This window comes from Arachis stenosperma, chromosome 9 (assembly GCF_014773155.1).
Source record: "Arachis stenosperma cultivar V10309 chromosome 9, arast.V10309.gnm1.PFL2, whole genome shotgun sequence".
In the NCBI taxonomy this organism is placed as follows: Eukaryota; Viridiplantae; Streptophyta; class Magnoliopsida; order Fabales; family Fabaceae; genus Arachis; species Arachis stenosperma.
In genome coordinates, this window is record NC_080385.1 from 121,161,581 (window position 1) to 121,233,669 (window position 72,089).

General features: G+C 38.3%; 2 protein-coding genes and 2 non-coding genes across 4 annotated transcripts; 2 read left to right on the forward strand and 2 right to left on the reverse strand.

Moving 5' to 3' along the window:
- Window positions 1-19,416: 19,416 nt before the first annotated feature.
- Window positions 19,417-19,524, reverse strand: LOC130952482 (small nucleolar RNA R71). Its single transcript, XR_009074662.1, has one exon. It is a non-coding gene; the product is annotated as a small nucleolar RNA R71 (small nucleolar RNA).
- Window positions 19,525-26,160: 6,636 nt separating this feature from the next.
- LOC130951989 (uncharacterized) lies at window positions 26,161-39,186 on the forward strand. The gene is made up of 13 exons (XM_057880752.1): window positions 26,161-26,181; window positions 26,355-26,444; window positions 26,959-27,024; window positions 27,097-27,162; window positions 27,256-27,341; window positions 27,454-27,499; window positions 27,676-27,730; window positions 27,978-28,059; window positions 28,233-28,381; window positions 28,450-28,577; window positions 28,644-28,748; window positions 38,815-38,955; window positions 39,124-39,186. The coding sequence occupies exons 1-13, from the start codon at window positions 26,161-26,163 to the stop codon at window positions 39,184-39,186; spliced, it is 1,098 nt and encodes a 365-aa protein (XP_057736735.1).
- Window positions 39,187-47,053: 7,867 nt separating this feature from the next.
- On the reverse strand, window positions 47,054-57,159 carry LOC130949877 (ATP-binding cassette transporter abc1-like). Its single transcript, XM_057878485.1, is given in 9 exon segments — window positions 47,054-47,184; window positions 47,285-47,348; window positions 47,443-47,560; window positions 47,562-47,705; window positions 47,858-47,971; window positions 48,267-48,385; window positions 48,863-49,030; window positions 49,250-49,309; window positions 57,034-57,159. Coding segments are annotated over 9 exon segments (1,044 nt in total).
- A 13,489-nt stretch (window positions 57,160-70,648) lies between these two features.
- On the forward strand, window positions 70,649-70,756 carry LOC130953888 (small nucleolar RNA R71). Its single transcript, XR_009076049.1, has one exon. It is a non-coding gene; the product is annotated as a small nucleolar RNA R71 (small nucleolar RNA).
- The last annotated feature ends 1,333 nt before the right edge of the window (window positions 70,757-72,089 follow it).

Genomic DNA, 72,089 nt, shown 5'->3' on the forward strand with positions numbered 1-72,089 from the left:
GGATTTCGAATTCATCTCTGAAACTAGTTGAATTAGTTTGATGTGGTGACAATACTTTTTGTTTTCTGAATGAATACTTGAACAGTGCATATGTCTTTTGAATTTGTTGATTAAAGAATGTTAAATTTGTTGGCTTTTGAAAGAATTATGGAAAAGGAGAAATGTTATTGAGGATCTGAAAAATCATCAGATTGATTCTCGAAGCAAGAAAAAGCAATGAATTCAAAAAAAAAGCAAGTAGAAAAAGCCAATAGCCCTTTTAAACAAAAAGGCAAGGGTAAAAAATAAAAAGTGATCCAAGGCAAAAAGAGCGTGCTTAAGAACCCTGGACACCTCTAATTGGGGACTCTAGCAAAGCTGAGTCACAATCTGAAAAGGTTTACCCAGTTATGTGTTTGTGGCACGTATGTATTCGGTGGTAATACTGGAAGACAGAGTGCTTTGGGCCACAGCCAAGACTCATAAAGTAGCTGTGTTCAAGAATCATCATACTTAACTAAGAGAATCAATAACACTATCTGAATTCTGAGTTCCTATAGATGCCAATCATTCTAAACTGCAAAGGATAAAGTAAGATGCCAAAACTGTTCAAAGGCAAAAAGTTACTAGTCCCGCTCATCTAATTGGAGCTAAGTTCCATTGATATTTTGGAGTCTATAGTATGTTCTCTTCTTTTTATCCTATTTGATTTTCACTTGCTTGGGGACAAGTAACAATTTAAGTTTGGTGTTGTGATGAGCGGATAATTTATACGCTTTTTGGCACTGTTGTTAGTATGTTTTTAGTACATTTTAGTTAGTTTTTAGTATGTTTTTATGAGTTTTTATTTAAAATTCACTTTTCTGGGCTTTACTATGAGTTTGTGTATTTTTCTGTAATTTCAGGTAATTTTTGGCCGAAATTGAGGGACCTGAGCAAAAATCTGATTCAGAGGCTGAAAAAGGACTGCAGATGCTGTTGGATTCTGACCTCGCTGCACTCGAAGTCGATTTTCTAGAGCTACAGAAGCCCAATTGGCACACTCTTAATTGCGTTGGAAATTAGACATCCTGTGTTTTCCAGCAATGTATAATAGTTTATACTTTGCCCGAGATTTGATGGCCCAAATCGGTGTTACAAATTAGCTTCAGAATTCCCGGTGTTTAACGCCGGAACTGGCACAAAAGTTGGAGTTAAACGGCCAAACTGGCACAAAAGCTGGCGTTTAACACCAGGAAAAGTCTCTACACATGAAAGCTTCAATGCTCAGCCCAAGCACACACCAAGTGGACCCCGGAAGTGGATTTTTACGTCATTTACTCATTTCTGTATATCCTAGGTTACTAGTTCACTATAAATAGGATCTTTTGACATTGTATCTGGACCTCATGACACTTTACACGTTTCATATTGTACCTTCTACGGCATGAGTCTCTAAACCCCATGGTTGGGGGTAAGGAGCTCTGCTGTGTCTTGATGGATTAATGCAATTACTACTATTTTTTCATTCAAACACGCTTGTTTCCATTCTAAGATATCACTTGCTCCTCAACTTGATAAATGTGATGATCCGTGACACTCATCATCATTCTCACCTATGAACGTGTGCCTGACAACCACCTCTGTTCTACTTTAGATTGAATGGATATCTCTTGGATTCTTTAGCCAGAATCTTCGTGGTATAAGCTAGAATATATTGGCGGCCATTCTTGAGGATCCGGAAGGTCTAAACCTTGTCTGTGGTATTCTGAGTAGGATTCAGGGATTGAATGACTGTGACGAGCTTTAAACTCACGATTGTGGGGCGTTAGTGACAGACGCAAAAGAATCACTAGATTCTATTCCTACATGATCGAGAACCGACAGATGAATAGCCGTGCTGTGACAGAGCGCGTTGAACATTTTCACTGAGAGGATGGGAGGTAGCCATTGACAACAGTGAAACCCTACATACAGCTTGCCATGGAAGGAGCCTTGCGTGTATGAAGAAGAAGACAGTAGGAAAGCAGAGATTCAGAAGATAGAGCATCTCCAAAACCTCAACATGTTCTCCATTACTGCAAAACAAGTATTTATTTCATGTTCTTCTACTTTTCACAATTAAACCTGAGAATTATTAATCTCCTGACTAAGAGTTACAAGATAACCATAGCTTGCTTCAAGCCGACAATCTCCGTGGGATCGACCCTTACTCACGTAAGATATTACTTGGACGACCCAGTGCACTTGCTGGTTAGTTGTGCGGAATTGCAAAAGTGTGATTGTAATTTCGTGCACCAACAGCTCAAGCGTCACCATTACCAACCAAAGCCAAAAGGAAAAAATCCAAATTATTTATATTACAAATAAAAGAAACAAATCATAGATCTGAAAATACCTCAAATTATATTAAATATAAAATCAATCCAAACATAAAGAGTTCATAAACTAAATTGAGAAAATAAAAGGAATATTAAACCTGTGATTGAAGAAGATGAATTCCTAATCCTAATCCTAATCCTAAGAGAGAGGAGAGAACCTCTCTCTCTAAAAACTACATCTAATCCTAAAATTGTGAATTATCAGAGCCTGGTGATGAATGGATGCATTCTCCCACTTTATAGCCTCTAATCTGTGTTTTTCGGGCCGAAAACTGGGTCAAAAATAGCCCAGAAATTGCCCCCTGCGTATTCTAGTACGTTCATGTAGCAGGCAAGTGACGCGGAGGCGTCGCCCACGCGGCCGCGCGGTTTGAAGTTCGCAGATGCGACGCATCCGCGTGGATCACGCGTTCGCATCACCTAGCGTCAGGGCAACTATGGCATATTATATATCAAATCGAAGCCCCGGACGTTAGCTTTCCAACACAACTAGAACCGCGTCGTTTGGACCTTTGTAGCTAAAGTTATAGCCGTTTGAGTGCGAAGAGATCAGGCTGGACAGCTTAGAAGTTTCTCCAACTTCTTGTATTCCTTCCATTTTTGCATTCTTCCTTTCCATCCTCTGAGCCATTCCTGCCCTATAATATCTGAAAACACTTAACACACATATCAAGGCATCTAATGGTAATAAGAGATGATTAAACATAGGGAACTTAAGGCCAAAGAAGCATGTTTTCAATCAAAGCACATAATTAGGAAGGCAAATGTAAAACCATGCAAATAGTATGAATAAGTGGGTAAATAGTTGATAAAATCCACTCAATTAAGCACAAGATAAACCATAATATAGTGGTTTATCAACCTCCCCACACTTAAACAATAGCATGTCCTCATGCTAAGCTCAAGAGAAACTATAAAGATGAAGAGGAATGGTAGGATGTATGAAATGCAATCTATCTATATAAATGCAACTACATGCAAAAATGTTTCTACCTACTTGGTTAAAAATAAATAAGTTCTTCAAGACAAACATAAATCAGATTTCACTAATTCAAATCATATAAAATAAACAAGTAAACTTGTAAGAAGATAGCTCATGAAAGCAGGGAACATAGAATTAAGCACTGAACCCTCACTGGTAGTGTATATCACTCTAATCTCTCTAGTGTATGGTAATCACTCTACTCTTCTCTAGTCATGCTTTCTAAAACTTTGTTCTTCATCTAATCAATCAACAAATATTTAGCATACCAATGCAAACATCATGAGGTCTTTTCAGGGTTGTAATGGGGCTGAGGTAAAGGTAAAGGTATATATAAGGCTAAGTGAGCTAGTAAAGTGAATCCTTGAGTAGTCTAAGATCTCACCTAACATATACATACTCTATAAAAATTTTAAAATTATACTTAGCTTCCCGTAATTTTCCCACTTTTTATCACATACTCATGTACCAATTTTATTTTGATTTTACTTCCATGTGCATTGATTTCTCTACTAAACTTATTATTGGGGTAATTTTGTCCCCTTATTCATAATTTTTTTTTTGAATCATAAAAGCAAACATAACTTATCAATGCACATGGATTTTCCATTATTTTTTCTATTTTGATTTTTTCATGAGTAGGTTCCCAAATTCCCAATATTCAAATAAATTAGAAACATGATACATTCCCTTATTAACCCATGTTCCCATAGTTTTCCCACACTTAAATTATATATAATATCTATCTTAAGCTAACCAAGGATTCAACTTGGGATTTTTATTTGGTTTTTCTGCTTATGGCTAGTAATGTGGTTATGAAATAGAAGGGGGTTAAAAAGTTCAAAGTGGCTAACAAGAGTAATGTAAAAGGTAGGCTTATTTGGGATAAGTGAGCTAATAACAAATAATGGCCTCAATCATATGCAAGCATGTAAATACACTAAATAATGGACATATAGAATGGAACAAAGTAGAGATTGCAATTATAGAGAAGGAAACACACAAGAATAAAAATTTATGGTTAAATAATGTAACCATATAAATAAGCTCAAAATCTCACAAGTTGTGTGTTCTTTAGCTCAAAAACCATGTTCCAAATACAACTTCAAACAAGTGTAAAAAAAAATTTATTCAAATTAGTGAAATGCTATAAAAAGTTTCTTGCAAAAGAAATTATTACTTTAACCAAGTGGTGAAATATGCAAAAATCAAACAAATATGCAAATGCAACAATGAACTATCAAATAAAATAAAACATTGGTGTTGAAATAGGAAATAACTAACCCATGGAGATCGGTATCGACCTCCCCACACTTAAAGATTGCACCGTCCTCGATGCATGCTAAGATGTGCAGGTGAACGGGTTGTTCCAACTGATGCTTTTCTCCAAAGATTGTGCAGATGGACTTGTCTTCTCTCCCCATGTAAACGTCTTCCGCTTCCTTTCCGGGTGGCCATCCTGAAAGAAAATAGGGAAGAAAAGTAACCCAGAAATAAAGATAAGAAAATAAATGAAGTATGGTTGGGTTAATGCCAAATGGTAAGGGTCTCATTTACATGGAAGCTTCAACATGTACGTGAGAAAACAATAGAAGCCATGGCATGCCAGTGGAACAAAATGTACAATAATGGGGAAGAGAGTGGGTAATGAAAGACAATGTAAGTTCATGCCAATGCAAAAGGAATACAGGTATAAAAGATTGACATTGACAGAAAATTAACATTACCCAACATTGTAAAACAAGTCACTAAGCATCAAAATGACACCAGAAAAGATGCAACGGTTAAATAAGAAAATCAACACCAAAAGAAAAATAATAAATTTAGAAAAGAAAAGAAAAAATGCACTAAATTAAAATGCAATGAATGAAATATGCAAATAAATTAAGTAAAATAAAATGAAAGATAAGAAGAATGAGAAAGGAAAGAAGTGAGTAAGAAAGGAGGGATGGAAAAATTAGGATTGGGGAAGAAAAGATAAGATATTTGGCAAATTAGGATAAGCTGTGCGGCGCAAACGACGTAGACGCGTGGGGCATGCAGTCGCGTGACTTGCACTTTAAGTTAATCGACGTGGTCGCGTCGGTCACGCGGTCGCGTGACACATGTTATGCTTCTGGCGCGAGTGCAACCTCGCGCCTGCACAACTCTCTGTTCGAATTATTTTATTTGCCAAATTTGGGGTGACATGATCGCGTGGGGCATGCGATCGCGTGAGTGGGCTTTAGAAGGGAATGACGCGGACGCGTGAGCCATGAGTCCGCATGGGTAGAATTGTGCGTTCAGCACCAATCCAGCACCACTCTCGCACAATAATTCGTTGTGCACCCTTTTTACGTCGAAAATCAGGGCACGCGGCCACGTGGGTCACGCGGTCGCGTGGGAGGCCATTATTCCCATGTGACACGGACGCGTCAGCGACGCGGTCGCGTGGGTCGATTTGTGCCACTAGCACACCTCCAGCCACGCTCCAGCGTGACTCTCTGTTCGTTTTTATTTTCTCCCCTCTCCTTGCGACGCGGACGCATCACTAATGCGGTCGCGTCGCGTGGAATTTTTTTTAACTAAAAGCATGCAAATGCAGATGCACGAAATGTGCTGATAAAGAGAAGAGTTATTGAATAGAAAAACTAAAAATAAAGAAAAGAACGATCATACCATGGTGGGTTGTCTCCCACCTAGCACTTTTTGTTAAAGTCCTTAAGTTGGACATTGGATGAGCTTCCTGCTATGGTGGCTTATGCTTGAATTCGTCCAGAAATCTCCACCAGTGCTTGGAATGCCAGTAGCCTCCGGGATCCTAAACTAGGCATGTAAAGCCCTTAAGAAGCTTCAAACAGATTCTTAGGCTCCCGGGGTGACAAATGTCAGAGCAGATTCCAGGATCCCAAATCTTGCTTTTACACCCATTTGTGTCGGGATCCGTATCTTTCCAGCTGGGTGATAAGTAATTTGAATTCTCACTGCGGCTACCAAATAGCTTCCAAGATCCATTCAGTTGAGCTTTACACCAACCTTTACGTTTAAATTTTGAGCACACAACCATGTTGAACCTTGCAGGATAAATCTTATCACTGACCATCTTCTTCTTACTCTTAATGCCACAGAGAGCTCTAAGTTGATCATCCGTCTCCAGTAGCCCATATTCAAGTGGAATTAGAAAGCTAAGGGATATGAATTTTACCCACTTGAATGTTGTGAAGGATGATGGCAACTTAGAGGGAGGTGTTTCTAATGAACGTGCAAGCTCCACTCCCTTGTGCTCTTCTTTGACAACTACCACCTCTTTGCAAGCTTCTTCAATATCAACCTCTTCCTCTTGGTAGCTTTCTTCTGATTCAATTTCCACTTCATTGTTCACCAAGGGCATGGGAGGTTGTGCTTTTTCTTCTTGAACCTTCATTTCTTGATCAACCTCTTCCAAGTCTTCAACCATAACATGCCTTGGGGGTTGTATACCCTCCTCAACAACAAATTCAAACTCCTTAGAAGAGGGTTCTGTGACTTGAGGTTCCCGTGGAGGTTCTGCATCTCCTAAATCTTCAACCACTTCTTCCTTTGCAACTATTATGGCTTTCTCCACTTGTTATAGTACAAAGTCATGCTCCTTATTGTCCACTAGAGTCTCTAGTGTCTCCTTCATGCTACGTTCCTCATTAGATTCTCCACATGAAGCCATGGGGGTCCCTTGAGTGTCCGAACATCCGGAAGGTAATTGACTTATTGCTTGCTCCAATTGATGAAGGGTTGCATGAAATTGATCTACTATTTCCTTGAAATGATCCCTTGACTCTTGCTCCTCCTTGATGATTACCTTTCCATGACAACTCCCTTCAATTAATCCTTCACCTTCAAGGGTCTCTTCTACCTTCACCTTTAGTGCCTCCTCTTGCTCCTTATGATGTATAGATTCGCGAAGACGATCATCTCTCTCTTGTTCCATATCAATAGCATAATTGGGATCATCTTGCTCTTGGATTGGTGGATGTGGGTGTTCTTCCATGGATGGTGGTGATGGGATGGATGGATCATTATGTGGTTGCGATGGAAGTGCATTGGAGCTTGAGGGTTGTATATTGAAGGTATTTTGTGGTCCGATTTGGGCGGCGAGAGCTTGTATAGTAGAGTTCAGATCGGCAAATGCTTTCTTCATAGAGGTTTGGGGTGGATAGGAGGGTTGATTTGTTGGGAGAAAAGGTTCATGGTAGGAAAGTGGTTCATCTTGATAATGATAAGGAGATGGTATATATTAAGGTGGTGGTTCTGTGTATGGTTCATTTGGCTCATAAGGTGGTTGGTATGGTGGATACGGGTTAGGGTCATATGGAAGGGAATGGTGGAAAGGGGCTTGTGAGTGTGGTGGTTCAAAGTTATGTTGTGAGGATGGTCTCTGAACATACGGTGGGGCTTGTTAGTAGCTACTAGGCGGTCCACCATATCTATCAGCTTGGTATGCATTGTAGGATGGTCTTTGTCTGTGATATTTATGAGGGCGTTGTTGCCTAAAGGGTTGATCAGATCCTCTTGGCTCCGTCCATCTTTGATTGCTTTGACCTTGATGCATATCCCTGTTATAGTTTCCATTCCTTGCAACAAAATTAGAACTAAACTAAAAGCAAGAGGGGTGAGAATTCATAGTAGTTATCAGAAATAAGGAGAAAAAGAAGAAACAAATAAACAAGTAAAAGAAAAATATTTTTTTTGAAAAATATTTACAATAACCAATAATAAGGCACACATTTGCAATTCCCCGGCAACGGTGCCATTTTGAAGAACTGAAGATTGTCGGTTTAGAAGTTATAGTAAATTCTCGTTGTAAGTATAGTTACTAAACCAGGCAATCAACCTTTCTTACAAAAGTTCTGGTTGTCACAAGTAACAAACCCCTTTGAAATTGATAACCGAGTATTTAAACTTTGGGTCATCTTCTCAAGGAATTGTAGGGAGGTATGTTCTTATTATTGGTTATGAAAAAGTATGTCTTGGGGTTTTGGATTAAGGTAAAAAGTTAGTTGAATGAAAAGTAAAATAAAATAATAATAACTGGAAAATAAACCTTTGGCAAGGTACAAGAACTGGAAGTCCTATCCTTATCAATTGTGATGAGAATTGGATTTTTATCCCACTTAGTTAACCTTTACTAAACAAAGGAAGGTCAAGTGGACTAATTAATTTGATACCTAAAGTCCTAGTCTTTCCTTTGGAAAGGCTAGAGTTATTGGAACTCAAATTAATTAGCAACTCCCAATTTCAACCACTGCTTTATTTGACAGCTCAAGCATCACCAATTACTCAACCAAAGCCAAAAGGAAAAAATCCAAATTATTTATATTATAAATAAAAGAAACAAATCATAGATCTGAAAATACCTCAAATTATATTAAATATAAAATCAATCCAAACATAAAGAGTTCATAAACTAAATTGAGAAAATAAAAGGAATATTGAACCTGTGATTGAAGAAGATGAATTCCTAATCCTAAGAAAGAGGAGAGAACCTCTCTTTCTAAAAACTACATCTAATCCTAAAATTGTGAATTATCAGAGCCTCATTTTGAATGGATGCATTCCCCCACTTTATAGCCTCTAATCTGTGTTTTCCGGGCCAAAAACTGGGTCAAAATAGCCCAGAAATCGCCCCCTGCGTATTCTGGTACGTTCAGGTCGCGGGCAAGTGACGCGGAGGCGTCGCCCACGCGGCCGCGCGGTTTGAAGTTCGCAGATGCGATGCGTTCGCGTGGATCACGCGTTCGCATCGCCTAGCGTCAGAGCAACTATGGCATATTATATATCAAATCGAAGTTCCGGACGTTAGCTTTCCAACGCAACTGAAACCGCGTCGTTTGGATCTTTGTAGCTAATGTTATAGCCGTTTGAGTGCGAAGAGGTCAGGCTGGACAGCTTAGCAGTTTCTCCAACTTCTTGTATTTCTTCCATTTTTGCATTCTTCCTTTCCATTCTCTGAGCCATTCCTGCCCTATAATATCTGAAAACACTTAACACACATATCAAGGCATCTAATGGTAATTAGAGAGGATTAAACATAGGGAACTTAAGGCCAAAGAAGCATGTTTTCAATCAAAGCACATAATTAGGAAGGCAAATGTAAAACCATGCAAATAGTATGAATAAGTGGGTAAAGAGTTTATAAAATCCACTCAATTAAGCACAAGATAAACCATAAAATAGTGGTTTATCAGTGTCCCAAACCAACTGAAGAGAGGAGATCTCAAACTAGTTGCCAGGGGCTGGTTGGATTTCATTGGGTGTTCTATACTTCCCACCAGTAACCATTTTGAAGTCACTGTCAAAACAGCAGTGATGATTCACTGTATTATGCTGGAAAAATAAGTGGAGGTTCATCAGCTGATTCCTTGTGAAATTTACATATTTGCAAACAAGGAATCCACTGATGCCAAATTGGCCTACCCAAGCTTGATTAGTCTGTTATGTAAAGATGCGGGGGTAAAGATAGGTGTGGATGAGTATATCCCAGTTGAACGCCCAATCACCAAAAAGGTAATGGATGGACCTCAAGTTCAAGACAACCCCATCAAGAGGAGGGCGCATGAGTTCCTCCCAGAAATTCCTCAATTTGACTATTGGGCCCGCTTAGAAGCATCTGTCAACAATCTGCAAGAAGCCATAGATCAACTCAAAGAAGAGCAGCAGAATCAAAATAGCATACTCTGTAAACTGCTCAAAGAACAAGAGAAGCAATGGCGTGAGATACAGGAGCTAAAGCGCCAGAAGCTGTCCTTTGAAGAGCCAGACATCCCACAAATTGAAGGAGCATTTATCTCTCAAAATAAAGGTTGTTGAGTCCTAACTCTGTGATAACTTTTGTTATTAGAAACCTATTTAAGAGTTACATGAGCATTAGTATTAGAGTCGTTTATTTTTATTATTATTATTCCATAAGTATTAGTAGCATTTAAATTTCCATTTTTCTGTTGCATGAGTAGTACTTTATTTTTTATTTTTCCAATTTGGCTATAATTTACTCTTCTTATCATCATTAAATATGAATAAAATAGTAAATTTTTTTTAGAAGAGTAAGGGTGCAAACATTTCGAGTATATAATAAGAAAAATTCAAATTAATTATATGTGGTGGCATTACTTTAGCTCTCTGAATGAATGCATAAACAGTGCATATTTTTTATACTGAAATTTAAGTAATGTTTGGTTCTTGAAAGAATAAGGTAAACAGAAAAATGCTATTGATAATCTGAAATATCATAAAATTGATTCTTGAAGCAAGAAAAAGCAATATTAAAAAAAAGAGCCAGTAACCTTTTAAACAAAAATGCAAGGGTGAAAATGGATCCAAGGCTTTGAGTATCAATGGATAGGAGGGCCCAAAGGAATAAAATCCTGGCCTAAGCGGCTAAATCAAGTTGTCCCTAACCATGTGCTTGTGGCATGAAGGTCCAAGTGAAAAGCTTGGACTGAGTGGTTAAAGTCGTGATCCAAAGCAAAAGAGTGTGCTTAAGAACCCTGGGCACCTCTAATTGGGGACTCTAGCAAAGCTGAGTCACAATCTGAAAAGGTTCACCCAATTATATGTCTGTGGTATTTATGTATCCGGTGGTAATACTGGAAAACAAAATGCTAAGGGTCACAGCCAAGACTCAAAGAAGCTGTATTCAAGAATCAATCAAAGTTAAACTAGGAAAATTAATGACCTCATCTACATGCTGAGTTCTGAAAGAAGCCAATCATTCTGAGTTTTAGAGAATAAAATGTGATGCCAAAACTGTTCAGAAGCAAAAATCTATAAGCCCCGCTCATCTAATTTGAATTTGAGCTTCATTAAAGACTCTGAGATTTTATTGCACCATAATCTTCTTTTTATTCTATTTTATTTGTCTAGTTGCTTGGGGAGAAGCAACAGTTTAATTTTGGTATTGTGATGAGCAGATATTTTATACGCTTTTTGGTAGTGTTTTCATATAGTTTTTAGCATGTTTTATTCACTTTTTGTTATATTTTTATTAATTTTTATTCAAAAATCACATTTTTGGACATCACTATGAGTTTGTGTGTTTCTCTGTAATTTCTGATATTTTCTTACTGAAATTGAGGGACCTGAGCAATTATCTGATTCAGAGGCTGAGAAAGGACTGCATATGCTGTTGGATTCTGACCTCCCTGTACTCAAACGCGTTTTTCTGGAGCTACAAAAGTCCAATTGGCATGCTCTCAATTGGGCTGGAAATATAACATCTTGGGATTTCCAGCAATGTATGATAATCCATACTTTGTCAGAGATTTGATGGTCCAAACTGGTGTTTAAACGTTAGCTAGAGACCCCTTTTCTGGCGTAAAACGTCGGAACTGGCATTAAAGCTGGAGTTAAACACCCAAACTGGCACCCAAGCTGGTGTTTAACTCCAAGAATGGCCTATGCACGTGAAAGTTTCAAAGCTCAGTCCAAACACTCACCAAGTGGGCCCCAGAAGTAGATTTCTGCACTATCTGCACTTAGTTACTCATTTTCTGTAAACCTAGATTACTAGTTTAGTATAAAAACTACTTTTAGAGATTCATTTTGTAACTTATGACATTTTACATCTCATATTGTATCTTCTACGGCATGAGTCTCTAAACCCCATAAGTGGGGGTGAGGAGCTCTGCTATGTTTCAATGGATTAATGTAATTACTATTGTTTTCTATTCAATCACGCTTGCTTCTGTTCTAAGATACTCACTCGTACTTCAACATAAAGAATGTGATGATCCCTGACACTCATCATCTTCAAATTTATGAACGTGTTCTTGACAACCACTTCCGTTCTATCTAAGCTCAACGTAGTCATTGGGCGACAGCTTGAGTGCGTATCTCTTGAGTTTGTAATCCACGAGTTTGATTTGCATCTTCTGACAACAGAGCATTCAAACTCGTGAGATCAGAACCTTTGTGGTAGAGACTAGAATCAATTGGCAGCATTCCTGAGATCCGGAAAGTCTAAACCTTGTCTGTGGTATTCCGAGTAGGATCTGAGACGGGATGACTGTGATAAGTTTCAAACTCACGAATGTTGGGCGCAGTGACAGTGTGCAAAAGGATAGAGAGATCCTATTCCGACACAAGTAAGAACCGATAGATGATTAGCCGTGCGGTAGCTTTGCCTGGTATTTTTCATTCGAGACGAGAGATCCAACAGTTGATTACTCGTACAAAAATCATACCTGGACCATTTTCACTGAGAGGATGGATGGTAGCCATTGACAACGGTGATCTACTAACATACAACTTGCTATGGAAGGAAGCCATGCGTGTTTGGAGAAGAAGAGAATAGGAAAGCAGAGATTCAGAAGACAAAGCATCTCTGAAACCTCAACCTGTTCTCCATTACTGAATAACAAGGATAATTCATTTCATGCTCTTTTACCTTTTACAAATGAAATCATTTTATCACTAATCTCCTGACTAAGAGTTACAGGATAACCATAGCTTGCTTCAAGCTGGCAATCTCCGTGGGATCGACCCTTACTCGCGTAAGGAATTATTACTTGGACGACCCAGTGCACTTGCTGGTTAGTTGTGCGGAGTTGCAAAGGTGTGATTGTAATTCCGTGCACTAGTATCTCCAAGTTTTTTGGATAATAAATGGGTTTTAGCATCAAGTGTCCATTCTAAATCATTTTTGCCTGTTAAATCAAGAGCGGCAAATTCAAGCTTTTGTAAATTTGACATGATAGATCTATTAACAAAAATAAATAAAAACTAGTAAATAATTAAGAATAATATATAATTCATATAAAAAGAAGATGTAATGACCAAATCAGTACCCAAAAGATTCAAACGCTGATGGTGATGGTGGTCCAGATGGCTTTTTACTCTTTAAGGATGGGGTGGGCATAAATCCTGTAAACCTGCTCTGTGTTGCTGGGCTTGCTGCTACCATGATTTTCCTAGTTATAGTTGGTGGCCTAAATGGAGCTGAAGATTGGACTTAAAGAGTGGGCCTAACTGTTGGACCTTGTGGCATTGACCCAGACCCACTACATGGGACTGCAACACTGGATGGTGAGGCTGGAATTTGAGATTTAGACCCAATAGCAGGCTTGACAACCCTAGGTTGAGCAGGGGGGTGGTGGTGCAGCTGCTGCATTTTGTGTGGGAGTTAGAGGTGTTGTTGAGGTGGCTATCAGTCCTCTTCGAGTGGTGCTGCCTCTTCCCCTTGGCAGAACTGGGTTACCCCTTACAAAAGTAGGTCTGCCTCTCCTTGTTGGTGTTGGTCCTGTTGGCCTTGTGGTCATTGGAGGTGCTGGTTCTGAGCTAGTTGATGGTCTACCCAAGGTAGATGCTGCAGGTATGGTGTCTGCATTAGGGGGTGCAGCATTTGTTGTAGTGTTCCCATCTTTGGCAGTGTTTTGGATCAATTTGGCATTTAGTTAAAAAAGCTTTTATAGGTTCAGATCCAACATTTGTTGTAGTGTTCTCGTTATTCACATCTTCATTCATAACACCACTCTCACCTTTGTTCAACTCGTTAACATCAACAGTGGCCTCAGTCACAACTTCGTTCACAGTCTCATTCACAACAACACTCAAAACCTTATTCAACTCATTAACCTCACCAGTGGCCTCATTCATAGCTTCATTCTCCCTCTCATTAGTCTGATCAGGTGGATTGATTTCAACCACACTCTTACTGCTATCGTCAAACACCACGTTTTCGTCAATAATTTCAAGGTTAGCATCAATAGGGTAATCAAAATAAAGATGATCAGTGTTGTCATTCTTCATCGCACTGTCACACATCCTCATCAATTCAGCATCCGTCCTGAGCACTCTAAGGCCCTTAGCTTAAGACAAATCCGTTTGATTTGGGGTAAAATCAATTTCAATTAGGTTTATTTCCAGTTAGGCTAATAACTTATTTAATTACAAATTCCAACTCAAATAAAACCTATCTTGTCAGCAAAAACCGTTGTCCAGCATTGTCTTCGTTGGAGTTGTATCCGGCAAGCACGAAGACATTCTTGGCAATTTTTTAAATTATTCAGATACTATTTTGTCAATATCAATAGTCAAGTACTAAAAGTCAACGTTTGAATCTTTCGGGTACTGATTTGGTTATTACCTCTAAAAAAAAAGATAAGTAAAAGAAAAAAATAAACCAATTTACATAAGAAAATTGATAAAAGATATTATTTTTTTAAGATAATAAAAATAATTTCAATAAATTATTAAAATTATACATTCATTGTTGAGAATGTAAATAAAATTGTGATGCTAGCACTACAAGTGCTATATTTTTACTTAAAAAAACAATATTTTTAATATATATTTTCTTAAAAAAATTGTTTCTCATTTAGTTCGAAGAATAATTATGTTTATAACATGATTAATTATCATTTACTTCGGAGAATGATATTAATTTTAAATAAAGTATTATACATAAAAAATATAAATAAATCAAACAACGATAATAACATAACAAATAAGAGAAAATATAGGAAAGGAAGAGAGACAGTAAACTGAAATGCATGAGAAAAAATAGAAAATTACCGAAGAAAGAAAAAAATGACGTTTTGTTTCTATAAGTTTTAATACATTACCCTTTGAAAGTTTAATGCGGTAATGGATAAGAAATTTAATTGAGTTGAATCACTTGGCATGAGTTCGTTTTCAACGTAATGCATAGATACTAGTATTTAAATGCATGTATTAAAAAAAATGAGGAGTTTGATTATGGCCCAGCGTTCAAAACCACAATTAGTCAATGCATAAAATTGATATATAATGGAATTGATCATATGTCATATAGTTAAAAAAAAGACATATAGGACATTAAAAAAAATGTATATAGAATGAACTCAATGAAGCACGTCATAGAGATAATAAAAAAATTGATGCAGAATAAAATAGCTTATGTGTAGTGTAAAAGAAAAAAAAACTGTGGTGAAAGAGAAATAGAAAATTACTTAGATCATAGTAATATCATCCTAATAACGTGTTATGAAAATAAAGATTAGAATTAAAAAAAAATAAAAAATATAAAAAATAGGAGATGATCTTTTTTTTGGTGACTAACAAGAGATGATCTTCATTAATGATCGGTGTGTATACAAAATTTTAAAAAAGAACTATTTATAAGAAAAGATCTAATTTCTAACTGACTTAGTTAGATTAATTGATTCTATGTATTTAAAATTTAAAATATAATTATAGTCTAAAACATTTATAATAGATATATTTATAACATATTAAAAATTGATTTGCGTCCTATTTTTTTTATTTTTTTGGGCTGTGAGAAGTAGTTGTGAGGCCTAAGGGAAAGAAAAAACAAAAAAAAAACTTTCGCTTCTTGTGGCGATTGGTTCAGAAGCGGAAGTTTCAACCGTTGTTGGTGTCCAATCTAGCTGATGAGCGGATAATTTGTACGCTTTTTGGCATTGTTTTTAGTATGTTTTTAGTAGTTTTAGTTGAGTTCTTAGTATATTTTTATTAGTTTTTAGTTAAAATTCACTTTTCTGGACTTTACTATGAGTTTGTGTGTTTTTCTGTGATTTCAGGTATTTTCTGGCTGAAATTGAGGGACCTGAGCAAAAATCTGATTCAGAGACTGAAAAGGACTGCAGATGCTGTTGGATTTTGACCTCCCTGCACTCGAAGTGGATTTTCTAGAGCTACAGAAGCCCAATTGGCGCGCTCTCAACGGCGTTGGAAGGTAGACATCCTGGGCTTTCCAGCAATATATGATAGTCCATACTTTGCCCAAGATTTGATGGCCCAAACCGGCGTTCAAAGTCACCCTCAGAATTCCCAGCGTTAAACGCCGGAACTGGCACCAAAATGGGAGTTAAACGCCCAAACTGGCACAAAAGCTGGCGTTTAACTCCAAGAAGAGTCTCTACACAAAAATGCTTCATTGCTCAGCCCAAGCACACACCAAGTGGGCCCGGAAGTGGATTTTTATGTCATTTACTCATCTCTGTACACCCTAGGCTACTAGTTCTCTATATATAGGACCTTTTACTATTGTATTGGAGAGCTTTTGATCATGTTTTTATGATTGAACTCACTTTGGGAGGCTGGCCATTCGGCCATGCCTAGACCTTGTTCTTATGTATTTTCAACGGTGGAGTTTCTACACACCATAGATTAAGGTGTGGAGCTCTGCTGTACCTCGAGTATTAATGCAATTACTATTGTTCTTCTATTCAATTCCGCTTGTTCTTTGTCCAAGATATCACTTGTTATTCAACTTGATGAATGTGATGATCCGTGACACTCATCATCATTCTCACTCAAGAACAAAGTGACTGACAACCACTCTTGTTCTACAAGCAAACAAGGCTCTAGTGTTTATCTCTTAGATTCCTGATGCACGATGCATGGTTGATCGCCTGACAACCGAGTGCTCGCCTGACAACCGAGCCAGCCATTCCGTGAGATCAGAGTCTTCGTGGTATAGGCAAGAACTGATGGCGGCATTCAAGAGAATCCGGAAGGTCTAACATTGTTTGTGGTATTCTGAGTAGGATTCAATGATTGAATGACTGTGACGTGCTTCAAACTCCTAACAGGCGGGGCGTTAGTGACAAACGCAAAAGAATCACTGGATTCTATTCCGGCCTGACCGAGAACCGACAGCTGGATAGCCGTGCCGTGACAGGGTGCGTTGAACATTTCCACTGAGAGGATGGGAGGTAGCCACTGACAACGGTGAAACCCTTGCATAAGCTTGCCATGGAAAGGAGTAAGAAGGATTGGATGAAGACAGTAGGAAAGCAGAGAGACGGAAGGGAAAGCATCTTCATACCCTTATCTGAAGCTCTCACCAATGATATACATAAGTATCTCTATCTTTATCTTTATGTTTTATTCATCATCTATACCCATTTGAGTCTGCCTGACTAAGATTTACAAGGTGACCATAGCTTGCTTCATACCAACAATCTCCGTGGGATCGACCCTTACTCGCGTAAGGTTTATTACTTGGACGACCCAGTGCACTTGCTGGTTAGTTGTGCGGAGTTGTAGTGATCACGATTTCGCGCACCAAGTTTTTGGCGCCATTGCCGGGGATTGTTTTGTGTATGGACAACTGACGGTTCATCTTGTTGCTTAGATTAGGTATTTTTTTTTCAGCGTTCTTAAGAATGAATTCTAGTGTTTCAAGGTGATGTTCTTATCATCACCAAAGCTGATTGATCTTCATCAATTTAGCTCTTGAATGCAATGTTCTGCTGAAGCTTGACTAGCTATGTCTAATTCCTTTAGACTAAAGCTTTAGACTAACATTGCATGATTCCTGGAATTCTCATTAAGAATTTTGATACCTTTATTTTCCTTTTCACTTAATTTTCGAAAAAAAGCACAAAAAATTTACAAAATCATAAAAACCAAAAATATTTTATGTTTCTTGTTTGAGTCTAGTGTCTCATTTTAAGTTTGGTGTCAATTGCATGTTTTTGTTCTTCTTGTATTCATTCATGTGTCTTCATTAATCTTCAAGTTGTTCTTGATGATTTCATTGCTCTGATCTTTGAATTCTATTGACTTGAGTGTTTTGTTGTTTCTCATGTGCATTCTCATCTTGTTAGTGTCAGTAGTATACAAACTGCTAAGTTTGGTGTCTTGCATGCATTGTTATTTGATTTTGGTTGCATTTTTTATTATTAAAAATCTAAAAATATTTTTAATTTGTGTCTTTTCAAGTCAATAATACAGAGAATTGAAGATTCAGAACATACTGCAGAGAAATTATACAAAAAAAGCTGGGCGTTCAAAACGCCCAGTGAAGAAGGACAGACTGGCGTTTAAACGCCAGCCAGGGTGCCTGGTTGGGCGTTTAACGCCCAAAAGGGTAGAGTTTTGGGCGTTAAACGCCAGAATGTGGACCATTCTGGGCGTTTAACGCCAGGATGGCACAAGAGGGAAGATTTTGTTTTTCAAATCAATTTTTTTTAGTTTTCAAAGTTTTTCAAAATCAAATCTTTTCAATCAAATCTTTTTCAAAATTAATTTCTTTCCTTTTTCAAAGATACTTACTAACAATTAATGATTTGATTGAACATCTCAAATTTGTTGTCTTTTCTGTTGAGAAAGGTTTAATGTTTGAATCATATCTTTTCTTGTTAGGCAAGTCATTAATTTTTAAAATCAAATCTTTTTAAAATTATTTTTCAAATCATATCTTTTCAATCATATCTTTTTAAAACCATAACTTTTCAATCATATCTCTTTAATCACATCTTTTTCAAAATAGTTTTCATTCATATCTTTTCGATCTCTAATTTCAAAATCTTTTTCAAAAATTACTTGATCTCTTTCTCACTCTTGATTTTCGAAAATCAAATTAAAGTTTTTCAAAATGTTTTTAAAATCTTTTTACTTAATTTTCGAAAATTACTTCCCTTCTTCTCACATCCTTCTATTTATGGACTAACACTATCCCTTAATGCAAAATTCGAACTCCATCTTCTTTGATAAGTTCGAATTTTCTACCTCTGTCTTCCATTTTTCTTTTCCTCTGACACATCAAGGAATCTCTATACTGTGACATAGAGGATTCCATATTTTCTTGTTCTCTTCTCCTTCATATGAGTAGGAACAAAGACAAAGGCATTCTTGTTGAAGCTGACCCTGAACCTGAAAGGACCTTGAAGCGAAAGCTAAGAGAAGCTAAGGCACAACTCTCTGTTGAGGACCTGACCAAATTCTTCAAAGAAGAAGAACCCATGGCAGTCGAAAACAACAACAATGCCAACAATGCAAGGAAGGTGCTGGGTGACTTTACTGCACCTACTCCCGACTTCTATGGGAGAAGCATCTCTATCCCTGCCATTGGAGCAAACAAAGCCTCAATTAGTTTCTCTAATGCAACAGAATTGCAAGTTCCATGGACTTCCATTGGAAGATCCTCATCAGTTTTTAGCTGAATTCTTGCAAATCTGTGACACTGTCAAGATTAATGGGGTTGACCCTGAGGTCTACAGACTTATGCTATTCCCTTTTGCTGTAAGAGACAGAGCTAAAACATGGTTGGACTCACAACCTAAAGAAAGCCTGGATTCTTGGGAAAAGCTAGTCAATGCCTTCTTGGCAAAGTTCTTTCCACCTCAAAAATTGAGTAAGCTTAGAGTGGAAGTCCAAACCTTCAGACAGAAGGATGGAGAATCCCTCTATGAAGCTTGGGAAAGATACAAACAATTGATCAGAAAGTGTCCTTCTGACATGCTTTCTGAATGGAGCATCATAGGCATCTTCTATGATGGTCTATCTGAACTGTCCAAGATGTCTTTGGATAGCTCTGCTGGAGGATCTCTTCATCTGAAGAAGACGCCTACAGAAGCTCAAGAACTAATTGAAATGGTTGCAAATAACCAATTCATGTATACTTCTGAAAGGAATCCTGTGAACAATGGGACTAATCAGAAGAAAGGAGTTCTTGAGATTGACACTCTGAATGCCATATTGGCTCAGAATAAAATATTGACTCAACAAGTCAATTTGATTTCTCAAAGTCTGTCTGGAATGCAAAATGCACCAAGCAGTACTAAGGATGCTTCATCTGAAGAAGAAGCTTATGATCCTGAGAACCCTTCAATGGAAGAGGTGAATTACCTAGGAGAACCCTATGGAAACACCTATAATTCTTCATGGAGAAATCACCCAAATTTCTCATGGAAGGATCAACAGAGACCTCAACAAGGTTTCAACAACAATAATGGTGGAAGAAACAGGTTTAGCAATGGCAAGCCTTTTCCGTCATCTTCTCAGCAACAGACAGAGAGTTCTAAGCAGAATACCTCTGACTTAGCAACCATGGTCTCTGATCTAATCAAAACCACTCAAAGTTTTATGAATGAAACAAGGTCCTCCATTAGGAACTTGGAGGCACAAGTGGGACAGCTGAGCAAGAAAGTTACTGAACTCCCTCCTAGTACTCTTCCAAGCAATACAGAAGAAAATCCAAAAGGAGAGTGCAAGGCCATCAACATGGCCGAATTTGGAGAGGAAGGAGAGGAAGTGAACGCCACTGAGGAAGACCTCAATGGGCGTGCACTGACCTCCAATGAGTTCCCTAATGAGGAACCATGGGAATCTGAGGCTCAAAATGAGACCATAGAGATTCCATTGGATTTACTTCTGCCATTCATGAGCTTTGATGAGTATTCTTCCTCTGAAGAGGATGAGTATGTCACTGAAGAGCAAGTTGCTAAATACCTTGGAGCAATCATGAAGCTAAATGACAAGTTATTTGGAAATGAGACTTGGGAGGATGAACCTCCTTTGCTCACCAAAGAACTGGATGACTTGTCTAGGCAGAAATTACCTCAAAAGAGACAAGACACTGGGAAGTTTTCAATACCATGTACCATAGGCACCATGACCTTCAAGAAGGCTCTGTGTGACTTAGGGTCAAGTGTAAACCTTATGCCTCTCTCTGTAATGGAGAAGCTAGGGATCTTTGAGGTGCAAGCTGCAAGAATCTCACTAGAGATGGCAGACAATTCAAAGAAACAAGCTTATGGACTTGTAGAGGATGTTCTAGTGAAGATTGAAGACCATTACATCCCTGCTGATTTCATAGTCCTAGAGACTGGGAAGTGCATGGATAAATCTATCATCCTTGGCAGACCCTTCCTAGCCACAGCAAAGGCTGTGATTGATGTTGATGGAGGTGAACTGATCATTCAAGTGAATGAAGAATCCTTTGTGTTTAAGGCTCAAGGATATCCCTCTGTCACCATGGAGAAGAAGCATGAAGAGCTTCTCTCAAATCAGAGACAAACAGAGCCCCCACAGTCAAACTCTAAGTTTGGTGTTGGGAGGCCACAACCAAACTCTAAGTTTGGTGTTGAACCCCCACATTCAAACTCTAAGTTTGGTGTTGGGAGGTTCCAACATTGCTCTGAGCATTTGTGAGGCTCCATGAGAGCCCTCTGTCAAGCTACTGACATTAAAGAAGCGCTTGTTGGGAGGCAACCCAATGATATATTTTATCTATTTTCCTTTGTTATTTTACGTTTTTTGTAGGTTGATGATCATGAAAAGTCACAAAATCAATTGAAAAAGCAAAAACAGAATGAAAAACAGGAAGAAAAAACAACACACCCTGGAGGAGAACTTGCTGGCGTTTAAACGCCAGTGAGGCTAGTAGTTGGGCGTTTAACGCCCAGTCTGGCACCATTCTGGGCGTTTAACGTCAGAAAGGGGCACCAGACTGGCGTTAAACGCCAGGAAAGGGCAAGAACCTGGCGTTAAACGCCAGAAAGGGGCACCAGCCCGGCGTTGAACGCCAGAATTGGCTCAAAACGTGATTTTGCATGCCATTTGGTGCAGGGATGACTTTTCCTTGACACCTCAGGATCTGTGGACCCCACAGGATCCCCACCAACCCCACCACTCTCTCTCTTCTTCACCCATTCACCAATCACCTCAATACCTCTTCCCCAAAAACCCTTCACCTATCAAATCCCATTTTTCTCTTCACCACTCACATCCATCCTTCATAAAACCCCACCTACCTCAACCTTCAAATTCAAACCACTTTCCCTCCCAAACCCACCCATACATGACCAAACCATGAGCCCCCCTCTCCTATATAAATCCTTCTTCACTCCTTCATTTTCACACAACCTAAACACCACTTCTTCCCCCTTTGGCCGAACCACATAGCCTCCTCCATCTCCTCCATTTTTCTTCTTCTTCTACTCTCTTCTTTCTTCTTTTGCTCGAGGACGAGCAAGCATTTTAAGTTTGGTGTGGTAAAAGCATTGCTTTTTGTTTTTCCATAACCATTTATGGCATCCAAGGCCGGAGAAACCTCTAGAAAGAGGAAAGAGAAGGCAAAAGCTTTCACCTCCGAGTCATGGGAGATGGAGAGATTCATCTCAAGGGTGCATCAAGACCACTTCTATGAAGTTGTGGCCATGAAGAAGGGTCAACTTTGATCAAAAGTTGGACCAAGTCCTCACAAACATTTGTGAAGAGGGCGCTCAATGGAAGAGAGATTCAAGAGGGAAGCCGGTTCAACTAAGAAGGCATGACCTCAAGCCCATCACCAAGAAAAGGATGGAGCAAACAAGAGATCCCACTCATCATGAAATCCCTGATATACCTCAAGGGATGCACTTTCCTCCACAAGACTATTGGGAGCAAATTAACACCTCCCTAGGAGAATTGAGTTCCAACATGGGACAACTAAGGGTGGAGCACCAAGAACATTCCATCCTCCTCCATGAAATTAGAGAAGATCAAAGAATCATGAGAAAGGAGCAACAAAGACAAGGAAGAGACATTGAGGAGCTCAAGCACTCCATAGGATCTTCAAGAGGAAGAACAAGCCGCCATCACTAAGGTGGACACGTTCTTTAATTTCCTTGTTCTTTGTTTTTCTGTTTTTCGAATTTTAGTGCTTATGTTTATCTATGTTTGTGTCTTGTGATCATTAGTGTCTTAGTGTCTATGCCTTAAAGTTATGAATGTCCTATGAATCCATCACCTTTCTTAAATGAAAACTATTTTTTTCACAAAAGAACAAGAAGTACAGGATTTCGAATTCATCTTTAAAACTAGCTTAATTAGTTTAATGTGGTGATAATACTTTTTGTTTTCTGAATGTATGCTTGAACAGTGCATATGTCTTTTGAATTTGTTGTTCATGAATGTTAAAATTGTTGGCTCTTGAAAGAATGATGAAAAAGGAGACATGTTATTGAGGATCTGAAAAATCATTAAAATGATTCTTGAAGCAAGAAAAAGCAGTGAATACAAAAAAAAAGAGGAGAAAAGAAAATAAAAAAAAAGAGAAAGAAAAAAGGAAAGAAATAAAGTTGTGATCCAAGGCAAAAAGAGTGTGCTTAAGAACCCTGGACACCTCTAATTGGGGACTTTAGCAAAGCTGAGTCACAATCTGAAAAGGTTCACCCAATTATGTGTCTGTGGCATGTATGTATCCGGTGGTAATACTGGAAGACAAAGTGCTTTGGGCCACGGCCAAGACTCATAAAGTAGCTGTGTTCAAGAATCATCATACTTAACTAGGAGAATCAATAACACTATCTGGATTCTGAGTTCCTAAAGAAGCCAATCATTCTGAATTTCAAAGGATAAAGTGAGATGCCAAAATTGTTCGGAGGCAAAAAGCTACTAGTCCCGCATCTAATTTGGAGCTAAGTTTCATTGATAATTTGGAGTCTATAGTATATTCTCTTCTTTTTATCTTATTTGATTTTCAGTTGCTTGAGGACAAGCAACAATTTAAGTTTGGTGTTGTGATGAGCGGATAATTTGTACGCTTTTTGGCATTCTTTTTAGTATGTTTTTAGTAGTTTTAGTTGAGTTCTTAGTATATTTTTATTAGTTTTTAGTTAAAATTCACTTTTCTGGACTTTACTATGAGTTTGTGTATTTTTCTGTGATTTCAGGTATTTTCTGGCTAACATTGAGGGACCTGAGCAAAAATCTGATTCAGAGATTGAAAAGGACTGCAGATGCTGTTCGATTCTGACCTCCCTGCACTCGAAGTGGATTTTCTGGAGCTAAAGAAGCCCAATTGGCGCGCTCTGAACGGCGTTGGAAAGTAGACATCCTGGGCTTTCCAGCAATATATGATAGTTCATACTTTGCCCAAGATTTGATGGCCCAAACCGGCGTTCAAAGTCACCCTCAGAATTCCCAGCGTTAAACGCCGGAACTGGCACCAAAATGGGAGTTAAACGCCCAAACTGGCACAAAAGCTGGCGTTTAACTCCAAGAAGAGTCTCTACACGAAAATGCTTCATTGCTCAGCCCAAGCACACACCAAGTGGGCCCGGAAGTGGATTTTTATGTCATTTACTCATCTCTGTACACCCTAGGCTACTAGTTCTCTATATATAGGACCTTTTACTATTGTATTGGAGAGCTTTTGATCATGTTTTTATGATTGAACTCACTTTGGGAGGCTGGCCATTCGGCCATGCCTAGACCTTGTTCTTATGTATTTTCAACGGTGGAGTTTCTACACACCATAGATTAAGGTGTGGAGCTCTGCTGTACCTCGAGTATTAATGCAATTACTATTGTTCTTCTATTCAATTCCGCTTGTTCTTTGTCCAAGATATCACATGTTATTCAACTTGATGAATGTGATGATCCGTGACACTCATCATCATTCTCACTCAAGAACAAAGTGACTGACAACCACTCTTGTTCTACAAGCAAACAAGGCTCTAGTGTTTATCTCTTAGATTCCTGATGCACGATGCATGGTTGATCGCCTGACAACCGAGTGCTCGCCTGACAATCGAGCCAGCCATTCCGTGAGATCAGAGTCTTCGTGGTATAGGCAAGAACTGATGGCGGCATTCAAGAGAATCCGGAAGGTCTAACCTTGTCTGTGGTATTCTGAGTAGGATTCAATGATTGAATGACTGTGACGTGCTTCAAACTCCTAGCAGGCGGGGCGTTAGTGACAGACGCAAAAGAATCACTGGATTCTATTTCAGCCTGACCGAGAACCGACAGCTGGATAGCCGTGCCGTGACAGGGTGCGTTGAACATTTCCACTGAGAGGATGGGAGGTAGCCACTGACAACGGTGAAACCCTTGCATAAGCTTGCCATGGAAAGGAGTAAGAAGGATTGGATGAAGACAGTAGGAAAGCAGAGAGACGGAAGGGAAAGCATCTTCATACACTTATCTGAAGCTCTCACCAATGATATACATAAGTATCTTTATCTTTATCTTTATGTTTTATTCATCATCTATACCCATTTGAGTCTGCCTGACTAAGATTTACAAGGTGACCATAGCTTGCTTCATACCAAAAATCTCCGTGGGATCGACCCTTACTCGCGTAAGGTTTATTACTTGGACGACCCAGTGCACTTGCTGGTTAGTTGTGCGGAGTTGTAGTGATCACGATTTCGCGCACCACTAGCCAGACAGTCTCTTATCCTGTCTTAAATTAATTTTCCCTTTTCTTTCTGAATCTAAAATCTTTTGGACACAGAATGTTGTGAGGCTCACCTCCAATTGAGCTAGAGGCAAATAACTGTATCAAGGTTCCCGAGTCCAATACATTTTTTATTTTAAAAAATGTAATCCGAAATAGCATAATAGCTACAGGCTTTTTCGTTTCACAGACATAATGGGCTGGTGCAAGTTTATCCAAAAATGAAAAAAGTATTTCCAGTTGTTGCTAATTTTTTTTCTCAGTCCAAATGTTTGGCTACTACTTTATAGTTTTGGGCGTGTTAGCTCCTTTCAGTGCCGAAAAGGCAAAAAAGAAGAACATGTGTTAAACACAACATAATAATATGGTTGATTATTGATGGTGTGGCATTGGGTGACAGGAGAAGGGTGCGGAGGGAGAGAAGAGTAAGAGAAGAACAGAGAGAGACATAGAGGAGGGAGAGAGAGAGAGAGAGAGAGAGAAACCGAGCGAGCGAGATCTCCGAGTTAGGGTTCCCAAATTCCCCCTGTGCAAGGTCAGTGAGCGCCTAATTCACCCAATTTCTTTCAATTTCTTTGTTATCAATTGTTTTTGTTCCTAGAAAAAAAAAACAGCGAAGCATCTCGAAAAGCTGAAATATGATTTGGTAAATATGATGCTGCTGATGATGATGAAGGAAACTGTGTGTGAGAAAGAAGTGTGCTTGTTGTATGCAGGAGGAGGCGAGTGTGAGGGATTTAGAGAGAGAAGAGAGGTGAGAACGTTGAGTGCTCAGCTGAGAGATTCCATTTCACCCCCAACAGGAGAACGAGTGCCTAGAATTTCTTTTTTATTTTTTTTATTTTCTTTTCTTGTTCCCCCTCCCTTTCTTTGCTTTCCCCACATTCTGTTAGGCACTTTCCCTCTTTCATTGCGCTACCTTCAAGTCTCTGATGGAGCAGCGAAAGCTTGTGGTGAGTCACGTAAATTCAACTTGTTTCTCTTCAATCCTCTAATCATATGTATTTAGGAGTGATTGACAATAATTAATGTTCTGGCATTCCTTTTGTTGATGAACATTATACTTAGTCAGTTGTTCGCGTGGGTAGTTATTTTCTCACTTTCTGCCTTCGTAATTTTTTCCTAGGTTTTGGGTATTCCATGGGACGTGGACACTGAGGGCTTGAGGGAATGCATGAGCAAGTACGGTGAATTGGAAGATTGTATTGTCATGAAGGTTAATCTATCTTTACATTTTTTATTAAGTGTTGCTATTTCATGTTCAATTCACCATTGGAGAATCCACTTGACATACCATGTCAATTGTAGATTTTCACCATTGATTGACAAGGTGATTTCTCCTTTCGCTCTTGTTTTTGGTAAGAAAAAATGCTTGTTTATTATGAAATGAAAACATTGCACATGACATGGAGTTACTTTAATCATTTATCCTATACAAATTACGTGAAGTATACTGTGAAATAACTGCTAGAATTAATGCATATGAATGTCTAATTATTTACCACGTCAGTTGTACTTGGTTTCTTAATAAATGCATTGTAGCACTTAGCATTACTCTCTTAGGGTAGTGGACTACTGGTTCTCTGTGAATTATTAGCGATCACATCCCATGAGGTTTCAAGATATAGCTCTTAACCCCAAACTCGTGCAAATATTGCACTCTGCCCCCAAAGTTACAAAAATATTGCACTGCACCCTTAGCACGTTCTAATCAACTTTCTTTATTTTAGGAGCGATCAACTGGACGATCTCGTGGATTTGGATATGTTACATTTGCTTCAGTGGATGATGCTACGGTAACTGCTGTCTTTATGTAGATGGTCATGTGCACACACTTTATCATGATCTGACTGACTTTCTGGTAGCAGGATGTTCTATCAGGTGAACATGTTCTTGGCAACAGGATGCTGGAGGTCAAAGTGGCCACACCAAAGGTAGTAATCAAATTGCTGTTAGGACATTAAATCTATTCTGATTCATTGCTGAGTTATACTATCCTGCTGATTTTGTAATGTTTCATTTTAAAGGAGGAGATGAGAGCACCAGCCAAAAAAGTAACCAGAATATTTGTAGCCAGGATTCCACAATCAGTAACAGAAGCATCTTTTAGAAGGTACATGATTATGTTGTATCTTCATTAAAGATGTGAAGACTCGAGAGTGTTGTTTTCATTGCTAGCATAGTCTTATAATTTTATGTTATTTTCTCTTTTGGTGGTTTTGCAGTCATTTTGAGAAATATGGTGATATAACAGATCTGTACATGCCAAAGGTACTCCACTCCCTGGCATTGTCATACGAGATGTAAATTGTAGTTAATATGTATAATTTTGTATGCATGTACGTTGTTGATAGTTGCCCAGTAGATTTATGCATGATGCACACATATTTATATGATATTATTGTAGTTGTATGAATGATTTATGATTTATTTCCATTTTCCAACAGGATCAAGGATCAAAAATGCATCGTGGAATTGGTTTTATCACCTTTGCAAGTGCAGGTTGGGTTGTGTGCTCTACTCCTCACTACGTGCATATTTTAAGTGAATGGGGTTTATAATATTCTAGTTTCCTTTTAATGTAACTTGATAGTTATCTAAGCTTGATTGACACATGTTATACACACATTTTTAATGCATACAATATGTGCCCTCACTTGTTGCTCTATATTTTGGTTTATATACTTACTTTTTGAGTGTAGTGGAAAGGATGTATCAGTCACTATAAGGGAGATTTTCTGTCTTGCAGATTCTGTCGAGAGTTTGATGGCAGAAACCCACGAACTGGGAGGTTCTACCATGGTGGTTGATCGAGCTACACCCAAGGCAAGAATTTTCATAAAAATGTCTAACCTAAAATGTGTTTGTGTGTATATATTCAGTGCAATAATACTTTTGGATTTAGTTGCATACACGAGCCATTTGTTTTTCTACCGAAAGGTATTTTATTTGTTTTGGTTTTCGTTATAACGTTAGTAAAATAATATTGTATATGCCATTTGCAGGATGATGACTTTAAGCCAATAGGCAGGATGCCACAGGGAGGGTATGGTGCATATAATGCTTATATTTCTGCAGCAACTACATATGTAGCACTTGGTGCTCCTACTTTGTATGATCATCCAGGCCCAGTCTACGGAAGTAAGCATGGAATAAAGCTCTGGTGTTGAATAAAGATGACTATTGTTGCTGCATACTGATTAGCTTATTCTCTAAATCAGGGGGAGAACCATCTCGTGGAATTGGTAAGAAGATTTTTGTTGGCCGACTTCCTCCAGAGGCAACTTCTGAGGATCTTCATCAATATTTTGGAAGATTTGGCCGTATATTAGATGTTTATGTTCCCAGGGTAAGATATTTAAGAACACATACGATTTTTCTAAACTGCTTAGATCAACAGTCTTCTTTGATGTAGGATCCTAAGAGATCAGGTCATAGAGGTTTTGGATTTGTTACTTTTGCCGAAGATGGTGTAGCAGATCGTGTCTCACGAAGGCCCCATGAAATTTGTGGACAACAGGTACATTATTTAGCATTTGTTTCTATCTTGGATTGTTCCCTATTTTCACAAGTATCTATTGCCTTTTCTTTGCAATTGAAATTGAAATATATATATATATATATATATATATATATATATATATGTGTGTGTGTGTGTGTGTGTGTGTGTGTGTGTGTGTGTGTGTGTGTGTGTGTGTGTGTGTGTGTGTGTGTGTGTGTGGTGATAGAAGGGAATATATGTTGATTGAGGTTAACTGCCTGTCCTTTGAATGCCCATTTGTTATTTGATGTTTGAAGCATGCTATTGTTGGAATAACATTGGAACACTTGTATCTAAAGTTGGTACTTTATGAAGAAGTGATGAGTCATAATATGGATTTGTGGTTTTGTTCCTATTTATGGAAAGCTATCACAGTGCATCGCTATATATGTTGATTATATCACGACAAGAAATCTATACCATAGAACTTTATGATACTTTTTATGACATTACATCTTGGATCTTGTTATGAATGTCAAGCTGAACTCGATGGTAATTGTGTGATAATATACACAGTGGCAGATTTGTACATAATGGTGAACAAATTTGGTCTTCTAGTGTTGTCTGTATTCCTTCTGATGGAAAAATTGAGAGTATAATTGGTGCACGAAATTGTGATCATCAATGGCGCCATCAACATGGTACGCTCATTGCAATCTCAACTCTCTATCACAACTCCGCACAACTAACCAGCAAGTGCACTGGGTCGTCCAAGTAATAAACCTTACGCGAGTAAGGGTCGATCCCACGGAGATTGTTGGTATGAAGCAAGCTATAGTCACCTTGTAAATCTTAGTCAGGCAGACTCAAATGGGTATGGGTGATATACGAATAAAACATAAAGATAAAGATAGAGATACTTATGTAATTCATTGGTGAGAACTTCAGATAAGCGAATGGAGATGCTTTGTCCCTTCCGGCTCTCTGCTTTCCTACTGTCTTCATCCAATCCTTCTTACTCCTTTCCATGGCAAGCTTATGCAAGGGTTTCACCGTTGTCAGTGGCTACCTCCCATCCTCTCAGTGGAAATGTTCAACGCACCCTGTCACGGCACGGCTATCCATCTGTCGGTTCTCAATCAGGCCGGAATAGAATCCAGTGATTCTTTTGCGTCTGTCACTAACGCCCCGCCCTCAGGAGTTTGAAGCACGTCACAGTCATTCAGTCATTGAATCCTACTCAGAATACCACAGACAAGGTTAGACCTTCCGGATTCTCTTGAATGCCGCCATCAGTTCTTGCCTATACCACGAAGACTCTGATCTCACGGAATGGCTGGCTCGGTTGTCAGGCGAGCGCTCGGTTGTCAGGCGATCAACCATGCGTCGTGTATCAGGAATCCAAGAAATATTCACCCAATCTAAGGTAGAACGGAGGTGGTTGTCAGTCACACGTTCATAGGTGAGAATGATGATGAGTGTCACGGATCATCACATTCATCAAGTTGAAGAACAAGTGATATCTTGGAACAAGAACAAGCAGAATTGAATAGAAGAACAATAGTAATTGCATTAATACTCGAGGTACAGCAGAGCTCCACACCTTAATCTATGGTGTGTAGAAACTCCACCGTTGAAAATACATAAGAACAAGGTCTAGGCATGGCCGAATGGCCAGCCTCCCAAAGAGGGTTCAATCATAAAAACATCATCAAAAGATCCTAAGATTGAAAGATGAAAATACAATAGTAAAAGGTCCTATTTATAGAGAACTAGTAGCTTAAGAATGAGTAAATGACATAAAAATCTACTTCCGGGCCCACTTGGTGTGTGCTTGGGCTGAGCAATGAAGCATTTTCATGTAGAGACTCTTCTTGGAGTTAAACGCCAGCTTTTGTGCTAGTTTGGGCGTTTAACTCCCACTTTGGTGCCAGTTCCGGCGTTTAACGCTGGGAAATCTGAAGGTGACTTTGAACGCCGGTTTGGGCCATCCAATCTTGGGCAAAGTATGGACTATCATATATTCCTGGAAAGCCCAGGATGTCTACTTTCCAACGCCGTTGAGATCGCGCCAATTGGGCTTCGGTAGCTCCAGAAAATCCACTTCGAGTGCAGGGAGGTCAGAATCCAACAGCATCTGCAGTCCTTTTCAGTCTCTGAATCAGATTTTTGCTCAGGTCCCTCAATTTCAGCCAGAAAATACCTGAAATCACAGAAAAACACACAAACTCATAGTAAAGTCCAGAAAAGTGAATTTTAACTAAAAACTAATAAAAATATACTAAAAACTCAACTAAATATACTAAAAACATACTAAAAACAATGCCAAAAAGCGTATAAATTATCCGCTCATCACAACACCAAACTTAAATTGTTGCTTGTCCTCAAGCAACTGAAAATCAAATAAGATAAAAAGAAGAGAATATACTATAGACTCCAAATTATCAATGAAACTTAGCTCCAAATTAGATGAGCGGGACTAGTAGCTTTTTGCCTCCGAACAGTTTTGGCATCTCACTTTATCCTTTGAAATTCAGAATGATTGGCTTCTTTAGGAACTCAGAATCCAGATAGTGTTATTGATTCTCCTAGTTAAGTATGATGATTCTTGAACACAGCTTCTTATTGAGTCTTGGCTGTGGCCCAAAGCACTCTGTCTTCCAGTATTACCACCGGATACATACATGCCACAGACACATAATTGGGTGAACCTTTTCAGATTGTGACTCAGCTTTGCTAGAGTCCCCAATTAGAGGTGTCCAGGGTTCTTAAGCACACTCTTTTTGCCTTGGATCACAACTTTATTTCTTTCTTTTTCTTTCTTTTTCTCTTTCTCCCTTTTTTTTCGTGTTTTTTTTTCTTTCTTCTCTCTTTTTTTTTGTATTCACTGCTTTTTCTTGCTTCAAGAATCATTTTTATGATTTTTCAGATCCTCAGTAACATGTCTCCTTTTTCATCATTCTTTCAAGAGCCAACAATTTTAACATTCATGAACAACAAATTCAAAAGACATATGCACTGTTTAAGCATACATTCAGAAAACAAAAAGTATTATCACCACATTAAACTAATTAAGCTAGTTTTAAAGATGAATTCGAAATCCTGTACTTCTTGTTCTTTTGTGAAAAAAATAGTTTTCATTTAAGAAAGGTGATGGATTCATAGGACATTCATAACTTTAAGGCATAGACACTAAGACACTAATGATCATAAGACACAAACATAGATAAACATAAAGCATAAATTTTCGAAAAACAGGAAAATAAAGAACAAGGAGATTAAAGAACGGGTCCACCTTAGTGCTTGTTCTTCCTCTTGAAGATCTTATGGAGTGCTTGAGCTCCTCAATGTCTCTTCCTTGCCTTTGTTGCTCCTCTCTCATGATTCTTTGATCTTCTCTAATTTCATGGAGGAGGATGGAATGTTCTTGGTGCTCCACCCTTAGTTGTCCCATGTTGGAACTCAATTCTCCTAGGGAGGTGTTCAGTTTCTCCCAATAGTTTTGTGGAGGAAAGTGCATCCCTTGAGGTATCTCATGGACTTCATGATGAGTGGGGTCTCTTGTTTGCTCCATCCTTTTCTTAGTGATGGGCTTGAGGTCATGCCTTCTCAGTTGAACTGGCTTCCCTCTTGAATCTCTCTTCCATTGGGCACCCTCTTCACAAATGTCTATGAGGACTTGGTCCAACCTTTGATCAAAGTTGACCCTTTTTGATTTTGAAAGGGACCTCGGGGATAACCTTCTTCAAGGCCACAACTTCATAGAAGTGGTCTTGATGCACCCTTGAGATGAATCTCTCCATCTCCCATGACTCGGAGGTGGAAGCTTTTGCCTTCCCTTTCTTCTTTCTAGAGGTTTCTCCGGCCTTGGATGCCATAAATGGTTATGGAAAAACAAAAAGCAACGCTTTTACCACACCAAACTTAAAAGCTTTGCTCGTCCTCGAGCAAAAGAAGAAAGAATAGAGGAGAAGAAGAAGAAGAAAATGGAGGAGATGGAGGAGGCTGTGTGGTTCGGCCAAAGGGGGAAGAAGTAGTGTGTAGGGTGTGTGAAAATGAAGGAGTGAAGATGGGTTTATATAGGGGTGAGGGGAGGGGTAGGGTTCGGCCATTATGGGTGGGTTTGGGAGGGAAAGTGGTTTGAATTTTGAATGGTGAGGTAGGTGGGGTTTTATGAAGGATGGATGTGAGGTGTGAAGAGAAAGATGGGATTTGATAGGTGAAGGGCTTTTGGAGAAGAGGTGTTGAGGTGATTGGTGAATAGGTGAAGAAGAAGAGAGAGGGTGGTGGGGTAGGTGGGGATCCTGTGGGGTCCACAGATCCTGAGGTGTCAAGAAAAAGTCATCCCTGCACCAAAATGGCATGCAAAAATGCGTTTTGAGCCAATTCTGGCGTTAAACGCCAGGCTGGTGCCCATTTCTGGCGTTTAACGCCAAGTACTTGCCCATATCTGGCGTTTAACGCCAGTCTGGTGCCCCTTTCTGGCGTTAAACGCCCAGAATGGTGCCAGACTGGGCGTTAAACGCCCATCTGCTAGCCTTACTGGCGTTTAAACGCCAGTAGGTTCTTCCTCCAGGGTGTGCTGTTTTTCTTCCTGTTTTTCATTCTGTTTTTGCTTTTTCAATTGATTTTGTGACTTCTCATGATCATCAACCTACAGAAAACCTAAAATAACAAAGGAAAATAGATAAAATATAACATTGGCTTGCCTCCCAACAAGCGCTTATTTAATGTCAGTAGCTTGACAGAGGGCTCTCATGGAGCCTCACAGATACTCAGAGCAATGTTGGAACCTCCCAACACCAAACTTAGAGTTTGACTGTGGGGGCCCTGTTTGGCTCTGTTTTGAGAGAAGCTCTTCAAGCTTTCTCTCCATGGTGACAGAGGGATATCCTTGAGCCTTAAACACAAAGGATTCTTCATTCATTTGAATGATCAGTTCACCTCCATCAACATCAATCACAGCCTTTGCTGTGGCTAGGAAGGGTCTGCCAAGGATGATAGATTCATCCATGCACTTCCCAGTCTCTAGGACTATGAAATCAGCAGGGATGTAATGGTCTTCAACCTTCACCAAAACATCCTCTACAAGTCCATAAGCTTGTTTTTTTGAATTGTCTGCCATCTCTAGTGAGATTCTTGCAGCTTGTACCTCAGAGATCCCTAGCTTCTCCATTACAGAGAGAGGCATGAGGTTTACACTTGACCCTAGGTCATACAGAGCCTTCTTGAAGGTCATGGTGCCTATGGTAAAAGGTATGGAGAACTTCCCAGGGTCCTGCCTCTTTTGAGGTAATTTCTGCCTAGACAAGTCATCCAATTCTTTGGTGAGCAAAGGGGGTTCATCCTCCCAAGTCTCATTTTCAAATAACTTGTCGTTTAGCTTCATGATTGCTCCAAGGTATTTAGCAACTTGCTCTTCAGTGACATACTCATCCTCTTCAGAGGAGGAATACTCATCAGAGCTCATGAAAGGCAGAAGTAAGTCCAATGGAATCTCTATGGTCTCATTTTGAGCCTCAGATTCCCATGGTTCCTCATTGGGGAACTCAGTGGAGGCCAGTGGACGTCCATTGAGGTCTTCCTCAGTGGCGTTCACTGCCTCTCCTTCCTCTCCAAATTCGGTCATGTTGATGGCCTTGCACTCTCCTTTTGGATTTTCTTCTGTATTGCTTGGGAGAGTACCTGGAGGGAGTTCAGTAACTTTCTTGCTCAGCTGTCCCACTTGTACCTCCAAATTCCTAATGGAGGACCTTGTTTCAGTCGTGAAACTTTGAGTGGTTTTGATTAGATCAGAGACCATGGTTGCTAAGTCAGAGTTGTTCTGCTTAGAATTCTCTGTCTGTTGCTGAGAAGATGATGGAAAAGGCTTGCCATTGCTAAACCTATTTCTTCCACCATTATTGAAACCTTGTTGAGGTCTCTATTGATCCTTCCATGAGAGATTTGGATGATTTCTCCATGAAGAATTATAGGTGTTTCCATAGGGTTCTCCCATGTAATTCACCTCTTCCATTGAAGGGTTCTCAGGATCATAAGCTTCTTCTTCAGGTGAAGCATCCTTAGTACTGCCAGGTGCATTTTGCATTCCAGACAGACTTTGAGAAATCAAATTGACTTGCTGAGTCAATATCTTGTTTTGAGCTAATATGTCATTCAGAGTATCAATCTCAAGAACTCCTTTCTTCTGATTTGTCCCATTGTTCACAGGATTCCTTTCAGAAGTGTACATGAATTGGTTATTTGCAACCATTTCAATTAGCTCTTGAGCTTCTACAGGCGTCTTTTTCAAATGAAGAGATCCTCCAGCAGAGCTATCCAAAGACATCTTGGATAGTTCAGAGAGACCATCATATAAAATACCTATGATGCTCCATTCAGAAAGCATATCAGAGGGACACTTTCTGATCAATTGTTTGTATCTTTTCCAAGCTTCATAGAGGGATTCTCCTTCCTTCTGTCTGAAGGTTTGGACTTCCACTCTAAGCTTACTCAATTTTTGAGGTGGAACGAACTTTGCCAAGAAGGCATTGACTAGCTTTTCCCAAGAGTTCAGGCTTTCTTTAGGTTGTGAGTTCAACCATGTCCTAGCTCTGTCTCTTACAGCAAAAGGGAATAGCATAAGTCTGTAGACCTCAGGGTCAACCCCATTTGTCTTGACAGTGTCACAGATTTGCAAGAATTCAGCTAAGAACTGATGAGGATCTTCCAATGGAAGTCCATGAAACTTTCAATTCTGTTGCATTAGAGAAACTAATTGAGGCTTAAGCTCAAAGTTGTTTGCTCTAATGGCAGGGATAGAGATGCTTCTCCCATAGAAGTCGGGAGTAGGTGCAGTAAAGTCATCCAGCACCTTCCTTGCGTTGTTAGCATTGTTGTTGTTTTCGGCTGCCATGGGTTCTTCTTCTTTGAAGATTTCTGTTAGGTCCTCAATAGAGAGTTGTGCCTTAGCTTCTCTTAGCTTTCGCTTCAAGGTCCTTTCAGGTTCAGGGTCAGCTTCAACAAGAATGCCTTTGTCTTTGTTCCTGCTCATATGAAAGAGAAGAGAACAAGAAAATATGGAATCCTCTATGTCACAGTATAGAGATTCCTTGAGGTGTCAGAGAAAAAGAAAATTAGAAGGAAGAGGTAGAAGAATTCAAACTTAGTCAGATAGAGTTCGAATTGTGCATTGAGGAGGAGTGGTACTCCATAAATAGAAGGATGTGAGAAGAGAGGAAGAAATTTTCGAAAATTAAGTGAAAGATTTTGAAAACATTTTGAAAAACTTTAATTGGTTTTCGAAAACCAGGAGTGGGAAAGAAATCAAGTAATTTTTGAAAAAGATTTTGAAATTAGAATTTAAAAAGATATGATTGAAAACTATTTTGAAAAAGATGTGATTAAAAAGATTTGATTGAAAAGTTATGGTTTTTAAAAAGATATGATTGAAAAGATATGATTTGAAAATGATTTTAAAAAGATTCGATTTTAAAAATTAATGACTTGCCTAACAAGAAAAGATATGATTCAAACATTAAACCTTTCTCAACAGAAAAGGCAACATACTTGAATTGTTCAATCAAATCATTAATTGTTAGCAAGTATCTTTGAAAAAGGAAAGAAATTGATTTTGAAAAAGATTTGATTGAAAAGATATGATTTGAAAAAGATTTGATTTTGAAAAACTTTGAAAACTTGAAAAAAATCTGAATTAAAAACAGAATCTTTCCTCTTGTGCCATCCTGGCGTTAAACGCCCAGAATGGTGCACATTCTGGCGTTTAACGCCCAATGCACTACCTTTTGGGCGTTAAACGCCCAACCAGGCACCCTGGCTGGCGTTTAAACGCCAGTCTGTCCTTCTTCACTGGGCGTTTTGAACGCCCAGCTTTTTCTGTGTAATTCCTCTGCTGCATGTTCTGAATCTTCAGTTCCCTGTACTATTGACTTGAAAATAGAACCAAGATCAAATAAACAATGCATACAAGACACCAAACTTAAAATAAGACACTAGACTCAACAAGAAACATAAAATCTTTTTTTGGTTTTTTATGATTTTGTAATTTTTTTGTGCTTTTTTCGAAAATTAAGTGGAAAAGAAAATAAAGGTATCAAAATTCTTAATGAGAATTCCAGGGATTATGCAATGTTAGTCTAAAGCTTCAGTCTAAAGGAATTAGACATGGATAACCAAGCTTCAGCAGGACATTGCATTCAAGAGCTAAATTGATGAGAATCAATCAGCTTTGGTGATGATAAGAACATCACCTTAAAACACTAGAATTCATTCTTAAGAACTCTGAAAAATACCTAATCTAAGCAACAAGATGAACCGTCAGTTGTCCATACTCGAAACAATCCCCGGCAACGGCGCCAAAAACTTGGTGCACGAAATTGTGATCATCAATGGCGCCATCAACATGGTACGCTCATTGCAATCTCAACTCTCTATCACAACTCCGCACAACTAACCAGCAAGTGCACTGGGTCGTCCAAGTAATAAACCTTACGCGAGTAAGGGTCGATCCCACGGAGATTGTTGGTATGAAGCAAGCTATAGTCACCTTGTAAATCTTAGTCAGGCAGACTCAAATGGGTATGGGTGATATACGAATAAAACATAAAGATAAAGATAGAGATACTTATGTAATTCATTGGTGAGAACTTCAGATAAGCGAATGGAGATGCTTTGTCCCTTCCGTCTCTCTGCTTTCCTACTGTCTTCATCCAATCCTTCTTACTCCTTTCCATGGCAAGCTTATGCAAGGGTTTCACCGTTGTCAGTGGCTACCTCCCATCCTCTCAGTGGAAATGTTCAACGCACCCTGTCACGGCACAGCTATCCATCTGTCGGTTCTCAATCAGGCCGGAATAGAATCCAGTGATTCTTTTGCATCTGTCACTAACGCCCCGCCCTCAGGAGTTTGAAGCACGTCACAGTCATTCAGTCATTGAATCCTACTCAGAATACCACAGACAAGGTTAGACCTTCCGGATTCTCTTGAATGCCGCCATCAGTTCTTGCCTATACCACGAAGACTCTGGTCTCACAGAATGGCTGGCTCGATTGTCAGGCGAGCGCTCGGTTGTCAGGCGATCAACCATGCGTCGTGTATCAGGAATCCAAGAGATATTCACCCAATCTAAGGTAGAACGGAGGTGGTTGTCAGTCACACGTTCATAGGTGAGAATGATGATGAGTGTCACGGATCATCACATTCATCAAGTTGAAGAACAAGTGATATCTTGGAACAAGAACAAGCAGAATTGAATAGAAGAACAATAGTAATTGCATTAATACTCGAGGTACAGCAGAGCTCCACACCTTAATCTATGGTGTGTAGAAACTCCACCGTTGAAAATACATAAGAACAAGGTCTAGGCGTGGCCGAATGGCCAGCCTCCCAAAGAGGGTTCAATCATAAAAACATGATCAAAAGATCCTAAGATTGAAAGATGAAAATACAATAGTAAAAGGTCCTATTTATAGAGAACTAGTAACTTAAGAATGAGTAAATGACATAAAAATCTACTTCCGGGCCCACTTGGTGTGTGCTTGGGCTGAGCAATGAAGCATTTTCGTGTAGAGACTCTTCTTGGAGTTAAACGCCAGCTTTTGTGCCAGTTTGGGCGTTTAACTCCCACTTTGGTGCCAGTTCCGGCATTTAACGCTGGGAAATCTGAAGGTGACTTTGAACGCCGGTTTGGGCCATCAAATCTTGGGCAAAGTATGGACTATCATATATTGCTGAAAATCCCAGGATGTCTACTTTTCAACGCCGTTGAGAGCGCGCCAATTGGGCTTCTGTAGTTCCAGAAAATCCACTACGAGTGCAGAGAGGTCAGAATCCAACAGCATCTGCAGTCCTTTTCAGTCTCTGAATCAGATTTTTGCTCAGGTCCCTCAATTTCAGCCAGAAAATACCTGAAATCACAGAAAAACACACAAACTCATAGTAAAGTCCAGAAAAGTGAATTTTAACTAAAAACTAATAAAAATATACTAAAAACTCAACTAAATATACTAAAAACATACTAAAAACAATGCCAAAAAGCGTATAAATTATCCGCTCATCAATAATTTCTTGGTTTTAAATGATTATGCTAGCATCTTGCTCCTGCAGATAGCATTAGATTCAGCCACACCTGTTGATGATGCAAGTCCAAGTGGGAATTTTATGATAAATGGTGTGGGTTCTTTTGGGGGTTATGGAGGTCCTATGCGAACTTATGGGAGGATGTATGGTAGCCTGGACTTCGATGATGTGAGTATATACACAGTAATGATTTGATGTGAAGAAAATGGAAATTGGATTAATGTGATTTTGCAAGTGCACCTTGCATGTTAAACATGGGCACTATTTAAGTATATATTAAAATACCATATAGTTGTACATATTTGGCTTTTGCTTATAATCTATTTTCTTTTGTAGTGGGGTTATGGAATTCCCAGTGGGAGGCCATCAAGAGCAGATTGGAGGTATAGACCATACTAGGAGAGAGCACAGTTTTATTGGTATCATCGCCGTCCGAAATGCTAAAATAGATGCCAGCGAACTATTTCTATATTTAATAATTTTTAAGTTGTAGGCACTATGGATTGGATTCTAATTTATGTATTGTAAACCAGATAATATTGTTTCCCCTCATATGTTTTTATTATCGTGTATCTTAGTTGTATTGTATTTGATTCATATCGTAAAGATTTGACAAAGTTTAGTTTATTGCTAAAAGGTCCAACATAATGTTTCCTCTTTTATCTGAGTTTGCAACCAGCTATGTAACAGATGATGAAAAATGTGTTCCATGTAGTATTCGTTGTGTTATTATAGTATTTGCAGTGTTGAAGCTGATTTATGATTCACCATAAATAAATGTAGTCTTTTGCCCAACCTACAGGTCAAGAAAACTTGGCTTTGATTTCAGTCCTCTTTATGTAGTGGAATAGCTTTTTGATTACGTCCGCAAAATGTTTTTAACCGCATGGATGTAGTTCATTTAATTATGAAAATAGATTCTTTCCAGTTTTTTTAATAATTGAGTAAATAAAGTGTGATTTTTTACTATTAATTTTATAAGTGGGACTAAAATTAAAATTAAATATAAGAAAGAATAATATAAGGTGAGAGATTCTAATTGATACCATCCATTTTTTTTCGTTGGAGGGGATCCACTCCTTTTAATTATAACACTCCCTTTAATTACAACTAAGTTGAGATAAAAACACTTGTAACGCCAGAAATTATGGAAAAGGATTATCGTTATAACTTAACAGGCTATCGTTATAGTGTTATTTTATCTCAAAATCTTGTAACGTTATTTTCAAAGCAAGCTCGCTGATTTTGTTGAATATGTTTATTATTTTTATGAACAAGCAAACTAACTGATGGTTATATGGTACACTATCCTTTAATCACATTTGCAGGCCGAATGGCTTAGTATAGTTAATGACTACGTCTATGTGCGTCTACATTCAGTGCTCTTAGCCTGACAATGATATAAGGAGAATAAATGAAGGAATTTTAAATGATGGATGTTCTTGGTAAAAAGAGGATTCAAGACACAGATGTAGGTGATGTAAGGATCTATGCTTAGGCTTGAACCAGTGCAAAATATATCAAATCAAATAGCATCAACCAAATGCAGTATTCACATCATTAACATAGCATACGCGTGGTTTCATCTCCGATGTAGAGAGCTCTCCACATTCAGGCCCATACACATTCAAGGTGGACGTTCTCCTCCAGCGTAGCTTCTCTTCAAGAAGGGTGCATGTGCTCCTCTCTGCTTTCGCCGCTAGCTGTCTTTTCTCACGATTTCTTCACGCAAGATCCCTTTTTCACGGATTTGGTTGATCAGGTAATCATCAAATCGAACCCTAGCCCCTTTGTCTTCATCTCCTAACTTCCTTTCCTCTGCCCTACCAAACGTTATCTACAGCCTCTGTTTCTTGAGACTTTGCTTTCCCGTCGTTCATCGCAGGTTAGGGATTTTTCCATAGAGTCTCAAATTGAAGATCTGCAATCAATCAATCAGGTACACTCTTCTGGTCCCTTTAGTTCAAAACCTATTTTTCTCTTCATCATTTTTCTTTTCATTCATTGTGTATATCCTTGTGATCAAATTTCGTATCTCTTACACTGTTAATCCAGGTTTTACTGTCTAGGGTTTGTGAATCTGCTAATTTGCGAATTGTCTATCTGGCTTCGTATGCTTCTGGGTTCATGTTTTTTTTTTTACATTCTTTGGAAGTTGCTGTTAATTTGAATATGGTCTACGAATTGGATTCATCTTCTTCATTTCATCGTTTGCAATTTGGTGTTAATTTGATTATCATTTCTCCTTTTGCTAGTTATTGAATTTTTTGTTGCATGTGGTTTGTCTATTTTATCAATTTTTTGGATTTTATAATGATTACAAAGATAAAATTTCTACTTATGTTTTCTTATATTTATGGATCATGGGTTTGGTTTTGTGAATCATTGTCTAGGTATGGAATTTCTACCTAATCTACTTCCTCAGTGGTAATGTGATTGGCAGAATTTTTCCAACAAAGTGAGTTTATAAATTCACCCTCTCCTATTCAAGTTTTGCATTCCCATTTCCATTCTCATTCAATAATCCATTTGAATTGTTTGTTATATTGTTTAATTTTATTTTTGTATTTTTTTAATAAAAACTATTTTATATTTCATCTCTTGCATTTCATAGACATAAAGTTGTTTGCGCTGAATTTAATAGCTTCGTTGAGAAAGAAATGGGTGTTGTGACACCAAGATGGCATCATGGTCCTGTGTTATCTTTCATTAAAAATGTCTTCTGCACACATAATGATGTTCTGCCATATATTCTTCACTGAAAATGTGGGAATCCTTATCAACGTATATGGTTTCTGTCTAATCTATTTCATGAGGGGTGATGTGATTAAAAGGAATTGATTGATAGTTTCTTGGTCATTTATTTGCATTTTGATAAAAACCTTTAGTTAGTCAACTCAATTGTATTTCATCTTTTTATTGGTTATGAATCCAATTTTTTTTGTTCATATTCAAGAAACCCCTTAACTTCACATAAAGTGAATTGCTGGTTGCATGTGGCTTATATGAATTATTATCAAAGTATGGAGTTTGTACCTAATCTATTGTATGAGTGGTGATATGATTGAAAGAAATTGATTGATAGCTTCTTAGTCATTTATTTATATTTTCGTTTGATGAAATTTTTGGTTATTTACTCAATTGCATTTCATCTTTTTTATTGTTTATGTGAAAATTATTTTATATTTTAGCTGTTGCATAGACATAAAGCCACTTGCTTTGCATTTAATAGCTTCATTAAGAAAAGAATGGGCTTTGTGACACTAAGATGGCATAACGGTATTATTTGTCTAACTGGCAAATCTCTTCCTTCAAAGAAAAATCTATGGAGCAGGTTATCTTCCCTTGAAAATGTCTTCTGCACACCTAATCATGTTTTGCCATATATTTTTCATTGAAAATGTGGGAATCCTCATCAAGGTATAGGATTTCTATCTAATCTATTTCATGAGTGGTGATGTGATTGACAGGAATTGATTGATAGGTTCTTGGTCATTTGTTTACATTTTGATGAAACCTTTAGTTTGTCAACTCAATTGCATTTCATTTTTTAATTGGTTATGCAAAAACTATTGTATATTTCACCTCTTGCATAGAACTACAATTGTTTGGCCAGAATTTAAGAGCTTCATTGAGAAAGGAACAGGCTTGTGCCACTAAAATGGCATCACGGTACTGTTTGTCTAACTAGAAAATTCCTTCTTCCTAAGAGAAATTCATCCAGCAGGTTATCTTCCCTTGAAAATGTCCTCTAGACACGTAATCTGATAATCATGGTGTGCCATATATTCTTCATTGTAAATGTGGATATCATTATCAAGGTGTGGGGTTTCTATCTAATCTATTTCATGAGTGTTGATGTGATTGACAGAATTTTATTGATGTGTGCCTATAATTTTTTTCACATTCATTTGCTATTTGGAACCTATGTTTACCTAATACATTAACCAACTCACATTGCCATGAGTAGAATCAGTATTTGGGGTAGTTGATGACTATCTTCCCTATGGTCTAATGATATGTAGGTGCACTGTATTAGGCATTGTGTGATATCTTCTTTTTTGGTCCCTATTCCTTGAATTCTTCAAATTTTGACGGGTTTTTTTTTGTTTTTTTTTTGTTTTTTATCAGATTTTCATCGTATGATTAGTTCTCGCTATGCCATTGAATGGAGATGCATATGGACTGAGATTTTCTTTTTCCTTTATTTTCATGTTCAATTTGAATTCAAAAAGGTGAGTCTTGTGCCCTGAATTTTTTCTATAAAAGGATGGTTGGTGAACCACATTCAATGCACAGGCATACTGTTGTCTTCTATTTTCTCCTAGGCTGTGTTTATTCCATATTTTCTGTGTTTATATCTTCATCTATTTGATATGATTTCTAAGATGCATCCTCCTAGAGAGGCTTGGAGGCTGAAAGTTAGGGTTCTAAGACTTTGGGTTGTGCCCTCTTTTGGTAACCATGAGGTTTCTAACTCATTGGAGATTATTCTCCTTGATGAGCATGTTAGTCCCTATTAGCTACTGTTTTAAATATGGTGTTAGTTGTTCTTTTTAAGTTTTTAACTTAAAATTATGTTTTTCACTAATCTAATTTTGTTTTTTTGTTGTTGCATTTTCAGTGTGAAAAAATTCAAGCTACAGTTAAGAAACAACTTCTTAATAGGTTTAGGGATCATATAGTTGAAGGTCAAATTTATAGAATGGCATACTTTACTGTTGTGTCAAATCATGGTAGTTATAGAGCAACTTCTCATGAATTCAAATTGGTTTTTCTTCATCAAACCACTGTTGTAACTGTTAATGAAGATGTTATCTCAAATACTTGTTTCAACATGTTTCCTTTTTCTGACCTGCTGAACATGACCCAAGATTATGATTTTTTGGATGGTATATATATCATTGTGCTATTCTTTTTTTCAAGTTTCTTTTAACGAATTATTTGAATATTTAGTAGGTTGTGTTTGTTTGGAACAGATGTCATTGGTCTTTTAACTTCGGTGGGAGAAGAGAAAGAATATACAAAAGAGAAAAAAATTGTGAAAATAATTGTGCTGGAATTAACTTCAAAAGAGTATGTTGATTCAGTCATTTATGATGGGTTTTTTTTGTCTTTGAATCATATTTTTTTTCTTATTTTCTGTTTCATTCTTTTTCATCTTTTGAGTTTCAGTCTTACAATGCGTTGTGCATTGTTTGGGGACTATGTTAATCAAGTAAATCATTTTCTAGCTTCTGGCTATGTGGAGCAGCCTGCTGTTGTCATTCAACTTGCGAAAGTCAAGTTCTTTAGAGGTACATTGTTTAATTTCTGTACATTTTCTTATTGTTACTCTAAGTGTTGTTTCCCATGAACTTTGCTAGACTCTTTCGATATTGTTGTGTAGATCAAGTAGGTCTTTAAAATATGATGTATGCCACTCAAATGTTATTTAATCCTGATCTTTCTGAAGTTGTTGAATTCAGGCAGAGGTTAGCATGGTTTATTTCGCTGTTTTTGTTTCTATTCTTGAGATACAGCCAATCTAGAGTAATAAGTACATGTATTTCCATTATTTTTTTGTTAGTATGATTGAGCAAGGTGTCAAAGGTACCCAGCCACTATTTATTGCAAATGAGGGTAAAGTTATTTTCTTGGAAGATGATTTCATGCGTTTAACTAAAAGATGCACTATTGAATAGCTCCAAGATAACAATGAGATTGGCATTTATTGAGTTAGTTGTGTTTATTTTATACAACAATGAATAGAAAAAAAAATTTTTAGATCTGTTCTTTTATGTATATTGTTAACAAATTTTAAAATGTCCCTTGCCTAGGAGGGTTCTTTTATCATTTTTGGTATAATTAGAGATATTGTTGAAGATGGAAGTTAGTGGTATTCTGCTTGTGTGTGTAGAAAGGTATCTATCTTCAAAATGGTGTATACTACTATGATTTCTGTGTGAAGCATATAACTAATGTCACTCTAAGGTAAAAAAAATTTGTTCAAAATGTTTTTTCATTTTATGTTGTGGATCTTTTATCAGAATAATGTTTCATGTTATTATTCATTTTGAAACATTGTTTTTTTTATTATGTAGATTTAAAATTAAAATAACACTTAAAGATCATAGTGGGGAGGATATTTTCGTTCTCTTTGATCGTGAAGCATCTTATTTGTTTAAGAAATCATGCACTGACCTGTTTACTGAAGTTAAAAAAGATGCAAGTGTATGTTCTTAGTTTTCTTTTGTGTGTTGTTCACTTTATGTGGTTCATTTTTTTTATAACTATATTCTTTATTTTGGTTGATATATGTTACTCAATATGTGTATTTCTTATCTATTACCTTGAAAATAGCTTATATGTGGGGATACTTATCCTCCCATATTCCAAGAGCTCAGTGGAAAAAAGTTGCTGTTGGAGGTTGATACCAAAGGTGTCGGATTTGATAAAATTTTTGGCACTTTTTGAGTTAGGAGAGTATGTGATGATCCCACCATTATTGTTATGTTTGAACTTCCTGATTATGATGCTGATGATGAGTCTACTCCAAAAAAGGTTACATATACATATAAGTATTTTTAAATTGTGTAAATTCATATTTTTTTGTATATTGTGTTGTGGTCAACTTTTCTTATGTTCTTTTTTATTTTTTTAACTCTTAAGCTATATGAATAGAATCCTGAATTAAAAAAATCTGTGCCATGTGAAAAAGGGGATAATAATATTAAGAAGGAGTCATCAAGCACTTCTATCAAAAGTGACAATGTTGCTGTTGAGTCTTCTGGGATTTTATCTAAATCCCCAATTCTTATAGATTTTCTGACTGAAAAACAACCTGATGTTTTCTGGAGGGATTGAGGTTGCTGCTTTAATTAACGATAAAAATAGAAAAGCTAAGAAAATACCCGAGAATGATACCCTTAGTGATGACTTTTCTTCTGAACTGGATATATTGCTTAGCTCACCAGTGAAAGAAACTCATGTGCTGTTATATAATACTTTTTCCCTTTCCTATGCGTGCCGTTTCTAAATGAATTTTTCATTGATTGAGTCATTTTCATACCTTTTGTTAATTCCTATCATAGGAGGTGTTCTCCCAAGTTCTAAATGCATGTTCCCACTATGGAGAGAAGGTTATTCATGAAGATCATGTTGTCATTTTCAAGGGCAAGAGGAATTTGAATCCCCAATTTGATGAGGCGGCTAATGATGCAAATAGGTGTGGGTCCAAGATTGCCAAGGTTGATGGAGTTTGATTTAAGTTGTGAAGTTGAGCTGCTGTGTCTAGGTGTAGGTATGTTATCACAACTAGAAAATGGATTAATACAGACAGATTTACAAACGGAATTAGTCTTTATTACAGACAGATTTTTGGTTACCGACAAAATTACCGACGGATTTTGTCCCTCTGTAAAAGCCCCGTCGGAAATTATTTACCAACAGATTTTTTTCGTCGGAAAATTACAGACGGATTTTTACCAGTTACCGACGGATTTTTCTTCTGTAAATTCTCCATCCATTTTCCTGAGACGATGAATTTTTCAACGGATTTTCCGTCTATAATTATAGACGGATTTTTCGGCAAATTTTTTGTCTGTAATTACAGACGGATTTTTCGGCGGATTTTCCGTCTGTAATTACAGATGGATTTTCCGGCGAATTTTTCGTCTGTAATTACAGATGGATTTTCCGATAGATTTTCCATCTATAATTTGAACCTTGGAAAATCATCCCACACTCTGATTACAGACAAAAAATTCATCTGTAAATCCGTCAGTAAAATAAAATAGTATTTTTTAGATTTTCCATTGCAAAATAAACTTATTTTCGTACAAAATAAATACAACTTTTAAACAATTTCATATTATCAAGCGAAAAAAGAAATACTATAAACAAGTCAATATAATTCATTTACGTCATATAATTAAAAGAAGTTGAAGCAGAAGTAATGAATATCATTTACATCATATAATGAATATCATTTACATCATTCCACTCTCATACAACTTCATTCATCAAATTAATCTAATTACTTTATAAAAATAACTTACTCACATGAATTGGAACAATAAAGTTAAAAGTATTATCAAATTATGTGTCAGTTGTTGAAGTAGAAGTAATGCACTATCATACTCTGCAACATTCACAATCCAAGAGGAATTACCCTTCTTCAAAGAATGGGAATTGGATTTGAACATAGCAGTGAACACAAAGGAACATAGCAGTGAACACAAAGGCTGGATTTGAACAACTTGAATGCTTCCCATCTTGATTATTATTATGCACTTCTTGAAGTGCTCAACTTGAATGCTTCGTCTATAAACATGAGCCAACTTTGCTTAAGCATAACCCGCCCCAAACAAAGCAACTGCCTCTGTCCCACACTCCAATTCTCTCCATTATCTACCACTAATAGGTCAAGAACAAGAGCATTATTCCCATTAGTACAAATGTAAAATGATGAATTTCAAGCAGTTCAAGCAAAATGGTTTTCACAAAAAAAATGTACTTAAAGAGTCAAACTTTTCAGGCTTAGCAGACACTGCCTCTTTTAGTTGACACCTTTCCAAACTCTACAACAATATAGAAACTTAGTTTAACATGAATTTTAGGCCACATAAGGATATAACCAAACCAGAAATAAAGGTGTGTCCGTGTGTGTTTTACCTTCCATATATCTTCATCTATGTACTGTCCAGTTGGATCAATATTAATTCTGATAGTTCCTTTGAAAAGGACAAGCTCCTGAGGAATGATACCAAAGCGAGATCTAAGATCATGAAGCAATAATTATTTTGCCTCCTGAAGGTTCAACTAGCCTGAAGAAAACTTGAATCAGAGTTGATTTTCCACTTCCAGTTCGGCCTACAACACCAATATTTTCTCCTCCATAAATGCTTAAGGTAATGCCCTTGAGATCTAGAGGAGTGTTCGGACAATATCAGACCTGTTTTCCAAAAGTTCAGTCATCACAAAAAAGTATTTTATTTTCAAAAAAAAAAAGAATCACTTGCTAGGAACAAGGTTATGAAGTGATTCAACTAAAATAGGAGCTGTTGTGTTTCAGTTAAAAGCAATTAACCCCAAAATGGACGATGGAAGCTCTGGTATAGATTGAAGCCTCTCGCAATTACTCAAGTTGAGGTATTTCAGCCATGACAGATGCTTAATGCTTTCGGGCAAGCTTCTCACACTGCTGTGACACATTGATAAGTCTTTCAATGATAAAAGCATGCTTATATTGTCTGGCAGCAGAGAAAGGTTGGAACAGTAATCCAGTTTTAGCCATTCAAGCGGAGCTGATAACACCAATTTGTCTGTACTGTGGTTAAGTTGTGTCAATGAGAACTCTCTGAGACCAATACAGCTATAGAAGGAGAGTGTTAAGAGATTGATGATGAATGTTGTGCTGGAAACTTCTTAGTTCATTACAATCATTTAGAAAGAGATAATCCAGCCTTTGAGAAGATAAAACAGATTAGGGAACTTACTACAGACTCTTGCAGTTGGAAACATTTACTTCTTCAAGATTTGGGGCCTTGGAGAAATCTGGGAGCTCGACTAGGTGCGATGAATAATTAAGATCTACTAGCTTCAGATTTACAAGATTCTGAAGAAGAATTAAAATAAATGCATGAGCCCAATCTTTTTAAAACGATATACATGTGTTTAAGCAAAACAGAAGTTACACTGCATACCTGGACACCTTCCCAAAGCTTCTGCCTCCTCATGTGTCCTCTTCCAATCAAGATTCCCAAACCCCAGTCACATAGCCCTTTACATCAAACCTTCAAACCAGAAAAAATATAATTAGACCCTATAAAAGTATCAACTCTATAGCTCTAAGCAAACCTATTCCTAATACTAAGATTTATATAGTAAAATAGTAAAACACAAGATCAATTATACAAATTTATAAGGAAACTAATTTAAATTCATGGAAAATAGAACATGACTGTGTAATCAAATAATGATGGCCCAAAGACAGAAGTTAAACTTGAACACCAACTAGCCAGAACACCTATCATAATTGCAAGAATCTATATCCTAGAATGTTGTACGGATGAAACTAAGGAATAAGACAGACCTCGTAAAGTGCAGGGGCATCATTGGTTCCATCTCCTGTGACGGCAACAACTTCACCTCCTTTACGTAGAGCTTGCACAAGCAAAAGCTTGTCATTAGGAGTAAGTATCCCACACTCCAAAGCTATTGCCCTTACTGTTTGAAGGTTGTCTCCGGTAACCATGCGTACCTGTGAGTTCAAACTTTATTGTGTAAGATGTTTGTTTCCTTTTATTACATTTTGGAGTAACACTAACACTAATGCTGGGATAAAGTATAAAACCATGTCCCAATAGACTCACTAATTAATTTCTCGTGTTAGCTACTATCTAAACATGAAGATATTAAATTGAGCCTTGATTAACCAATATGAAAATTATACGCATCAAACTTCAAAATGATATATTACCTTGACACCAGCTTTAGTGCATAGTTCCACTACTTCTTTGACACCAGGGCGATAAGGATCCTAAAGATACAGAATAGTTTAAGCTTAGATGAAGGATAGACCGAGTTAATTTGATATCATAAGGACCAGGTACAACTGATAAACCACTATTTTATGGTTTATCTTATGCTCAATTGAGTGGTTTTTATCAACTCTTTAGTCACTTATTCATACAATTCGCATGTTTTACATTTTCCTTCCTGATTTTGTGCTATGATTGAAAACATGCTTCTTTGATCTTATATTTGCTTATTATTAATCCTCTCAATTACCACTAGATGCCTTGATATGTGTGTTAAGTATTTTCAGATATTATAGGGCAGGAATGGCTGGGAGGATGGAAAGGAAGCATGCAAAAGTGGAAGGAATACAAGAAGTTGAAGAAGTTGTTAAGCTGTCTAGCCTGACCTCTTTGCACTCAAATGGCTATAACTTTAGCTACAGAGATCCAAACGATGCGGTTCCAGTTGCGTTGGAAAGCTAACGTCTGGGGCTTCGATTTGATATATAATATGCCATAGTTGCCCTGACGCTAGGTGACACGAACGCGTGATCCACGTGGACGCGTCGCATCTGCGAACTTCAATCCGCGCGGCCGCGTGGGCGACGCCTCCGCGTCACTTGGCCGCGACCTGTACGGATCAAAAAGCGCTGGAAGTGACTTCTGGACTGTTTCTGACCCAGTTTTTGGCCCAGAGAACACAGATTAGAGGCTATAAAGTGGGAGAATGCATCCATTCATAAAGAGGCTCTCATAATTCACAATTTTAGATTTTAGATGTAGTTTTTAGAGAGAGAGGTTCTCTCCTCTCTCTTAGAATTTAGGTTTAGGATCTTTAGAAATTAGGAATTTATCTCATCTTCACATCACGTTCAATATTTCTTTATTTTGACTTCTCTTCTACTTTGAGATACTTAAATGCTTTCATTTGTATTTGAGTTATGTTGCCCAATTGGCTTATGAACTTTTCCATGTTAGATTTTATTGCTTTGAATGTATTGTTATTTGAGGTATTCCAGATATTGATGATTTTAATTTAGCTTTCTACATTTTTTGTTTTGGTTAAGAAATCAGTAACTCAGGAGTTACCTCAACTCAATATAATTGATAATTGTTATCTATGCTAATTGAATTGAACTTCAATAATCCCAACCTTTTCTTAGGAAATAAATAGGATTCGAAGATCAAACTAATTAGTCGCTTGACTTTCCTTTGCTTTAGCAAAGGTTAACTAAGTGGAATTAAGATTCAACTTTCATTATTATTGATAAGAATAACTAAGTCTGGACTTCCAATTTTTCATACCTTGCCAAAAGTTTGCTTTACAGTATTTATTTATTTTAATTGTCATTTAAATTACTTGTCATACTTCTTCCTCAATTCCAAAACCCCCAATTTTACCTTTTTTCATAGCCAATAATAAGAACATACCTCCCTGCAATTCCTTGAGAAGACGACCCGAGGTTTGAATACTCGGTTATCAATTTCAAATGGGTTTGTTACTTGTGACAACCAAAACGTTTGTACGAAGGGATTTCTGTTAGTTTAGAAGCTATATCTACAACGCGAATATTTTTATAAATTCTTTACTTGCAAAAATCCTAACGTCAAAATGGCGCCGTTGCCAGAGAATTGCAAACGTGTGCCTTATTATTGGTTATTGTAAATATTTAAAAAAAATTCTTTTACTTGTTTATTTGTTTCTCCTTTTTCCCCCTTATTTCTGATATCTATTATGAATTCTCACCCCTCTCGCTTTGACTTTGGTTCTAACTTTGTTGAAGGAAATAGAAACCACAGCAGGAATATGCATCAAGGTCAGACCAATCAAGGATGGATGGAGCCAAGAGGATCTAATCAACCCTTTAGGCAACAACACCCTCCAAGATATCATGGACAACGACCATTCTACAATGCATACCCAGCTGAAAGATATGGTGGACAACCTTGTAACTACCAACAAGCCCCACCCTGTGCTCAAAGACCATCCTATCGACATAACTTCGAACCACCACACTCACAAGCTTTTTTTCACCATTCGCCACCGTACGATCCTTATCCACCCCAACACCAATCCAATTACTCCCAAGAACCACCACTCTCCCATACACCATGCCCATATGCATCAAAGCCAGAATCACAGGTTCACTTCGAAGAATCAGTAAACCAATTCAATACAACCCTTCAGCAACTGGAGCAAGCAATAAATCAACTATCTTCGAGACATTCAGCCACTCAACAGACTCCCATGGCTTCATGTGGAGAATCTAATGAAGAATGTATTGTGAAGAATACACAAGGTACTCCAGTGGACAGCATAGAGCACAACTTCGTATTAGAACAAGTAGAGGACGTTGTCATTATAGAAGAAGAAGAGTTGGTTGAAGATTTAGGAGATGCTGAACCTCCACGGGAATACAGAGTCATGGAAGACCCCATCAAGGATGTTACAACTGACGCTAAAGAGGATGTTGCACAACCTCCAATGCGGATATCTTATGAAGAACTATTCGGAGTAACTCAAGACGCATGTTTCTTTGATGATGATAGTCACCAGTCAAGTCCTCCTCGTGATGAACTTGCATCCGCAAGTGAATCCTTTGAGACAGAAGAATCTTCCCCAAGTGAATACGAAGATGATGCAGAGGTCGACTTTTCTCAACCTCCTATTTATGACTCAAGTGATGAGGAAGATATGGAAGACTTTAACCAAGACATGGCTGGAATGAAAAAGGTTTGCAAGGAAGTGGAGGAATCCACTGAAGACCACAAGGGAGTAGATCTTGCAGAACCCCTGGAAACACTGATCCCAAGGCCATTACCACCCAATACAGACTTCAAGTGGGTAAAATCCTTGACCCTTATCTTTATTTTTCCACTTGAATATGGTTTGCTTGAAACAGATGGTCAGCTTAGAGCTCTTTGCGGCTTTAAGAGAAAAAGGGAAATGACTCGTACTCAGAGCGGGTGCACAAGGTTCAATAAGGTTCAACACTTCAACTTGAAGTGCACGGATTGGTATCATGCTCAATTGAATGGATCACGGAGAACGTTTGGTTACCATGGTGAGAATCTACTTTTTAAACCGCCCGGATGGAATCATGTAGATCAAGACAGAGGCAGATTTAAAAGCAAAGCTTGGGATCATGGATCCTATCCTGACATTCGTCATCCCGGGAGCCTAAAAATTTGTTTGAAGCTGCTCAGAAGCTTTACATGCCTAGTTTGGGACCTCGGAGGCTATTGGCATTCCAAGCATTGGTGGAGATTTCTGGATGAATTTAAACATAAGCCGCCATAACAGGAAGCTCAACCAATGTCCAACTTAAGGACTTTAACTAAAAGTGCTAGGTGGGAGACAACCCACCATGGTATAATCATTTCTTTTTCATTTTTATTCAGTTTTATTTGTTTTCAAGTTTTATTTTATCCTTCATTGAACGTGGAATCATACATAGCATTCACATTAGGCATTGCATTTTGCATTTTGCATAAAAAAAAGCACGCACGCGACGCGGCAGCGTCGCTGACGCGTCCGCGTCACATGTGCGTTGTGAAGAAAAGAAATCGAACAGAGAGTCACGCGAGAGCGTGGCTGGAGGCGTGCCCGTGGCATAAATCGTCCCACGCGGCCACGTCACTGACGCGTCCGCATCATATGGGAATAATGACCTCCCACGCGACCGCGTGCCCCACGCGACCGCGTGCCCCACGCGACCGCGTGCCCCACGCGGCCGCGTGCCCTGATTTTCGACGTACAAAGGGTGCACAACGAATTATTGTGCGAGAGTGGTGCTGGATTGGTCCTGAACGCACAATCTCTATCACGCGACCGCGTGACCGACGCGACCACGTCATATCCCCATATGGCCACTCACGCGATCGCGTCGACCACGCGATCGCATCACCCCAGATTTGGCAAAAATAAAAATTTTGAACAGAGAGTTGTGCGAGCGCGAGGCTGCCCTCGCGCCAGTAGCATAACACGGGTCACGCGACCGCGTGACCAACGCGACCGCGTCAATCCGTATTAGTGCAAGTCACGCGATCGCGTCGCTTGCGTCACACAGCTCATCCTAATTTGCCAAATATCTTATCTTTTCTTCTCCAAATCCTTATTTTTCTTATCTTTTCTTATTTCTTTCTCCTTCCCTTCTTATTTTCTTTGGCTTCTCATCTTTTTCACCTCCATTCTATTTTATTTAATTTATTTGCATACTTTCTTCTATTGCATTTCAATTTTGTGCATCTTTTTATTTTCTTTTCTAAATTTATTATTTTTCCATTGGTGTTACTTGTTCATATTCAACTATTGTGTCTTTTCTGGTATTATTTTGGTACTCAGTGACTTATTTTACACTGTTGGGTAATATTGTTTAAGTCAATGCTATTCTTTTATGATATTTGTATTAATTTTGCATTGACATGAATTTATATTATCTTGCACTCTCTTTCCCATTGTTGCAAATTTTTGCACTCTTGCTTTGCCATGTACTTCTACTGTTTTCTCACTTGCATGTTGTAGCTACCATGTAATTGAGACCCTTATTATCTGGCATTAACACCCATATTTTATTTATTTTCTATCTTTATTTTTGGGTTATTTTTCTTCTTTTCCCTCTTCTTTCAGGATGGCCACCACGAAGGGAGAGGAAAAGCTTCTTAATGGGAAGACAAACAAGTCCACCTGCACAATCTTTGGAGAAAGGCATCAGTTGGAGCAGCCCATCCACTTGTACATCTTAGCATGCACCGAGGACGGTGCAATATTTAAGTGTGGGGAGGTCGACACCGATCTCCATGGGTTAGTACTTTCTTGTCTCAACACCAATGTTTAAATTTTCTTTGTAGCTGGTTGTTGCATTTGCATATTTATTTGATTTTGTGCATATTTTACCACTTGGTTGAAGAAATATTTTCTTTTTCAAGAAATTTTTATAGTATTTTACTAATTTAAATTGAAAAATTTGTGTTAAACTTGTTTTGAAGTTGTATTTGGAATATGGTTTTTGAGCCAAAGAACACACAACCTGTGAGATTTTGAGCTTATTTATATGGTTACATTATTTAACCATAAATTTTTATTCTTGTGTGTTTTCTTCTCTATAATTGTAATCTTTGCTTTATTCCATTCTATATGGCCAATATTTAATATATTTACATGCTTGCATATGATTGAGGCCATTGTTTGATTCTAGCTCACTTATCCCAAAATTAGCCTACCTTTTACATCACCCTTGTTAGCCCCCTTGAGCCTTTAATTCCCTCTTATTCTATAAACCACAACACTAGCCTTAAGCAGAAAAACAAATTTAAAATCCCAAGTTGAATCCTTGGTTAGCTTAAGATAGAAATTGTGTAATTGTTTAAGTGTGGGAAACCTATTGGGAACATAGATGATAAAAACAAAGGGTAGGAAGCTGAAAAGAATGAAGTAATTCAAAATAAAAATTTTGGGAAGCATGCTCATGTGAAATCAAAATAATTGAATTACCATGTGCATTAAAAAAAATTAATTCAGTATTTGAATAAAGGGGATACAAAAGAATTCCCCAGATGCAAAATAAAGCAATGCACATGGGACAAAATTAAAACTAATACATGAGCATGTAACATCAAAAGTGGGAAAAATATGGGAGAATAGGTAAAGAAGCTTTGCTTTACAAAGTATGTATGTTAGGTGAGATCTTAGACTAATCAAGGATTCACTTAATTAGCTCACTTAGCCTTATATATACCCTTACCTTTACCTCAGCCCCATTACAACCCTGAAAAGACCTCATGATGTTTGCATTGGTATGCTAAATATTTGTTGATTGATTAGATGAGGAACAAAAGTTTAGAAAGCATGATTAGAGAAGAATAGAGTGATTGACCCTAGACACTTGAGAGATTAGAGTGATATACACTACTAGTGAGAGTTCAATGCTTGATTCTATGTTCCCTACTTTCATGAGCTATCTTCTTACAAGCGTACTTGTTTTCACTGTATGATTTGAATTAGTGAAATCTGATTTATGTTTGTCTTGGAGAACTTATTTATTTTTAACCAAGTAGGTAGAAACATTTTGCATTTAGTTGCATTCATAGGTTGCATCTCATACATTCTATCATTCCTCTTCATATCTTTATAGTTTCTCTTAAGCTTAGCATGAGGACATGCTATTGTTTAAGTGTGGGGAGGTTGATAAACCACTATTTTATGGTTTATCTTATGCTCAATTGAGTGGTTTTTATCAACTCTTTAGTCACTTATTCATACAATTCGCATGTTTTACATTTTCCTTCCTGATTTTGTGCTATGATTGAAAACATGCTTCTTTGATCTTATATTTGCTTATTATTAATCCTCTCTATTACCATTAGATGCCTTGATATGTGTGTTAAGTGTTTTCAGATATTATAGGGCAGGAATAGCCTGGAGGATGGAAAGGAAGCATGCAAAAGTGGAAGGAATACAAGAAGTTGAAAAAGTTGTTAAGCTGTCCAGCCTGACCTCTTCGCACTCAAACGGCTGTAACTTTAGCTATAGAGGTCTAAACCATGCGGTTCTAGTTGCGTTGGAAAGCTAACATCCGGGGCTTCAATTTGATATGTAATATGCCATAGTTGCCCTAATGCTAGGCGACGCGAACGCATGATCCACGCAGACGTGTCGCATCTGCAAACTTCAATTCGCGCGGCCGCGTGGGCGACGCCTCCGCGTCACTTGGCCGCGACCTGTATGGATCAGAATGCGCTGGAAGTGACTTCTGGGCTGTTTCTGACCCAGTTTTCGGCCCAGAGAACACAGATTAGAGGCTATAAAGTGGAGGAATGCATTCATTCATAAAGAGGCTCTCATAATTCACAATTTTAGATTTTAGATGTAGTTTTTAGAGAGAGAGGTTCTCTCGTCTCTCTTAGAATTTAGAATTAGGATTTTTAGAAATTAGGAATTTATCTCATCTTCACATCAGGTTCAATATTTCTTTATTTTGACTTCTCTTCTACTTTGAGATACTTAAATGCTTTCATTTGTATTTGATTTATGTTGCCCAATTGGCTTATGAACTTTTCCATGTTAGATTTTATTGCTTTGAATGTATTGTTATTTGAGGTATTCCAGATATTGATGATTTTAATTTAGCTTTCTACATTTTTTGTTTTGGTTAAGAAATCAGTAACTCAGGAGTTACCTCAACTCAATATAATTGATAATTTTTATCTATGCTAATTGAATTGAACTTCAATAATCCCAAACTTTTCTTAGGAAATAAATATGATTCGAAGATCAAACTAATTAGTCGCTTGACTTTCCTTTGCTTTAGCAAAGGTTAACTAAGTGGAATTAAGATTCAACTTTCATTATTATTGATAAGAATAACTAAATCTGGACTTCCAATTTCTCATACCTTGCCAAAAATTTGCTTTACAGTATTTATTTATTTTAATTGTCATTTAAATTACTTGTCATACTTCTTCCTCAATTCCAAAACCCCCAATTTTACCTTTTTCATAGCCAATAATAAGAACATACCTCCCTGCAATTCCTTGAGAAGATGACCCGAGGTTTGAATACTCGGTTATCAATTTCAGAGGGGTTTGTTACTTGTGACAACCAAAACGTTTGTACGAAGGGATTTCTGTTAGTTTAGAAGCTATATCTACAACGCAAATATTTTTATAAATTCTTTACTAGCAAAAATCCTAACGTCAAGAACATTCAAATAATAAAAAATTACTGCCTACTGAGCCTCTTTACCATGCCAAGTAAGTTGCCAAATATGATTGAGCTTATGGGATCATAAATAGCATTTCCAGTGACATTCACTACAATCAATGATGCCCCAGCAATGAGAAGGCCTGTCACAGCAGCACCATCCTGCATATTTTGCTACCGTTTATAAGAACAAGCTAACAGAGAGAATATTAATTCACTACTAAAGGAGTTTTAGGAACTAAGGAATATATTCAAGTTGCATAGCCTACCGGAGGCGGAGGGAAGAATAACTAAAACAATCTTAACAAAAGTTTTCTTTTCACCTTTCTACATTCTTGTTTTAATGCTTAAAAACTACTACAACATATCTTTTTTACCAACGGTAGCATACATGTTGAAGTTCCATTCAACTGAATAATGTGTATTGCTTTAAATAGCAGAAGAATGTGTAAAGCTTTGAATAATTGTTGCTAAGGAAAAACATAGCCAAAATCATAATGAGTGATAAGTAGTGCATGTTATTCACTCACATAACGTGGTTAGAGGTAGCAAAATACACTCCAAACTTGAGAGAGAAAACAAGAAAGTTACACCAAAGTGCAGTTGTCACAGCTCGTACACTAGAATAACAAAGAGGAAAAATAGAAATCTGGTGAAAGTAAATGGACAAATCATGGCAGCACTATCTTGGGATATCAAATTAAGTAGCAACAGAGAGAAATGATATCCATCATCACACACACAACCCTCCACCATGCTAAGTCAGTTTCCAAATTGGTCTGATATATATACTTAGGAAAAAACAATATTAATAACAATAATGATAATGCTAACTAAAGCAAAAGCAAAAATACCATCACAACAACACAAAGGCTGTGATTATCACTATGTTCTTATCACTTTTCAGTTTTTTGATATTCCAAGTGTTAATGCAAAACCAAAAGCAGCCAAAGTGAGGTTCAATCAATTGAAAATGAATAATATCACTACCATAAACAATTAATTAGAACAAAAAAGAACAAAAAAGAACAAGTAATGGCAGAATCAAAGGATCATAATTTCACGATGCTGAATTCAGAAAACTATAAGAGTCTTAAAAAAACAAGAACTACTTTTTCTAAGCATACCAATTATATTTGGCCCTCTTTAACTTCTCATATTTAGCAAATTAGACGGTTTTTCTCGAGATATGTTCAACTATACAAAATTGATAGCAATTAACCACTAATCGGCACTATTTCAAATCAAATTTCGAGACTAGAGCAAGACACTGCACAATAACGCGTTTGGAATGAAAAATTAGAGAGAGAAACAAGGGATGGAGTTAGGGCTAACCTAGTTAGTGGAGTGCGAATAGATCAAAAGATTGAAGATCTATGCAACCCTATATATAAAGTGTTTGATTCGATTTGATTCGGTTAGTGGAGAAGCTGGTCTTTGCTGGAGAAGAAGTTACCAACGGAGTCAACCATCATTCCGAGCTTCGCTTCAAGCTTCGCCATTCAATAATAACCACCGAGTTTCCACCGAGTTGAGATGAGTTTCACAAATCGCTGCAGACATGACGAGAGCGGCGCCGGAGGGAGCCCGTTGATAAACCACTATTTTATGGTTTATCTTGTGCTCAATTGAGTGGATTTTATCAACTCTTTACCCACTTATTCATACTATTTGCATGGTTTTACATTTTCCTTCCTAATTATGTGCTTTGATTGAAAACATGCTTCTTTGATCTTATATTTGCTTATTATTAATCCTCTCTTATTACCATTAGATGCCTTGATATGTGTGTTAAGTGTTTTCAGAGATTATAGGGCAGGAATGGCTCAAAGGATGGAAAGGAAGCATGCAAAAGTAGAAGGAATACAATAAGTTGGAGAAACTGCTAAGCTGTCCAGCCTGACCTCTTCGCACTCAAACGGCTATAACTTTAGCTACAGAGGTCCAAATGACGCGGTTCCAGTTGCGTTGGAAAGCTAACGTCCGGGGCTTCGATTTGATATATAATTTGCCATAGCTGCTCCGACGCCAGGTGACGCGAACGCGTGACCTGGCAGGAACGCAACCCGCGCGGCCGCGTGAGCCATGCGGCCGCGTCACTTCTCCGCGACCTGTACGGACCAGAAAATGCTAGAAGTGATTTCTGGGCTGTTTCTGACCCAGTTTTCGGCCCAGAGGACACAAATTAAAGGCTATAAAGTGGGAAAATGCATCCATTCATGAGGAGGCTTTCATAATTCACTTTTCATGTTTTAGATGTAGTTTTAGAGAGAGAGGTTCTCTCCTCTCTCTCTCTTAGGATTAGGATTTAGGACTTCTCTTAGTTTTTGAGAGTGACTCTCGATCCCAGGTTTAATATTCCTTTTACTTTATATTTCTCCTCCATTTGGAATACTCTAATGCTTTTACTTGTATCTGATTTATGTTGCCCATTTGGCTTGTGAACCTTTCATGTTATGATTTTCTTTGAATTAATATTATTTGAGGTATTTCAGTTATTATTGCTTTCTTTTATTTACATGATTATTGCTTCCCATCTGAAGATATTGTTATTCCAGTAGACTTAATTTCCTTCCTTTTGGTCTTGGTTAAGAAATCAGTAAATCAGGAGTTATCTTAGCTCAACATAATTGATAACTGTTATCTTTTCTAATTGAACTGAACTTCAATAATCCCAACCTTTTCTTAGAAAATAAATAAGATTCGAAGGTCAATTAATTAGTCCCTTGACTTTCCTTTGCTTTAGCAAAGGTTGACTAAGTGGAATTAAGATTCAACTTTCATTATTATTGATAAGAATAACTAAGTCTGGATTTCCAATTTCTCGTACCTTGCCAAATGATTTGTTTTACAGTATTTATTTATTTTAATTGTCATTTAAATTAATTGCCATATTTATTCCTCATTCTCAAAACCCCAATTTTATCTTTTTCATAGCCAATAATAAGAACATACCTCCCTGCAATTCCTTGAGAAGACGACCTGAGGTTTGAATACTCGGTTATCAATTTCAAAGGGGTTTGTTACTTGTGACAACCAAAACGTTTGTACGAAGGGATTTCTGTTGGTTTAGAGACTATATCTACAACGCGACTGTTTTTATGAACTTCTTTACTGGCAAAAAATCTCAACATCAAAATGGCGCCGTTGCCGGGGAATTACAAACGTGTGCCTTATTATTGGTTATTGTAAATATTTTTCAAAAAAAATATATATATATATATTTTTTTATTTTAATTGTTTATCTGTTTCAGCTCTTCCTTCTTATTTCTGATATCTAGTATGAATTCTCACCCCTATCGCTTTGAGTTTGGTTCTAACTTTGTTGAAGGAAATAGAAACCACAGAAGGAATATGCATCAAGGTCAGACCAATCAAGGATGGATGGAGCCAAGAGGAACTAATCAACCCTTTAGGCAACAACACCCTCCGAGATATCCTGGACAAAGACCATTCTACAATGCATACCCAGCTGAAAGATACGGTGGACAACCTTGTAACTACCAACAAGCCCCACCCCGTGCATATAGGCCACCCTTTCAACATAACCTCGAACCACCACACTCATAAGCTTCTTTTCACCATTCGCCACCATATGATCCTTCCTTACCCCATTACCAATCCAATCACTCCCAATCACCACCACTTATTTATGTGTCATGTCCAAGTCCGGCAACCCGAGAAGCAGAGGTTCGCCTAAAGAAAACAGCAGATAATCTTCAAACCACCATTCGACAACTGGAGCAAGCAGTAATTCAATGGGTTTTTAGGCGCCCAAATATACAAGAATCAGCCACAACTCCATGTGGACAGTCTAATGAAGGGCGGAGCATAAGAGAGATACCAGAAACTCCAGTAGACAAGACAGGAAATGAATTTGTACTAGAACAAGTAGAAGAAGCTGTCATTGTTCAAGAAGAAGAGTTGGTTGAAGATCTTGGAGATGCTGAACCTCCATGGGAAAGTCAAGTTATAGAGCATCCTTCAAAGACGTTTGAAGCTGATGTTGAGAAGGGTGTACAACCTCCAAAGCATATCATGGTTGAAGACTTTGAAGGAGATGATCAAGAGATGGATTCAATCATTAATGAATTCTTATCTACATTTGAATCCTCTCCCATTGGACTTGACATGGAGATTACAGAAGAATAAGCACAAACTCCCTTGCCCTTGGTGAACACTGAAGAAGAGATTGAATTGAAAGAAATCCTCCAAGAGGAAGAGGTTGATATTGAAGAAGATTGCCAAGAGGTGGAAGATGTCGAAGAAGAGCACAAGGGAGTGGAGCTTGCACGTTCATTAGAAACACCTCCCCCTAAGTTGCCATCATCCTTCACAACATTCAAGTGGGTAAAATTCATATCCCTTAACTTTCTAATCCCACTTGAATATGGGCTACTGGAGACGGATGGTCAACTTAGAGATCTTTGTGGCATCAAGAGTAAGAGGAAGATGGTCAGTGGTAAGAATTGTCCTGTAAGGTTCATCATGGTTGGAAGCTTTAAGTTTAAGAGAAAAGGTTGGTATAGAGCTCAACTGAATGGGTTTAGGAAGTTGTTTGGCAGCTCTACTGAGAATTCAGATTGCTTGCTACCCGGATGGAATCATGATAGTCTACACAAAGACGGGTGCATAGGCAAGGTCTGGGACCCCGGAATCCATTCTATCAATCACCACTCTTGGGGCCTTGTCTCTTGCTTTAACTTACTTGAAGGCTTTCTGCGCCTAGTTTGGGACCCCGGAGGCTACTGGAAGTACAAACATTGGTGGGGATTCCTGGATCAGTACAAGCATAAACCACCATAACAGGAAGCTCACCAACTGTCCAACTTAAGGACTTTAACTAAAAGTGCTAGGTGGGAGACAACCCACCATGGTATGATCGTTCCTTTTGCAATTTTAATTTTATTTAGTTTTATTTGTTTTTGAGTTTTATTTTATTTTATTGAACCTGGAATCATGCATAGCATTCACATTAAGCATTGCATTCTGCATACTGCATAAAAAAAAAAAAGATGCCACGCGACGCGACCGCATCAGCGACGCGTCCGCGTCGCAAGGAGAGGGGAGAAAATAAAAATGAACAGAGAGTCACGCTGAAGCATGGCTGGAGGCGTGCCAGTGGCACAAATCGACCCACGCGATTGCGTCGCTGACGCGTCCGCATCACATGGGCATAATGGCCTCCCACGCGACCGCGTGACCAAGATTTCGACGTCAAAGTGGTGCACACCCGAAAGTTGTGCGAGAGTGGTGCTGGATTGGTACTGAACGCATAATCCTTCCCACGCGGCTGCGTGACCCTCGCGACCGCGTCATATTCCTTTAAAGCCCGCTCACGCGATCGCATGCCCCATGCGATTGCGTCACTTAAAATTTGGCGTTAATAAGATTTTGAACAGAGAGTTGTGCGAGCGCGAGGCTACACTCGCGCCACTAGCACAAATCGAGTCACGCGATCGCATGACTCACGCGTCCGCGTCCCTTTACTTAAAGCGCAACCGCGCGAACGCGTGCCCCACGCGTCCGCGTCGTTTGTGCCGCACAGCTTATCCTAATTTGCCAAATATTTTATCTTTTCTTCCCCAATCCTAATTTTTCTTCCCTCCTTTCTTACTTACTTCTTCTTCCCTTCTTTTCCTTCTCATTCTTCTTATCTTTCATTTAATTCATTTGCATACTTTCATTCATTGCATTATTTTCATTGGTGTTAGAAATTTATTTGGGTAATTATTTACCATATCTTGCTTATGGATTATTAAAGGAATTGTTTGACAATTATATTAATTTTTAAAGGGTTGCTTGTATGTTCAATTTAATACTTTCAAATAGCTTATTTACCATGCATGCTATGTGTTTGTGAAAAAGCCATATAGCATTATGCACTTCTCTATTTTACTTTATACTATTCAATGCTTGCTTTTCATAAACTCCCTTTACTATTTTATTAATTGAACATAATTGTCAATACAAACATGGTGATTTATTACCAGTAATGCTTGGTCTATGCTACTCATGCCCTTTGCCGGCATGCCAATAAACACCTTGCATTCACTTGTCCTTATATGCACTAGCTATTTTCCATTGATGGCTTTTCACATGTACTCGCAAGCATGTGTTAATGTCAGTTACATCCTAATGTGCATCCATTACCACCTTTTTCGTTCTCTTCCTTGCTATAGTTATCTCTTTGAATTTAATTTACTTTCTCTTCCCTTTTTCAGGATGGCCACCAAGAAAGGAAAAGAGAAAGCCACTCCCAAATCACCGGCAAGGAAAGGAACAGAAAGAGCCCCAGCTGAGGAACCACAACCCCTGTCCACTCGCACATCTTAGCATGCACCGAGGGCGGTGCAATCTTTAAGTGTGGGGAGGTCGATACCGATCTCCATGGGTTAGTTATTTCCTCTTTCAACACCAATGTTTTATTTTATTTGTTTGTTCATTATTGCATTTGCATGTTTAATTGCATATTTGTTTGATTTTATACATTTAGTTACTACTTGGTTAAAATAATAAATTTCTTTTTTAAGACCCTATTCTGAAAAAAAAATTTCACTAATTTAAATTGAAACTTTTTGTGTAAAACTTGTTTGAAGTTGTAATTGGAACATGGTTTTTAAGCCAAAGAACACACAACCTGTGAGAATTGAGCTTAATTACATGGTTACATTATTTAACCATAAATATTTTATTCTTGTGTGTTCACTTCTCTATAATTGCAATCTTTATTTTGTTCCATTCTATATGTCCATTATTTAGTATATTTACATGCTTGCATATGATTGAGGCCATTGTTTGATTTTAGCTCACTTATCCCAAAATTAGCCTACCTTTTACATCACCCTTGTTAGCCCCCTTGAGCTTTTAAATCCCTTCTGTTTTAGAAACACATTACTAGCCTTAAGCAGAAAAACAAAATAAAAATCCCAAGTTGAATCCTTGGTTAGCTTAAGATAGATATTGTGTATAATTTAAGTGTGGAGAATTTTATGGGAACATGGGATGATATGAAAAAGTAGGGAATTAAATTGAATAAGTTATTTGAAAATTTGGGAAGCATGCTCATGTGAAATCAAAATAATTAAATTACCATGTGCATTGAAAAAAAAAATATATTAAGTAATTAAATAAGGGGATACAAAAAAAAGAGAAGAAAAATAATATTACCCCAAATGCAAAATAAAAAGAATCAATGCACATGGGACAAAATTCAAAAATAAATTTGATACATGAGCATGTAATACAAAAGTGAAAAAAAAATTATGGGAAGCTAAGTATAATTTTAAAATTTTTATAGAGTGTATATGTTAGGTGAGATCTTAGACTACTCAAGGATTCACTTCACTAGCTCACTTAGCCTTATATATACCCTTACCTTCACCTTAGCCCCATGGTGCACGAAATTGTGATCACTACAACTTCACACAACTAACCAGCAAGTGCACTGGGTCGTCCAAGTAATAAACCTTACGCGAGTAAGGGTCGATCCCACGGAGATTGTTGGTATGAAGCAAGCTATGGTCACCTTGTAAATCTTAGTCAGGCAGACTCAAATGGGTATAGATGATGAATGAATAAAACATAAAGATAAAGATAGAGATACTTATGTATATCATTGGTGAGAGCTTCAGATAAGTGTATGAAGATGCTTTCCCTTCCGTCTCTCTGCTTTCCTACTGTCTTCATCCAATCCTTCTTACTCCTTTCCATGGCAAGCTTATGCAAGGGTTTCACCGTTGTCAGTGGCTACCTCCCATCCTCTCAGTGGAAATGTTCAACGCACCCTGTCACGGCACGGCTATCCAGCTGTCGGTTCTCGGTCAGGCCGGAATAGAATCTAGTGATTCTTTTGCGTCTGTCACTAACGCCCCGCCTGCTAGGAGTTTGAAGCACGTCACAGTCATTCAATCATTGAATCCTACTCAGAATACCACAGACAAGGTTAGACCTTCCGGATTCTCTTGAATGCCGCCATCAGTTCTTGCCTATACCACGAAGACTCTGATCTCACGGAATGGCTGGCTCGGTTGTCAGGCGAGCACTCGGTTGTCAGGCGATCAACCATGCATCGTGTATCAGAACTCTAAGAGATAAACACTAGAGCCTTGTTTACTTGTAGAACAAAAGTGGTTGTCAGTCACTTTGTTCATAGGTGAGAATGATGATGAGTGTCACGGATCATCACATTTATCAAGTTAAAGAGCAAGTGATATCTTGGACAAAGAACAAGCGGAATTGAATAGAAGAACAATAGTACTTGCATTAATACTCGAGGTACAGCAGAGCTCCACACCTTAATCTATGGTGTGTAGAAACTCCACCGTTGAAAATACATAAGAACAAGGTCTAGGCATGGCCGAATGGCCAGCCTCCCAAAGTGAGTTCAATCATAAAAACATGATCAAAAGCTCTCTAATACAATAGTAAAAGGTCCTATATATAGAGAACTAGTAGCCTAGGGTGTACAGAGATGAGTAAATGACATAAAAATCCACTTCCAGGCCCACTTGGTGTGTGCTTGGGCTGAGCAATGAAGCATTTTCGTGTAGAGACTCTTCTTGGAGTTAAACGCCAGCTTTTGTGCCAGTTTGGGTGTTTAACTCCCATTTTGGTGCCAGTTCCGGCGTTTAACGCTGGGAATTCTGAGGGTAACTTTGAACGCCGGTTTGGGCCATCAAATCTTGGGCAAAGTATGGACTATCATTAATTGCTGGAAAGCCCAGGATGTCTACTTTCCAACGCCATTGAGAACGTGCCAATTGGGCTTCTGTAGCTCCAGAAAATTCACTTCGAGTGCAGGGAGGTCAGAATCCAACAGCATCTGCAGTCATTTTCAGTCTCTGAATCAGATTTTTGCTCAGGTCCCTCAATTTCAGCCAAAAAATACCTGAAATCACAGAAAAACACACAAACTCATAGTAAAGTCCAGAAAAGTGAATTTTAACTAAAAACTAATAAAAATATACTAAAAACTCAACTCAAACTACTAAAAACATACTAAAAACAATGCCAAAAAGCGTATAAATTATCCGCTCATCACAACACCAAACTTAAATTGTTGCTTGTCCTCAAGCAACTGAAGATCAAATAAGATAAAAAGAAGAGAATATGCAATGAACTCCAAAAACATCTATGAAGATCAGTATTAATTAGATGAGCGGGGCTTTTAGCTTTTTGCCTCTGAATAGTTTTGGCATCTCACTCTATCTTTTGAAATTCAGAATGATTGGCTTCTTTAGGAACTCAGAATCCAGATAGTGTTATTGATTCTCCTAGTTAAGTATGATGATTCTTGAACACAGCTACTAATTGAGTCTTGGCCGTGGCCCAAAGCTCTCTGTCTTCCAGTATTACCACCGGATACATACATGCCACAGACACATAATTGGATGAACCTTTTCAGATTGTGACTTAGCTTTGCTAGAGTCCCCAATTAAAGGTGTCCAGGGTTCTTAAGCACACTCTTTTTGCCTTGGATCACAACTTTATTTCTTTCTCTTTTTTTCTTTTTCTCTTTCTTTTTCGTCTCTTTTTTTTTCGCTTGCTTCCTTTTTTTTTGTATTCACTGCTTTTTCTTGCTTCAAGAATCATTTTTATGATTTTTCAGATCCTCAGTAACATGTCTCCTTTTTCATCATTCTTTCAAGAGCCAACATTCATGAACCACAAATTCAAAAGACATATGCACTGTTTAAGCATACATTCAGAAAACAAAAGTGTTGCCACCACATCAAAATAATTAAACTGTTATAAAATTCAAAATTCATGCAATTCTTTTCTTTTTCAATTAAGAACATTTGTTTATTTAAGAAAGGTGATGGATTCATAGGACATTCATAACTTTAAGGCATAGACACTAAGACACTAATGATCATAAGACACAAACATAGATAAACATAAAGCATAAATTTTCGGAAAAAAAACAAGAAAATAAAGAACAAGGAGATTAAAGAACGGGTCCACCTTAGTGATGGCGGCTTGTTCTTCTTCTTGAAGGTCTTATGGAGTGCTTGAGCTCCTCAATGTCTCTTCCTTGTCTTTGTTGTTCCTCTCTCATGACTCTTTGATCTTCTCTAATTTCATGGATGAGGATGGAATGTTCTTAGTGCTCCACCCTTAGTTGTCCCATGTTGGAACTCAATTCTCCTAGGGAGGTGTTAATTTGCTCCCAATAATCTTGTGGAGGAAAGTGCATCCCTTGAGGCATCTCAGGGATCTCATGATGAGAGGGGTCTCTTGTTTGCTCCATCCTTTTCTTAGTGATGGGCTTGTCCTCATCAATGGGGATGTCTCCCTCTATGTCAACTCCCACTGAATAACAGAGGTGACAAATGAGGTGAGGAAAGGCTAACCTTGCTAAGGTAGAGGACTTGTCTGCCACCTTATAGAGTTCTTGGGCTATAACCTCATGAACTTCCACTTCTTCTCCAATCATGATGCTGTGGATCATGATGGCCCTGTCTATAGTAACTTCAGACCGGTTGCTAGTGGGAATGATTGAGCGTTGGATAAACTCCAACCATCCTCTAGCCACGGGCTTGAGGTCATGCCTTCTTAATTGAACCGGCTTCCCTCTTGAATCTCTCTTCCATTGGGCGCCCTCTTCACAAATGTCAGTGAGGACTTGGTCCAACCTTTGATCAAAGTTGACCCTTCTAGTGTAAAGATGTTCATCTCCTTGCATCATAGGCAAGTTGAATGCCAACCTTACATTTTCCGGACTAAAATCCAAGTATTTCCCCCGAACCATAGTAAGCCAATTCTTTGGGTCCGGGTTCACACTTTGATCATGGTTCTTGGTGATCCATGCATTGGCATAGAACTCTTGAACCATCAAGATTTCGACTTGTTGAATGGGGTTGGTAAGAACTTCCCAACCTCTTCTTCGGATCTCATGTCGGATCTCCGGATATTCACTCTTTTTGAGTGAAAAAGGGACCTCGGGGATCACCTTCTTCAAGGCCACAACTTCATAGAAGTGGTCTTGATGCACCCTTGAGATGAATCTCTCCATCTCCCATGACTCGGAGGTGGAAGCTTTTGCCTTCCCTTTCCTCTTTCTAGAGGTTTCTCTGGCCTTGGATGCCATAAATGGTTATGAAAAAACAAAAAGCAATGCTTTTACCACACCAAACTTAAAAGGTTTGCTCGTCCTCGAGCAAAAGAAGAAAGAAGAGAGTAGAAGAAGAAGAATTGAGGGAGAAGGGAATGGCTTTGTGTTCGGCCAAAGAGAGGGAGAAGTGGTGTTTAGGTTGTGTGAAAATGAAAGGGTGAAGAAGGGTTTATATAGGAGAGGGGGTTCATGGTTCGGTCATGTATGGGTGGGTTTGGGAGGGAAAGTGGTTTGAATTTGAAGGGTGAGGTAGGTGGGGTTTTATGAAGGATGGATGTAAGTGGTGAAGAGAAAGATGGGATTTGATAGGTGAAGGGTTTTTGGGGAAGAGGTGCTGAGGTGATTGGTGAATGGGTGAAGAAGAGAGAGTGGTGGGGTTGGTGGGGATCCTGTGGGGTCCACAGATCCTGAGGTGTCAAGGAAAAGTCATCCCTGCACCAAATGGCGTGCAAAAATCACGTTTTGAGCCAATTCTGGCGTTAAACGCCGGGCTGGTGCCCCTTTCTGGCGTTTAACGCCAGGTTCTTGCCCTTTCCTGGCGTTTAACGCCAGTCTGGTGCCCCTTTCTGGCGTTAAACGCCCAGAATGGTGCCAGACTGGGCGTTAAACGCCCAACTGCTAACCTTACTGGCGTTTAAACGCCAGTAGGTTCTTCCTCCAGGGTGTGCTATTTTTCTTCCTGTTTTTCATTCTATTTTTGCTTTTTCAATTGATTTTGTGACTTCTTATGATCATCAACCTACAAAATAAAATAAAATAACAAAAGAAAAATAGATAAAATATAACATTGGGTTGCCTCCCAACAAGCGCTTCTTTAATGTCAGTAGCTTGACAGATGGCTCTCATGGAGCCTCACAGATACTCAGAGCAATGTTGGAACCTCCCAACACCAAACTTAGAGTTTGAATGTGGGGGTTCAACACCAAACTTAGAGTTTGGTTATGGCCTCCCAACACCAAACTTAGAGTTTGACTGTGGGGGCTCTGTTTAACTCTGATTTGAGAGAAGCTCTTCATGCTTCCTCTCCATGGTGACAGAGGGATATCCTTGAGCCTTAAACACAAAGGATTCTTCATTCACTTGAATGATCAGTTCACCTCCATCGACATCAATCACAGCCTTTGCTGTGGCTAGGAAGGGTCTGCCAAGGATGATGGATTCATCCATGCACTTCCCAGTCTCTAGGACTATGAAATCAGTAGGGATGTAATGGTCTTCAATCTTCACCAAAACATCCTCTACAAGTCCATGAGCTTGTTTTCTTGAGTTGTCTGCCATCTCTAATGAGATTCTTGCAGCTTGCACCTCAAAGATCCCTAGCTTCTCCATTACAGAGAGAGGCATGAGGTTTACACTTGACCCTAAGTCACACAGAGCCTTCTTGAAGGTCATGGTGCCTATGGTACAAGGTATTGAAAACTTCCCAGGATCTTGTCTCTTTTGAGGTAATTTCTGCCTAGACAAGTCATCCAGTTCTTTGGTGAGCAAAGGGGGTTCATCCTCCCAAGTCTCATTTCCAAATAACTTGTCATTTAGCTTCATGATTGCTCCAAGGTATTTAGCAACTTGCTCTTCAGTGGCATACTCATCCTCTTCAGAGGAAGAATACTCATCAGAGCTCATGAATGGCAGAAGTAAGTCCAATGGAATCTCTATGGTCTCATTTTGAGCCTCAGATTCCCATGGTTCCTCATTGGGGAACTCATTGGAGGCCAGTGAACGTCCATTGAGGTCTCCCTCAGTGGCGTTCACTGCCTCTCCTTCCTCTCCAAATTCGGCCATGTTGATGGCCTTGCACTCTCCTTTTGGATTTTCTTCTGTATTGCTTGGAAGAGTACTAGGAGGGAGTTCAGTAACTTTCTTGCTCAGCTGACCCACTTGTGCCTCCAAGTTCCTAATGGAGGACCTTGTTTCAGTAATGAAACTTTGAGTGGTTTTGATTAGATCAGAGACCATGGTTGCTAAGTCAGAGGGGTTCTGCTTAGAATTCTCTGTCTGTTGCTGAGAAGATGATGGAAAAGGCTTGCCATTGCTAAACCTGTTTTTTCCACCATTATTGTTGTTGAAACCTTGTTGAGGTCTCTCTTGATTCTTCCATGAGAAATTTGGGTGATTTCTCCATGAAGAATTATAGGTGTTTCCATAGGGTTCTCCTAGGTAATTCACCTCTTCCATTGAAGGGTTCTCAGGATCATAAGCTTCTTCTTCAGATGAAGCATCCTTAGTACTGCTTGGTGTATTTTGCATTCCAGACAGACTTTGAGAAATCAAATTGACTTGTTGAGTCAATATCTTGTTCTGAGCCAATATGGCATTCAGAGTATCAATCTCAAGAACTCCTTTCTTCTGATTTGTCCCATTGTTCACAGGATTCCTTTCAGAAGTGTACATGAATTGGTTATTTGCAACCATTTCAATTAGTTCTTGAGCTTCTGTAGGCGTCTTCTTCAGATGAAGAGATCCTCCAGCAGAGCTATCCAAAGACATCTTGGATAGTTCAGAGAGACCATCATAGAAAATACCTATGATGCTCCATTCAGAAAGCATGTCAGAAGGACATTTTCTGATCAATTGTTTGTATCTTTCCCAAGCTTCATAGAGGGATTCTCCATCCTTCTGTCTGAAGGTTTGGACTTCCACTCTAAGCTTACTCAATTTTTGAGGTGGAAAGAACTTTGCCAAGAAGGCATTGACTAGTGGTGGACGAAATTGTGATCCATGTTCTAATTATTTTGAGATGAAGGCTTCTAAGGGGCACCAGCTGAATTCACAACTCCGTTCAACTAACCAGCAAGTGTACTGGGTTGTCCAAGTAATACCTTACGTGAGTAAGGGTCGAATCCACAGAGATTGTTGGTATGAAGCAAGCTATGGTTACCTTGTAAATCTCAGTTAGGCAGATTAAAAAGTTATGGGTTTTCGAAAATAGAAATAATAAAATAGAAATAATAAAAGGGATAGAAGACTTATGCAGATTCATTGATGGGAATTTCAGATAAGCGAATGGAGATGCTGCATGGCTCAAGGACGCCTGCTCTTCTACTGCTTCTACTCAATCCTTCTTACAACTTTCCATGGCAAGCTTTGTATAGGGGTTCACCATCAGCGGTGGCTACTTTCAATCCTCTCGGGAAAATGGTCCTATGCGGTTGTCAATCGCACGGCTAATCGTCTGGAGGCATCACCCATGGTTGATGGCTACATCCCATCCTCGCAGTGAAAACTAATGCTCACGCACTCTGTCACAGTACGGCTAATCACTGGTTGGTTCCCGCGCCTACTGGAATAGAATCCCTTGATTCTTTTGCGTCTGTCACTAACGCCCAGCACTTGCAAGTTTGAAGCACGTCACAGTCATTCATTACCGGAATCCTACTCGGAATACCACAGACAAGGTGAGACTTTCCGGATTCCCAGGATCCTACTCGGAATACCACAGACAAGGTGAGACTTTCCGGATCCTCATAAATGCCGCCATCTATCTAGCTTATACCACGAAGATTCTGTTGGGGAATCTAAGAGATAAACATTCAAGCTCAGTTGCATGTAGAACGGAAGTGGTTGTCAATCACGCGCGTTCATAAGTGAGAATGATAATGAGGGTTATCTAACTCATCACATTCATCATGTTCTTGGGTACGAATGAATATCTTGGAATAAAACTAAGATAGCATTTGAATAAAAGAAGATAGAATTGCATTAATACTTGAGGTACAGCAGAGCTCCACACCCTTAATCTATGGTGTGCAGAAACTCCACCGTTGAAAATACATAAGTAAAAGAGGTTCAGGCATGGCCGAATGGCCAGCCCTCTCCATGATCAAGTGACCGAATGATTAAAGACTTGAAGTGGTCAAAAGATGTCTAATACAATAGTTAAATGTTCTATTTATAATAAACTAGCTCCTAGGGTTTACATGAGTAAGTAATTGATGCATAAATCCACTTCCGGGGCCCACTTGGTGTATGTTTGGGCTGAGCT

Bases quoted from the DNA above. Each gene is read 5' to 3' on its own strand.
- LOC130951989 (XM_057880752.1), top strand. From the start codon at position 26,161: ATGGAGCAGCGAAAGCTTGTG. The intron at 26,182-26,354 runs GTGAGTCACGTA...ATTTTTTCCTAG, and splicing joins TGGAGCAGCGAAAGCTTGTG to GTTTTGGGTATTCCATGGGA. The intron at 27,731-27,977 runs GTTGGGTTGTGT...TCTGTCTTGCAG, and splicing joins TATCACCTTTGCAAGTGCAG to ATTCTGTCGAGAGTTTGATG.